This window comes from Coregonus clupeaformis, chromosome 29 (genome assembly GCF_020615455.1).
Source record: "Coregonus clupeaformis isolate EN_2021a chromosome 29, ASM2061545v1, whole genome shotgun sequence".
Lineage (NCBI taxonomy): Eukaryota > Metazoa > Chordata > Actinopteri > Salmoniformes > Salmonidae > Coregonus > Coregonus clupeaformis.
This window is the reverse complement of record NC_059220.1, coordinates 29,855,116-29,927,204: the sequence shown is the minus strand read 5'-3', so window position 1 is coordinate 29,927,204 and position 72,089 is coordinate 29,855,116. Positions and strand designations below refer to the sequence as shown.

The window sequence follows — 72,089 nt, the reverse complement described above, 5'->3', positions numbered from 1 at the left end:
CCACACAAGCTCACAGAACGGCACCGCCGAGCACTGAAGCGCGAAGTGCGTAAAACTTGTCTGTCCTCGGTTGCAACACTCACTACCGAGTTCCAAACTGTGTTTGGAAGCAACGTCAGCACAATAACTGTTGGCCGAGCAGCCGCACACAAGCCTAAGATAACCATGCGCAATGACAAGTGTCGGCTGGAGTTGTGTAAAGCTCGCCGCCATTGGACTCTGGAGCAGTGGAAACGTGTTCTCTGGAGTGATGAGTCACGCTTCACCATCTGGCAATCCGACGGACGAATCTGGGTTTGGCGGATGCCAGGAAAATGCTACCGGCCCCAATGCATAGTGCCAACTGTAAAGTTTGGTGGAGGAGGAATAATTGTCTGGGGCTGTTTTCATGGTTCGGGCTAGGCCCCTTAGTTCCAGTGAAGGGAAATCATAACACTTCAGCATACAATTCTAGACGATTCTCTGCTTCCAACTTTGTGGCAACAGTTTGGAGAAGGCCATTTCCTGTTTCAGCATGACAATGCCCCTGTGCACAAAGCGAGGTCCATACAGAAATGGTTTGTCGAGATCGGTGTGGAAGAACTTGACTGGCCTGCACAGAGCCTTGACCTCAACCCCATCGAACACCTTTGGGATGAATTGGAACGCCGACTGCGAGCCAGGCCTAATCGTCCAACATCAGTGCCCAACCTCACTAATGCTCTTGTGGTTGAATGGAAACAAGTCCCCACAGCAATGTTCCAACATCTAGTGGAAAGCCTTCCCAGAAGAGTGGAGGCCATTATAGCAGCAAATGGGGGACCAACTCCATATTAATGCCCATGATTTTGGAATGAGATGTTTGACGAGCAGGTGTCCACATACTTTTGGTCATGTAGTGTATATACAGCTGGGGGAAAAATTAAGAGACCACTACAAATTTTTCTTAAATCAGCATCTCTACGTGTGACAGCCATTCCATTCCAGTGTCTGTTGAATTCCAACAAAGGCACACCTCATTCTACTGAATTAGGTACTGATTAGGTGATTACCTGAACCAAATCTTATTTAATAAGGAAAAGTATAAAAACCACTGCTGTGGTCATCACTATCCTCTTGCAATAGGACCAGCTGGATGGCAAAAACAGTGCTAATAGTACCTCAAAAGTAATATTAATCAAAAATAACTATTGACCATGCCAAAAGAGTTGAAAAGGAAAGTTTTGAGTGAGGAAAAGAAGGGTTCAATTCTGGCTTTACTGGCAGAGGGATACAGTGAGCGTCAGGTTGCTTCCATCCTTAAAATTTCAAAGACGGCGGTTCATAAGAACAAGGTCAAGCAGCAGACATTGGGGACAACAAAGCTACAGACCGGCAGAGGGCGAAAACGACTCTCTACTGACCGGGATGACTGCCAACTCATTTGAATGTCACTCAACAACCGTAGGATGTCATCAAGTGACCTACAAAAAGAATGGCAAACGGCAGCTGGGGTGAAGTGCACGGCGAGGACGGTTCCAAACAGGCTTCTAGGGGCATGGCTGAAGTCGTGCAAAGCTAGAAAAAAGCCCTTCATCAATGAGAAGCAAAGAAGAGGCCTGTGTAGCTCAGTTGGTAGAGCATGGCGTTTGCAACGCCAGGGTTGTGGGTTCGTTTCCCATGGGGGGCCAGTATGAAAAATGTATGCACTCACTAACTGTAAGTCGCTCTGGATATGAATGTCTGCTAAATGACTAAAATGTAAATGTAAAAGAGCCAGGCAGAGGTTTGCAAAAGACCATAAGGATTGGACCCTAGAAGACTGGAGTAAGGTCATCTTCTCTGATGAGTCCAATTTTCAGCTTTGCCCAAGACCTGGTTGTCTAATGGTTAGACAGAGTCCTACAAGCCACAGTGTCTCACTCCCACTGTGAAATTTGGTGGAGGATCAGTGATGATCTGGGGGTGCTTCAGCAAGGCTGGAATCGGGCAGATTTGTCTTTGTGAAGGACGCATGAATCAAGCCACGTACAAGGTTGTCCTGGAAGAAAACTTGTTTCCTTTTGCTCTGACATTGTTCCCCAACTCTGAGGATTGGTTTTTCCAGCAGGACATTGCGCCATGCCACATAGCCAGGTGTCACGCCCTGGCTCTGGGGACTCTTATATGTTGAGCCAGGGTGTTAGTTTATATGTGTAGTGTCTATGTTTTGTTTTCTATGTGTTCTTTTCTAGATTGTGTGTTTCTGTGTTGGCCGGGGTGGTTCCCAATCGGAGGCAGCTGTGTCTTGTTGTCTCTGATTGCGAACCATACTTAGGCAGCCTGTTGTGCACTTGTCATTTGTGGGATCTTGTTCGGGAGAGGTTTGTGTTTGTTAACCTTAGGACTTCACGTATCGTTTTGTTGTTTTGGTTGTTATTGTTAAAGTACTCATTAAAAGATGTACGCATATCATGCTGCGCCTTGTTCCGTTACTTACGACGAACGTGACACCAGGTCAATCAAGGTGTGGATGGAGGACCACCAGATCAAGACCCTGTCATGGCCAGCCCAATCTCCAGACCTGAACCCCATTGAAAACTTCTGGAATGTGATCAAGAGGAAGATGGATGGTCACAAGCCATCAAACAAAGCCGAGCTGCTTGAATGTCTGCGCCAGGAGTGGCATAAAGTCATCCAACATCAATGTGAAAGACAGGTGAAGAACATGCCAAGACGCATGAAAGCTGTGATTGATAATCAGGGTTATTCCACCAAATATTGATTTCTGAACTCTGAAGTTAAAACATTAGTATTAGTTTAGTTAGTTTGATATTTATGGATGCAACCCTCGATTAGTTTGATATTTATGGATGCAACCCTCGATTAGTTTGATATTTATGGATGCGACCCTCGATTAGTTTGATATTTATGGATGCGACCCTCGATTAGTTTGATATTTATGGATGCGACCCAGTCGATTAGTTTGATATTTATGGATGCGACCCAGTCGATTAGTTTGATATTTATGGATGCGACCCAGTCGATTAGTTTGATATTTATGGATGCGACCCTCGATTAGTTTGATATTTATGGATGCGACCCAGTCGATCGTTCTTTATGTTCCGTTGCCATCTTATCCCTTGATTGCTGCTAGCTAGCCAACTAGCTACGGCTACACAGTCACGACCTCTGCAGCAAAGCAGCTGTTTTCTATTGACATTCATTTGGATACATCCATAATAATGAGCTGATAATGCCTGCTTTTGCCTGGCATAGCTAGAAAAGTTTGCCTTCTCGTCAGGACACTCGATACTGTTCATTATGAGGAGATCACATTGCATGTCAAACACTAGGCTAGAAGCTAGCTAAATAGTTTGTTGCTAGCAAACCTGGCAATTTCACAACCGAATTCAAAAATATAAATTGCTGAAAACAGCTGGTCAAACTAGAAACGTGGGAGGACTTGACAGCATAGCACCACTTGCGTCACGACTGCAAGAGTAGGGACCAGAGAAATTCATGTTCATCACTCACCACATTAGGTCATCAGATGCTCTAACAAAACATGTCTCTGCAAAAACAAATAATGCTAGCAAGCTAGCTAGCTAAGTTTTTCCTTGTTGGACCTAGGTTTACAATGTATCCAATGAAGGTTTCTGTGGTTGTTGGTTTAGAGTTCTGTAACTTTGCAGCAAGTACGGTCTACATGTGTATGCACTTATTGCGCCTGATTAGTGGAGTGCTGCAGAGATGGTTGTCCTTCTGTAAGGTTCTCCCATCTCCACAGAGGAACTCTGGAGCTCTGTCAGAGTGACCATCGGGTTCTTGGTCACCTCCCTGACCAAGGCCCTTCTCCCCCGATTGCGCAGTTTGGCCCAAGCGGCCAGCTCTAGGAGGAGTCTTGGTGGTTTCAAACTTTTTCCATTTAAGAATGATGGAGGCCACTGTGTTCTTGGGGACCTTCAATGCTGCAGACATTTTTTGGTACCCTTCCCCAGATCTGTGCCTTGACTCACAATCCTGTCTCGGAGCTCTACGGACAATTCCTTTGACCTTGTGGCTTGGTTTTTGCCCTGACATGCACTGTCTTCTGCAATAATTTGGCGATACGGATTGAATCCAGCCCTTAGACTAGCAAATAGTACTGCTTTAGACTAGCAAAATGATTAATAAAGTTTCTGATTTATTCTTAATTTTTTACTGTCATATTCAATGTTCAGAAAATGATTTAGTTTAGATTAACTACGGGTTATACTGACCATTATTAGACACACATATACACTGAGTATACCAAACATTAGGAACACCTTCCAAATATTGAGTTGCAGTACAGTAACCATTTGGACAGTAACCGAAAGGTTGCTTGTTCGATTCCCCGAGCCGGCAAGGTGGAAAAATCAGCTGTTCTGCCCTTGAGCAATGCAGTAACCCCCACAACAACTGCTCCCCGTGCACCGATAACATGGACGTTGATTAAAGCACCTCGCTTATTCAGAGGGGATGGTTTAAATGCGAAATACACATTTATGTGCATTCAGTTGTGCAACTGAATCGGTATCCTCTTTCACTTCCCTTTACGAAACAGATACTATTTGAGACCTATGTTTGTTGGAAATATTCTGATTCCATGGGCCATGCTTATTTCACATTCATAGTCTCGCTGAACATGTAAAGAAAAAAGTGCCAGACCTTTTTAAATCATGGTGAAGTGGTAGACTGAATGTAGAATATTTGTAGCTGTCTCTGCAGAGGAGAAAGGCTACCACACAAATACAACTTAAAAAGACAATTGATATTCTTCTACCAATGCATTGCCAAACAATATCAAACCAGTAGGCCTGTTCTTGTTGGACATACTACAAGTGCTCTTTTCGCTAATCTGGACGCTTATAAGAAATCCCGCTATGCCCTCAGACGAACCATCAAACAGGCAAAGCGTCAATACAGGACTAAGATTGAATCCTATTACACCGGCTCTGACGCTCGTCGGATGTAGCAAACTATTACGGAATACAAAGGGAAACCCAGCCGCGAGCTGCCCGGTGATGCGAGTCTACCAGACGAGCTAAATGCCTTTTATGCTCGCTTCGAGGCAAGCAACACTGAAGCATGCATGAGAGCACCAGCTATTCCGGAAGACTGTGTGATCACGCTCTCCGTAGCCGATGTGAGCAAGACCTTTAAACAGGTCAACATTCACAAGGCCGCTAGGCCAGATGGATTACCAGGACGTGTAACTGGCAAGTGTCTTCACTGACATTTTCAACCTCTCCCTGACTGAGTCTATAATACCTACATGTTTCAAGCAGACCACCATTGTCCCTGTGCCCAAGAAAGCGAAGGTAACTTGCCTAAATGAATACCGCCCCGTGCTTTGAAAGGCTGGTCATGGCTCACACCATCACCTTCATCCCAGAAACCCCTAGACCCACTCCAATTTGCATACCGCCCCAACAGATCCACAGATGACGCAATCTCAATCGCACTCCACACTGCCCTTTCCTACCTGGACTAAAGGAAAACCTATGTGAGAATGCTGTTCATTGACTACAGCTTAGTGTTCAACACCATTGTGCCCACAAAGCTCATTACTAAGCTAAGGAACCTGGGACTAAACACTTCCCTCTGCAACTGGATCCTGAACTTCCTGACGGGCCGCCCCCAGGTGGTAAGGGTAGGCAACAACACATCTGCCACGCTGATCCTCAACACGGGGGCCCCTCAGGGGTGCGTGCTTAGTCCCCTCCTGTACTCCCTGTTCACCCACGACTGCGTGGCCAAGCACGACTCTAACACCATCATTAAGTTTGCTGACGACACAACAGTGGTAGACCTGATCACCGACAACGATGAGGCAGCCTATAGGGAGGAGGTCAGAGACCTGGCAGTGTGGTGCCAGGACAACAACCACTCCCTCAACGTGAGCAAGACAAAAGAGCTGATCGTGGACTACAGGAAAAACAGGGCTGAACACACCCCCATTCACATCGACGTGGCTGTAGTGGAGCGGGCTGAGAGTTTCACCGGCTGGTATGGCAACTGCTCGGCATCTGACCATAAGGCACTACAAGTCATGGACCCAAGTCATGGACTGTTCTCTCTGCTACCGCACGGCAAGCGGTACTGGAGCGCGAAGTCTAGGTACAAAAGGCTCCTTAACAGCTTTTACCCCCAAGCCATAAGACTGCTGAACAATTAATCAAATGGCCATCCAGACTATTTACATTGACCCCATCACCCTTTGTTTTTACACTGCTGCTGCTCGTTGTTTATTATCTATGCATAGTCACTTTACCCCTACCTACCTGTTCCCCCGCACATTGACTCTGTACCGGTACCCCCTGTATATAGCCTCGTGTTACTTTTGTACTTTTTTTTTACTTTAGTTTATTTAGTAAATATTTTCTTAACTCTACTTCTTGAACTGCGTTGTTGGTTAAGGGCTTGTAAGTAAGCATTTCACAGTAAGGTCTACACCTGTTGTATTCGGCGCATGTAACAAATATAATTTGATTTGATTTGATTTGTAAATGTGAGATCCAGCCTTAAATGTAGTGTACACGGAACACAGAGAATAAATATTTTTGGGAGGGATCCTGCTGCATCTTCAGGTGGCCTATGAAGTGGATGTTTAGCCCTCGGCCACCGCCCATGGAGAGGAAGAGCGATATTGTACACATTTGAATGATAAAAGTAGCTGGCTAATGAGAAAATGCAAATGAGTTTCCGACAACAGGCAGACAGTGGCCTCCATTTGATGAAGAAACAAGGATGAGGGGAGAAATTAGCGGCGGAGCACATTCCGCTTGACACCTGGGTGACGGATGAGCTCGCCGTCATTGTGCTCATGGGTACAGACAGATGCACAGGGTGTGTTTGTGTTAAAGTGAGTGTGTGTGTGTGTGTGTGTAGGGGGAGGGGGTTCAGAGGAAGCCCATCAGGACAGGTGACCCCACCTGAGGTGGAGGGGGGCTCTATGTCTCCAGGAGAAGTGGGGGTTCAAATGCAGGGTGCCAGGGGTCGACAGTGTCGACCTTTCCCAGTGTCTCTGTGAGTGGATGGAAGGCGTCCTCCTCATCACTGGTTCTACAGCCCACAGGTAGAACACAGGATGAACACAGGGGCACTACAGCAACACAACATCAAGTAGTAGTAACACACACTATGTGTGATCATCTACTGTACGTAGTCGACATAGAAGAGTCGGCAGGTAGCTTAGTGGTTAAGAGCGTCGTGCCAGTAACCGAAAGGTCGCTGGTTCTAATCCCCGATCCGACTAGGTGAAAAATCTGTCGATGTGCCCTTGAGCAAGGCACTTAACCCTAATTGCTCCTGTAAGTCGCTCTGGATAAGAGTGTCTGCTAAATGATTAATTATTATTATTATAAGAGATATGATGATGGAAAGTGATGATGAATCTGGGGTGCTTCTGTCAATTGAATTTCTTAGAACAACTATTTTTATAATAACACTTTTGATGCAGGAAAGGGCTAAACTCAACCCAGCATCAGTGGCTTGTATTCATGGATGTCAAGGGAAGCCAGGCTTCCCCAAAAATGTTAACAAAATCGCAAGTGGTTGAATGTATCGCACTGGAGAAAGCATCCGAGAGAGCAAAACAGCGCCCCACTGTCTCAGTATGTGTAGCCCATGTATCTGATGCTGTCTGGCCAAAAAGAGTATAACATTGTTGCCGGCCATAGCATTGAATTCAATAGCAAGGGAAGCCAGCAAGAGTTTGGCATCCCTTGATAAAAAAAGTATAAAAGAATAGCCAATCAGCATTGAGCTAAACTGAGTGAGCTCAACTGTGAATGGTCCTGGTGAAGGAGTTGACAAGCCACTGACGGAGTTGACAATAGATACTCAAAACAGACGTATTTTTGCCTCTAAAAATAAAAGTTCAATACCAATATTTGTAAAATGAGGAAAATTATTCATTTGAAAATCCCCAATAAAAATAACCATTCTATCAGATCTATCAGCACTCCGATGGAGTTGACGTTAAACAAAAATCTGATGGAGGTAATGTTTTACGGAGTTGTCAAAAAAAAAATTATTCATTCAAGTGGTATACACAGTAGCAATTCTTTTTTCTCCCTCAGTTGCTTTGACTAAAACCTAATTAAATATAATATATTTGAACCAACATTCATATTCTATCTTAATCTATCAGCCAGATGGAGTTGACAATGTATGGTTGTGACCATGGTGATTCCAATATTGTTTGTTTAAATCTATCAAAAGTAGAGAACTTTACAGACCATGAGGGGTCTTGTTGCACTACGTGTAATTGCATGAATAAGGGGTCCTTTTTGTATAGTTGACCCTGCTCATTCCTGATTCATTTTAAACAAATCTGACGGAGTTGACCAAATCTCCGGAATCACAGTTTTGAGAGAAAAAAAAATCAAAGATTGTCCTGACTTTCAAGAATCTCTGAGCTAATTTTCTGCTATTCTACACAGTTTTCCTGAGACTGAGAGACATTTTTATAGTTTTAACACTAATTTCCTGTAATTCTAAACATTTCTTTCATGGCTTATGACGTGTTCCATATGCTATCTGGGGGGCCCAACCTCAATTAGCCACATCATTAGATCTCAGCCAACAGAAACAAAGAAACAATTAAACACATGAACACAATTTGCTGTAGAGGTTGAGATGGTGGATAAGTGATAACTTTAGAACTGTTAAAGATTTGTAAGTGAATGAGTGACTAAATACATACACAAAACACAACTTGCTCTTAAATAAATAAATACGATAAAACCAGAATGTCTTTAGGTGAGGAGCCACTTCCTCACACTGGACCTATTCATTCCTGCTGAAATAAAATCCATACTGTATGTCTTTACACCATTTACTGGCAGCTGATGTGAGCACATACACTGTAGATACAGAGAGATGCAGAGTTCAGTTATATTGGTGTTAACACAGGACGTTTTCACAATGCATACCATTTGAATGAGCGGGCACACTGCAGGCTTGGGCTATTTTCACATTATGTTTCACAAGCAGTTCTCAGAAATCATTCAGCATACAAAGGGTGAGGGGAAAAGGCATTTGGTAAATAAACAGTGTGGAATTCTGTGCTTGTGTGTAAATGCAGTCTGGCTGAGCCCTATTCAAAATCACCCACAGATTTAAGGAGAGACTCAATTCATTTAATTACCACTCTACCGTGACTCAAATAGATTCAACAACTCTACACTCTTACATCCTTATGTCAGAAAATTCTCTATTTCCTCAAATAAAGGACATATCCAGAAGTGTAAAGAATTTACTCCTACCTATTTTTGACTAACTAATGAAAAATAGTTGTGTTATGCATCAAATGCATTTATAGCCAATATCTACAATCCTCTAACCCCATATATGACCTCTTTTCAGGCATAGAAATGCGCTCGGCTCCTATACCATGAAGGGTTTAGAGCCACATCACATATTGTTAGTCTGTCTCCACTTATTACTCCTACACAGCATTCTAGAAAGAGAAAAAGGTGGAGAAGGAAAAAGAAAGAGAATGGTTTGTGAAGAGGCAGTCTCCGGTTATCTCAGTTGGTCCCCCCTTGAGATGTTTATCGTCCGTAATTACCTGACACCCTGATAGTTCCAGACAATGGAAGCTCTGCTCTCTTCAGCCACTCAGTGACATCCTAGCAACATACAGTGTCCTCCCCACACAGGCCCTCAGTCCTTGGAGAAGACCCCAGACCAACTTGGAACAACAAAGTCTGAATGGGCCCTGGCCTGGCCTTTGTGTGGCCCCACTGAAGAGTCTCTTTATGTACACAGTCTTTGACGCTGTATGTTTTCTGTCTCTTAATTGCATAGCCCTCTGCTTCTCCCGGTCAATCAATACCTCCTCCCCGGTGACATCAGCCTCTCCTTTCACTGGGCCCATTCCAGGTAATGGGAGTTTCGTGGAAGAGTTAGTAAGAAAAAGGCTTCATCATGCCACCGACTCCTGAACCCAGAATGGACGTTTTAAGTACCCCCCTCCTCGACAGACCCCCACTCCAAGGGTTATCTGGTGGACTGGGGGTCCAACGCACTCATGGGAGTTGGCCATCAGAGGAGTTTGGGTGATGTGGCCTATTTATTATCAGAAAATGACCAAATAATACATATATTAACAATGTATAACTTAATCTAAAACGAGGGTAGACTGGACCCTTTGATTTCAGGAACATTCAAATTAGGAGTGGGGGGGGTGGGGGGGCATTGCACTAGTGAGCATCACTCTGGCCCTGTTTCTGCTTTGGTTGCTTCCCAACAGGCCCAATGGACAACTCACTTCATGGTGAGTGTGGTTGGTGGTGCAATCAGCTCCATCAAAAAAACATTTCCTGAACCTTGACTCTGGAACATTGAGAGAGGGAGTTGACATGCCTTGACCATCAGTGTGTAAGTGTGACCGATCACATTAGCCATAAGAGGCCTAACCCTCTCCTATATCCAATTCACCAAATATTCCCTAGAACAGCACGATAACAATGTTTAGACAGCGCAGGACATAATGATATTTTGGTGTACTTTAATAAGGAGACATCTGAGTGTTCAGTTGACATAAGCACAGACCAAAAAAATTTGGTAGAATGATATTATCCCCTTCATTCTACGCAATTAAAACATTAATGATTAATTGGTCCTAACTAACACAACTGGTATGCAAATTCTGGGATTTTAGAGAGTTAAAGTACACAAGGATTTTTTTTGCCAAATGGGAGCCATTTAAAGTTGACCTCTGGAAATGTTATTTTTCAATGTAATGTGATGGCGCTGTTTAATTTGAAGAGGTACTTATCTCAAAGTCAACATCTTACTTCTGTTTTTCTGACGCGCGCTTGGTCACCGTATATTAGTTGGTAGCCTGGCAACCACAAGAGCAAAGCTTTAGCAAATGGATATGTTTGCAATATGATGGGCCCTGTGTGCTCCTCCAGCACTGACCCTGCCAGCCATTTTGTTGTGGCCCGTGAAGGTGTCAGTTATAAACGTTACCTTGTCTAAGCAGGTGTGCCTGTATGGAGAGGCCTGCCGGCTCTGAGGGGGTCACCAACCCCACACTGTTACCCCCATTTATTTAAATAATGGGCCATTAGGACGGCTGGATGTCCAATGTGAAAGTAGCTGTTTGTGGTTCCGGGATAAAAGAAGTAATTACCTGAGAGGGGACGATGTGCTGCTGCTGCTACTCTTCCTCAGCTGGGCTCCAGGGCTTAGATTGAATATACTCCCACCATTAGATGGCGACAGAGAGGGGAGTAGGGAGAAGTACAGTCTAGTCTAGGCCCTGAGGGAAACTGGCATGAGATTCACACTTAGATAGTAGTCTGTAAATCACAGACCAATACATTGTGATTACTCTGGGGAATGGATATGGAGAAATTAGGAATAGTCCACCATAGTAATGGTGAATAAACTTTGTGATAGCTTAGATACCTCATTCAGGTTCTATAATAGACATTGAGCTGGTCTATGTGCAGAATAAATATCCTCCCCTTGGCAAATAGTCACTTGAATGTCATTCTGTTCATTATATTCTATTCTCATGGCTGCTGCATTCACATATAATGGTTTCATTAGTATTTTGATCACACAAATATAATTTTCTTCAGCCCCAGAGTTCACTGCTTGAAACAACAAGTGTATTATACATTTATGTTTGTAAAGTTGGAGGTGAAGACATAACATGTAAATCATGTTACTGTAAAATTAAGAATAAAGAATAGGTTACTCTCAAACTTTTAAGAGTTTGAAAATATACTTGTTATTCTTAACAGGCATTGTTATTCTTATTCAGCTTCCTACAATCATTAAACTCAGTGGACCACGTAGAATCGTGTTTTACATTGCGTTAAGCAAGACATTTAGCTAGCTTAGAAATGCACAAATTGTTATTTTTAGTCAATATTATAACCCCCCTTGCTTTCTAGAACCCATAGCTCAAGAGGGCCTTGCCATGCAGTCAAAGGAAAATGTGGATGGGCCTTACCTTTTTTATGGAGTTGTATTCATATAAACCAACAAGATGGCCAATTAAAGATGAGTTCTCAGTCATTAATTTGCCCTTGGAGGTTTATTCTTCAATTGATATCACCTTATAAAAGCATCCTTTCAATTTTTTATAATGGGAGTCCAATTTTATTACCTCCTCTAATGGATTTCTATCTATCTTCACCACCTACGAAAAAAGTTTTCACCTCTCCACAAAACATGTTAATTGCCATCGTGGGCTTGCATAAAAGAATATCTAGAACTTCATTATCCGGATATGTTGGCAGCCCATCTGTAAAAGCAACATTGACATTTCTAAATTGCATTTTCCCTTTTCTGCTTTTATTTTGGACACATTGTTAATCAAAAGGCTTCAGAAATGTGCAGATGGGTAATGCTTGCTTCTTCATGGAGTGTTCTGGTTCAAGGTGAGTGTTACATCCTTTTAGGCCCTCCTGTTTCGCTCCATTGTGCTCTATGGGTGATGTATCTGGATTGGGTCTTGAGGTTTCACTGTGCACCATACGGACTACTTTCTGAAGCCTATGAACACACAAACACATACACACACACAACTGCTCAAAAACACACTATAAGGTCTACAATGCAGAGAGGCAAGCACTGATTACCAGGTGTGACTCACTGATGAGTGGTCATTGCTGATTTCACCACCATCTAAGGCCCGAAAAGGCTTTTATTTTCACTTCAACATACATTTTTGAGATCAGAATATAAACCCTGAGACTCTAGTAGTTTTCAAAAGCTAGATTCCTGTATGCTTAGTGCGTACTATGTCAGATTTAGTATAGGCCTACAGTTTTAGCACATGTAGTACATAGGAACTGTTATCAAAAAAAAATATCTGAGGTTTATAAAGTTAGTCAGTCAGAAAGAGTTGATACTGGTACAATATGCCTTCTACAGATACAGGGTATATACTGTAGGTGTATAGGGTTCCAGAAGGCAAGGGGGGGCTATAATATATTTTAAAAAACAAAAAAACTATTTGTTTGTTTCTAAGTGAGCTAAATGTCTTGCTTACAAATTCTACAGGACTTCTCCCTGACAGAAGACAACTTAATCACATGCAATCACATTTCAAGGGGATTTCACTTGTCATCATTGAACAATTGGCCGTTATCAGAAAGAGCATTGTCATAAAATTCTTTAGAGCTCCATACCATTTAATCTGCTCTCGAGTGAAACATTTCATAAGATTCTTCTTTGTATTAATGAACAAAGTAGATAAGTCTTCTCCTACCTTCAAAGGCACTTCGATACAGCTCTCAATATACTTTTAAATGTAGCATTAAAATAAATTGGATATGAAGGACACATTGCATAATAGGCCTACTACTCTTTGTTGTGTATGCAAAGGATAAGATTCTTAATTCTTTGTTTGAAGACTCTTTATATCAACTATGAAGTCCAAGTCATGTAAATGTGTCATGATATGAAACAAGTTAAGTGCTAACCATACCAAAGGCTAGTTAAAAGTGCAAATTCTAAGAGTGGTGCTGTTATAATGATGTTATGACAGTAGCGTAGCCAGAAATTCGTTGGTGGGTGGGCCGGCAGAAATGTGGGTGTGCGAATCATGTTATTCTACACATTTTGCCATGAGGCTGAGAGAATATTTTTGCTGTTTTAACGCACATTTTCTGCAATTCTACACATTTTGCGATGGGGTAAAGAGGCAAATGTGCAGTTTTATAGCTAATCTCATGCTATTCTATACATTTTGCCATGAGGCTGAGAGAAGATGTTGCATTTTAAAGCTAATTAAAGCTCAAATATAGGTGTGTTGACTGTGATAAAGTCACTGGATTATGTGCTGTCTTGTTTGCTAAATGAACAAATTAAATAAGCAGTGGCATGGTGCATATAGCCATAGAAGCACAGTGACCTATGCCGCAATGCGGTCACATTCGTGGCTTATTGGGGGTGTGGCTTTTAGTTAGTTACTTTTGGCCACCCATCCCATGATAGTGAATGTTATTCCAGTTCATCTGAATTTAATTTTAGTCCACTGCTTGCTATGAATTCTATCTGATGGTGTTTGCATGTTTAGGTAAAAAGACAAATAATGTCCCGTTTGGAACACTGGCAAGTAGAAACCCACTGTGCACAGACGTCAGTGCAACATCTAGTTTTGATTTACATTTGGTTGAGTTGTCAACTAACATGAATTCAATGTGAAATCAACAAAAGGAAATTCACCCTGTCATTGGATTTAGGTTCAAATTTGGGTAAAAAATACTACATTCCCTTACGTTGATGACTTTTTGCAAATCCAATCAGTTTTTGACATTGATTCAATGTCATCACATTTAATTATTTTGTTGAAATTACATGGAAACAACATTGATTCAATCAGTTTTTGCCCAGTGGGCTTGGCTCCCCAGTGGGTGGGCCCGGGCCCACATGTGTCTACGCGGCTGTGTTATAATAATTTCAACAAAAATGAACCTCAACAACCACATTCAACCATCTTTACACATCCAAAGTTTATCGTTCTATGGAGAACCATTACTGTATTGAGTAGTAGCATGTTAAACCACTAATATTGGCCTATTGCTACAACAACAACAAAAAACATATACATCACATATCACCATACCACTACATATCCACAGCACAAATGTCCAATACCACCACACAACAATATTAAAATGTACGTGTGTGTACAGTGTGTGTGCTAACGTGTGTGTGAGTATGCGTGTGTGTGCCTGTACGTCTCTTGACAGTCCGCGTTGTTCCATAAGGTGTAGTTTTATCTGTTTTTGAAATGACATTTTACTGCTTGCATGAGTTACTTGATGTGGAATAGAGTTCCATGTAGTCATGGCTCTGTGTAGTACTGTGTGTTTCCCGGAGTCTATTCTGGATTTAGGGACTGTGAAGAGACCACTGGTTGCATGCCTTGTGGGGTATGCATGGGTGTCTGAGCTGTGCGCTAGTCGCTTGAGCAGTCAATCCCTCTCACAAAGACAAGTATTGAGCTCAGGTGCATCCTGTTTCCATTGATCATCCTTGAGATATTTCTACAACTTGATTGGAGTCCACCTGTGGTAAAATAAATTGATTGGACATGATTTGGAAAGGCACACACCTGTCTATATAAGGTCCCACAGTTGACAGTGCATGTCAGAGCAAAAACCAAGCCATGAGGTCGAAGGAATTGTCCGTAGCGCTCCGAGACAGGATTGTGTCGAGGGACAGATCTGGGGAAGGGTACCAAAAAATGTCTGCAGCATTGAAGGTCCCCAAGAACACAGTGGCCTCCATCATTCTTAAAAGGAAGAAGTTTGGAACCACCAAGACTCTTTCTAGAGCTGGCTGCCCAGCCTTACTGAGCCTTACTGAGCCTCTGGAGGAAACCTGGCACCATCCCTACAGTGAAGCATGGTGGTGGCAGCATCATGCTGTGGGGATGTTTTTCAGCAGCAGGGACTGGGAGACTAGTCTGGATCGAGGGAAAGATGAACGGAGCAAAGTACAGAGAGATCCTTGATGAAACCTGCTCCAGAGTGCTCAGGACCTCAGACTGGGGCGAAGGTTCACATTCCAACAGGACAACGACCCTAAGCACACAGCCAAGACAACACAGGAGTGGCTTCAGGACAAGTCTTTGAATGTCCTTGAGTGGCCCAGCCAGAGCCCGGACTTGAACCCGATCTAACGTCTCCGGAGAGACATGAAAATAGCTGTGCAGCGACACTCCCCATCCAACCTGACAGAGCTTGAGAGGATCTGCAGAGAAAAATGGGAGAAACTCCCCAAATACAGGTGTGCCAAGCTTGTAGCGTCAAACCCAAGAAGACTCAAGGTTGTAATCGCTGCCAAAGGCACTTCAACAAAGTATTGCGTAAAGGGTCAGAATACTTAAGTAAATGTGATATTTCCTGTTTTTTTTTAATATATTTGCAAACATTTCTAAAAACCAGTTGTTGCTTTGTCATTATGGGGTATTGTGTGTAGATGGATGAAGGGAATAAAAAAAAAAACAATTTTAGAATAAGTCTGTAACGTAACAAAATGTGGAAAAAGACAATGGGTCTGAATACTTTCTGAATGCACTGTAAATGCATTATGTGCAGCGTCTGGTTGCTCCTTATTACACACAAGAGACCAGCAAATATTCTTTACATCTTCAACATAGGAATCACTACAAAACCTCTTGTATGATCTCTTATACACCACAGTGCCTTCAGAAAGTATTCTTACCATTTGACTTATTCCACATTTAGTTACAGCCTGAATTCAAAATGGATTCATTAGATTTTTTCCTCACCCATCTACACACAATACCCCATAATGACAAAGTGAAAACATGTTTGAATTAGAGGGTGATGCCACTGGAATTTATACACTGATTGAGTAGCTGAAGTTATGGAGATTGTACTCCTATTAGAGAGATGGTGAGAGAGATAGTTCCTCAGTTTAGTTTTTTTAATGTTGATTTGAGATTAACAATGTTTGCAATTCTGTGCCATGTCACTCAGCTGTGATTATCCAATTAACTGTCCATTTATCCATACAAGATGTGGTCTGGAAATAATAATAAACATGAATACAATACAATGCTAAGATAAGGCACATATTCATTTAGCAATAACAAAACAAGATATACAGCTTTCATCTGTTATAATAATCCAATGACTGAAACGAAAGTACAAGTAGCTAACAACATCAGACTAACCAGCTAAAAATGACAGCCGAAAATGTAACTAACAATGTTAGGTAGCTAGCATAGAAATGAGATACTTAATGTTGTAATAATGGCAAAAAAAATCTTAAACTATTGACAACTTCGTCAGTAAAACAGGGGGAAAACAAATACCTTACTTACAGTTATGGTATTCACGCACAGTAATGAATAAATTGGTCAGAAAGGAAATAATGGCCAAAACTGAGATTTGTGTTCACAGCAGTAGGTGGCGAGCTTGTTAATGAACTGAACACTCTGCCAGCTTGTGATAGTTGTGACGTCATCACTGAGTTCTTAAAGGGACCGGCTTTCTTACACAGCCACCCCGAATGTCTGCTACGACATTCTAACCAGATGGAAAGTCTGTCCTAGGTGACAGGTTATTCATCATCGTCATCAAGAATGGCTGGGAGCTGCACCAGCCGGGCCACTGGTAGTGTGATTCCGACCCTTGACCTGGATAGCAACAGTCCTAATACATCCATCAGCTCCAGGGTAAGTATGAGTCACCTTCCTAACAGGCCAGAGACCCCTCGATAGAGCTCAGGGTCCACGATGAGAACCACTTTATCCACAGTAAGTTCCTTTCCATCCTTCCTCCACTTCTGTCTTTCCTGTAGACTTGGCAGTTAGTAACAAACGAACTGGGACCAAAAGTGATCGGCAAGGACTTGGCTATGCATCCAGCGGCGTTTCCCTAGGATGTTACTGGAGTCATACAAAGCCTGAGGAAGAGATGCGTCATAGCATCCCATGAGTAAGAGGCTCGGTGTGACGGAATCTGTGTCCGCGACATCGGAGGAGATGTGAGATGAGATTGCGTTCAAGATTCCCTCCACTTCGGTAAGCACAGTGCGGAGCACGGTTTCGGTGACGGTCTGTTCCTTCAGTATGACTTTGAGAGCAGTCTTCACTGATTTCACTTCTCTTTCCTACGTTCCACCAAAGTGAGGAGCACTTGGCAGATTGAACCGGAATGTTATCCTCTGTTCAGCCAACTGTTCCTTCAGGTGGGGGGGCCATCACTTTGAAGGCCTCTCGCAGTTCTCAGTCTCCTCCAACGAAGTTCGTACTATTATCCAAAAGAAGCTCGAAAAGCATGCCTCGACGTGCAATGAAGCGTCTTAAAAACATCAGGATGGCATCGGCATCCAGGCTCTCCAGGAGGTCCCGGTGGTTGCAGCGACTGGTCATGCGTTTGTAGATGATGACCCATCACTTTCCGTTGCAACGTCCAATTTTTATGTTGAGTGGTCCAAAACAATCCACTCTGGTAGAAGGGGTGCTTGTACAGTTGCAGACGAGCAGGAGGTAGATCTGCTATCTTAGGAACTTCAGGTTTTGTGCGCCATCTTTGGGATTGCAAACAGGTGTGCTGAAACTTCTGGATGGCTTCCCTTCCCCGCAGAATCCAGTATCTACGACACAGTTCCGCCAGAACCCTCTCTGGGACGGGATGGAGGAGAGTCTTTTCGAAATCTTGAATGAGTAGCTTAGTCAGCAGATTATGCGGATCCAGGACGATGGGGTGCATAGAATAGCATCTCCAGGTGCTCTGCTCCGTGCAGTTTACCGCCAACTCTAAGGAGTCCTGAATCCTTATCATACTCAGGAGACAAGGGACCCAGACGACTGTTAGAAGGTATAGACCGGATTCACATGACGGCCTTGACCTCTTCAAGAAATGATTCCATCTGAGCTTTCTTCAGGAGAAGGTTCTCTGCGGGTATGTAGTCTGCTGCTTCGCTGGGTGAACTGGAGAGTGGATCGGCCTCCCCGTGTAGGGATCTAGTTGTTGCGTGAGGTCATGAGTTCTTTCCATGTATAGAAATTGCTGATACTGTATCTGGGAACTGAGGACTGGAACTGATGTCCACAGAAGGCTGATTTCTTAAATTAGCTGTCATCAGGCTCCGGGTCAGCAGAAGGCATTGGAGGTCACTGATCTTCTGAGCGTTGGAGGAACTCAGGGCCTTGGTGCGATCGATGCAGTTGGGCCAGCTCTATCAAGGTCCTGCCCCGAGTGATGTCACCCGCCGGGTTGTTTGCGGTATCTACATACCTCCAGTTGGCTACATCCGTAAGGTTCTGAATCTCTGCAACACGAGTTCCTACAAAGACCTTGTATCTACAAGATTCTGACTTGAGCCAATGAAGGACTGTGGTGGAATCAGACCAGAGGATGATTTGTCCGATGGGCAGAACTCAGCTCCAAGTGTGGCATCGACAGCTGCTTCTTTGGCGCAATGCGAGACCTGGCCAGAACGAAGGAAATGTGTCCCTGGTTATCCACAGTCCGCATGTAGGCAACAGAACGATATGCTCTCTCTGACACATGGGGAGTTCCATCTGGACAAGGTCAGGAATATCTTGTTCCCATACAAGCCATCTGTCCAGCAGGCTCTGAGTCTGAATGGGGTCATCCCAACCTATCCCTTCTTTCTACAGGTCCTGGACGAGTACCTTGGCTGGGTTATGAAAAGTGCGATGTAGCCTAGCGGGTCGTATTGACGGGCGAACACGCTGTAGATATTCCTCATTGTAGGTTTGGAGCTCTCTACAGTGCGGTGCTTGTATCCCATGGAGTCTCTGAGGCAGTTCCAACATAGCCCCGTGGTTGGTTCCTGGCGAACCGTGCTACTTTGGGAAAGCCACAGTTCTCTGTTTTCTGATCTGGCCTCGGCCGGTAGCTGCTCGATGACAGCTGGTACATTGCTATCCCACTGGCATATCTCAAAGCCTCCAGTCTGGAGCAACTGTCACCGTCCGTTAACAAGGTATCTTGCTTCATCGGCAGAGGGGATGCTTCGGAGGCAGTTGTCCACGTAGAATGACGCCTCGACTGACTTCACAAAGTCTTGGTTGGCTTCTACCCTGTCCTGAACATGTCGCTGCAGAGCTTAGATGGTGCAACAGACACTACAAGTTGTGCCAAATGGCAAGACCTACCACTCATAAATGCTCAGTTCTTCAGTTCTATGCATGTTCCGCCAGATGAAGTGTAGCACCGGTTTGTCAGCTGGTAAGAGGTGGATCTGATGAAACATGCCTTTGATGTCACCACTAACAGCTACAGCATGTTGACGGAATCTGAGGAGGACACCGAGCAGGGATGTTCCCAAGGTTGGTCCAGGGAGGAGAAGGTAATTGAGCGACTGTCCTTTATGCTGGAACGAACAGTTAAACACAATCCTATCCTTTCCATTGAGATGCACAATATGGTGGGGGGGTATAAACCAGGACTCAGTAGATTGTTCAGCTACCTCGGGTGGCACCAATGACACGTAGCCTGCCGTCTGCAGCTTCTTGATCTCCTGGCAATACACCTCAGCGCGTTTTGGTCTTAGGCTCAGAAGTGAGGTTTAGTTGTTGAACAGCCTTTATTGTCATAGTAGGGACAGTATAGCTTGGGTTTGTATTTCTCCTTGGATTGAGCAGGCTCCTTGGGATTTGGATCTTCACTTGCGTTGAAGAGGATTGAAGCAGACCTCTCCTTCTGTCTCGTGAAGGCACAGTGGTCTTATTTGAATGGCTTAGGCATATCACATTGATAGAGGGCTGCGGCTCGGCTTAAAATGTGCTTAGTCTGGGACTTCTTCTGCAACCAGACTGCCAAGTCGTGTAGGGTGTATGTCTGGTCCGTGCCAGTCCTGTGGATGCTGCGATCGAAGCAGTACTCAACAAATTCATCCCGGTAGCTCTGTGGCATCTTGTTCAAGAGCCGGTCGACGTGGGATCCACATCTGAGCTCATAGCCGTTCTGCCCATCAAGGGTCCTGAGCATGCCTACCAGTGAGTGGATAGACAGGGCAAAGGTGATGAAGGCTTCTGCATCTCCAAACCTGACGGCGGGGGAATTTAGGATGGTGGCTAGCTCAACTGGACGAGTTGGCGGCGCTGACCATACTTATCCTGCAGGGCTTGTAAGGCAGCAGTGTAAGCTCTCCGGTTGTGCATGTAGGCCTTTTTTAAATACTTTTTATTTTATTTTATTTTTTAGGGGGTAGATCAGCTTTAATATTGCAGATAGATTGTAACTTCCATCAATGTAATTGTCTGCATCACTTCCAATCCCCCGTATAGTATTTGATCCCCTGTTGATTTTGTATGTTTGCCCACTGACAAAGAAATGATCAGTCTATAATTTTAATGGTATGTTTATTTGAACAGTGAGAGACAGAATAACAACAAAAAAGTCCAGAAAAACGCATGTAAAAAATGTTATTAATTGATTTGCATTTTAATGAGGGAAATAAGTATTTGACCCCCTCTCAATCAGAAAGATTTCTGGCTCCCAGGTGTCTTTTATACAGGTAACGAACTGAGATTAGGAGCACACTCTTAAATGGAGTGCTCCTAATCTCAGCTTGTTACCTGTATAAAAGACACCTGTCCACGGAAGCAATCAAACAATCAGATTCCAAACTCTCCACCATGGCCAAGGAGCTCTCCAAGGATGTCAGGGACAAGATTGTAGACCTACACAAGGCTGGAATGGGCTACAATACCATCACCAAGCAGCTTGGTGAGAAGGTGACAACAGTTGGTGCGATTATTCGCAAATGGAAGAAAAACAAAAGAACTGTCAATCTCCCTCGGCCTGGGGCTCCATGCAAGATCTCACCTTGTGGAGTTGCAATGATCATGAGAACAGTGAGGAATCAGCCCAGAACTACACTGGAGGATCTTCTCAATGATCACAAGGCAGCTGGGACCATAGTCACCAAGAAAACAATTGGTAACACACTACGCCGTGAAGGACTGAAATCCTGCAGTGCCCGCAAGGTCCCCCTGCTCAACAAAGCACATATACAGGGCCGTCTGAAGTTTGCCAATGAACACTTGAATGATTCAGAGGAGAACTGGGTGAAAGTGTTGTGGTCAGATGAGACCAAAATCAAGCTCTTTGGCATCAACTCAACTCGCCGTGTTTGGAGGAGGAGGAATGCTGCCTATGACCCCAAGAACACCATCCCCACATCAAACATGGAGGTGGAAACATTATGCTTTGGGGGTGTTTTTCTGCTAAGGGGACAGGACAACATCACCGCATCAAAGGGACGATGGACTGGGCCATGTACCGTCACATCTTGGGTGAGAACCTCCTTCCCTCAGCCAGGGCATTGAAAATGGGTCGTGGATGAGTATTCCAGCATGACAATGACCCAAAACAAACGGCCAAGGCAACAAAGGAGTGGCTCAAGAAGAAGCACATTAAGGTCCTGGAGTGGCCTAGCCAGTCTCCAGACCATAATCCCATAGAAAATCTGTGGAGGGAGCTGAAGGTTCGAGTTGCCAAACGTCAGCCTCGAAACCTTAATGACTTGGAGAAGATCTGCAAAGAGGAGTGGGACAAAATCCCTCCTGAGATGTGTGCAAACCTGGTGGCTAACTACAAGAAATGTCTGACCTCTGTGATTGCCAACAAGGGTTTTGCCACCAAGTACTAAGTCATGTTTTGCAGAGGGGTCAAATACTTATTTACCTCATTAAAATGCAAATCAATTTATAACATTTTTGACAGGCTTTTTTCTGGATTTTTTTGTTGTTATTCTGTCTCTCACTGTTGAAATAAACCTACCATTAAAATTATAGACTGATCATGTCTTTGTCAGCGGGCAAACATACAAAATCAGCAGGGGATCAAATAGTTTTTTCCCTCACTGTATATTTTTTGCAAATATATATATATATATATATATATATATATATATACACATATACATACATATACATACATACATACATACATACATACATACATACATACATACATACATACCCATATAAATACATACATACATACATACATATAAATACATATACTGATCATACATATACTGATCATCCTGGGAAGCACAGCCGCGAGCTGCCCAGTGACACAAGCCTACCAGACGAGCTAAACCACTTCTATGCTCGCTTCGAGGCAAGCAACACTGAAGCATGCATGAGAGCACCAGCTGTTCCGGACGACTATGTGATCACGCTCTCCGTAGCCGATGTGAGTAAGACTTTTAAGCAGGTCAACATTCACAAGGCCGCAGGGCCAGATGGATTACCAGGACGTGTACTCCGAGCATGTGCTGACCAACTGGCAAGTGTCTTCACTGACATTTTCAACATGTCCCTGACTGAGTCTGTAATACCAACATGTTTCAAGCAGACCACCATAGTCCCCGTGCCCAAGAACTCTAAGATAACCTGCCTAAATGACTACCGACCCGTGGCACTGACGTCTGTAGCCATGAAGTGCTTTGAAAGACTGGTCATGGCTCACATCAACAGCATAATCCCAGAAACCCTAGACCCACTCCAATTTGCATACCGCCCCAACAGATCCACAGATGATGCAATCTCTATCGCACTCCACACTGCCCTTTCCCACCTGGACAAGAGGAACACCTACGTGAGAATGCTATTCATTGACTACAGCTCAGCATTCAACACCATAGTGCCCTCAAAGCTCATCACTAAGCTAAGGATCCTGGGACTAAACACCTCCCTCTGCAACTGGATCCTGGACTTCCTGACGGGCCGCCCCCAGGTGGTAAGGGTAGGTAACAACACATCTGCCACACTGATCCTCAACACGGGGGGCCCCTCAGGGGTGCGTGCTCAGTCCCCTCCTGTACTCTCTGTTCACCCATGACTGCATGGCCAGGCACGACTCAACACCATCATTAAGTTTGCCGACGACACAACAGTGGTAGGCCTGATCACCGACAACGATGAGACAGCCTATAGGGAGGAGGTCAGAGATCTGGCCGTGTGGTGCCAGGACAACAACCTCTCCCTCAACGTGACCAAGACAAAGGAGATGATTGTGGACTACAGGAAAAAAAAGAGGACTGAGCACGCCCCCATTCTCATCGACGGGGCTGTAGTGGAACAGGTTGAGAGCTTCAAGTTCCTTGGTGTCCACATCACCAACGAACTATCATGGTCCAAACACACCAAGACAGTCGTGAAGAGGGCACGACAAAGCCTATTCCCCCTCAGGAGACTAAAAAGATTTGGCATGGGTCCTCAGATCCTCAAAAAATTCTACAGCTGCACCATCGAGAGCATCCTGACTGGATGCATCACCGCCTGGTATGGCAACTGCTTGGCCTCTGACCGCAAGGCACTACAGAGGGTAGTGCGTACGGCCCAGTACATCACAGGGGGCAAAGCTCCCTGCCATCCAGGACCTCTATACCAGGCGGTGTCAGAGGAAGGCCCTCAAAATTGTCAAAGACTCCAGTCACCCTAGTCATAGACTGTTCTCTCTGCTACCGCACGGCAAGCGGTACCGGAGTGCCAAGTCTAGGTCCAAAAGACTTCTCAACAGCTTCTACCCCCAAGCCATAAGACTCCTGAACAGCTAATCATGGCTACCCGGACTATTTGCACTGCCCCCCCACCCCATACTTTTACGCTGCTGCTACTCTGTTAAGTATTTATGCATAGTCACTTTAACTCTACCCACATGTACATATTACCTCAACTACCTCAACTAGCCGGTGCCCCCGCACATTGACTATGCAACGGTACCCCCTGTATATATAGCCTCCCCTACTGTCACTTTATTCTATTGTATATATAGCCTCCCTACTGTCACTTTATTTTTACTTCTGCTCTTTTTTTCTCAACACTTTTTTGTTGTTGTTTTATTCTTACTTTTTTTGTTTAAAATAAATGCACTGTTGGTTAAGGGCTGTAAGTAAGCATTTCACTGTAATGTCTGCACCTGTTGTATTCGGCGCATGTGACCAATAAAATTTGATTTTATTTGATTTGATATACATACATACATATACACATATCCTTTTTTAAAATATATTTTCCTTTATTACTTTCTAACCCTACCAGCCCTCCCCTAATTGGAATAAACTAGTGAACAACAATGCTTAGGCCTCTACTTCTACTTCGTGCATGTAGGCCTTAGCCAGCTAGACTTCACAATGTAATTTCAGGCAGGCCAGGAGCACTTGATACTTATACCGCTCGTTTATGTACTGTGACTGATCATCTAGGGCCATCTTGTGGAGGGCAAAGTCACTCTCTCTACCGTATGATGTAGGGCAATGACGGATTCGGCATGCCGTATGATGAGGCAATCAACTGATCCGTGCCAAGTGGCGAAGCAGGCTCCGGGTAGGGTGCCATCTGTCCCGGGGTAGGATATGGTGCTACTGGATTGGGATAGGGCACACCTAAGACTGGATGGAAGCCTGGTTCTGCTGGAGCTGGATAAGGCATGCTTTGTCCCGCAGGTAAGTAGGGTTCACCTGGAACAGGGTATGGTGTAAATCCTGGTGCAGGATGTGGCGCTGCAGATGCTGGTCCAGGGTATGGAGCCGCAGGAGCTAGTCCTGGGTATGAAGCCACAGGTGCTGGTCTGGGGTATGGAGCTGCAGGTGCTAGTCCGGTGTATGGAGCTGCAGGTGCTGGTCCAAGGTATGGAGCTGCAGGTGTTGGTCCTGGGTATCGAGCCACAAGTGCTGGTCCAGGGTGTTGAACCACAGGAGCTGGAGCTGGGTATGGAACCACAGGAGCTGGAGCAGGGTGTGGAACCACGGGAGCTTGGGTGGGTGCAGAACCACAGGAGCTGGAGCTGTGTGAAGAACTACAGAAGCTGGAACTGGGTGCAGAACCACAGGAGCTGGAGCAGGGTGTGGAACCACGGGAGCTGGAAAGGGGGCGGAACCACGGGAGCTGGAACAGGGTGCGGAACCACAGGAGCTGGAGTAGAGTGCGGAACCATGGAAGCTGGAGCAGGGTGGGGAACCACGGGAATTGGAGCAGGGTGCGGAACTACAGGAGCTGGAGCAGGGTGGGGAACCACGGGAGCTGGAGCAGGGTGTGGAACCACAGGAGCTGGGTGCGGAACCACAGGAGCTGGAACAGGGTGCGGAACCACGGGAGCTGGAGCTGTGTACAGAACAACGGGAGCTGGTGATGAGTGCATCAGGTAGGCAAGGAGAAGATGATGTGAGTCTTCATAGGCTCCGCCTCTTCCTCCTAGGTTGGCGTGTTGTGGTTGTGTCATTGGGACTGACACAAAGTTGTCACATGATTCATCAGACAGTGCTGGTGAGGGGCTCCTCCGCTCTGACTGAGTCATCTGGGTTCTGGCTGCATCAAAACCTTCATCCTTTTCGTTAAGAAAGGATACTTTACATTTTACATTTTAGTCATTTAGCAGACGCTCTTATCCAGAGTGATTTACAGTTAGTGAGTGTATACATTTGGCTAGCTCTAGTTCATTAGCTACCTTCTGTAGATGCCGCTGCCTGTTCAGCTGTGTAGCTATTGCTTCTCGGGCCCGGTGAGCATCCTCCTGTCGAAGCTGAGCTTCTTCCTGTTGTCACTGAGCTTCTCTGGCTTTGGATGCTATGCGTCGACACTACGTCGACATTGTGATCTTGCTCTAGCTGAGGTTGTAGGCCATTAAACTCCATGAGCTTCATTCTTTCCTCGGATAGTTCTGGGAAGCGGCTCACCAATGAATGGGCACTATATCTGGAGTTTGTGGCACTCCTCACTGATCGGATGTCCGCTCAACTACTCCTTCGTCCTAATGAGGGGGGTGCCTGAGTTGTGGATAGCCATTGTTCCTGGTTAGAAAAATATTCAACAGCATAATCACCCAGGTGAGCTGGGGGATGTCTTTCTCTCTGTGAACGGGGCCGCACGGATGGGTTAGGTGCTTCCGTATGTGTTGGATCCATATCTTCGGGTGGCTTACTCAATCCGACTCTGAAGGACCATGAATTAGAGGGTGATGCCTCTGGAATTGATACACTGATTGAGTAGGTGAAGTTACTCCTATTAGAGAGATGGTGAAAGAGACAGTTCCTCCGTTTAGGGTTCTTTAATGTTGGAGATTAACAACGTTTGTAATTATGTGCTATGTCACGCAGCTGTGATTATCCAATTAACTGTCCATTTATCCATACAAGATGTGCTCTGAAAATAATAATAAACATGAATACAATGGCATCAATACTAAGATAAGGCACATATTCACTTAGAAATAACAAAACAATACATACAGCTCTCATCTGTTATAATAATCCAATGACTGAAACAAAAATACAAGTAGCTAGCAACATCGGACTAACCATCTAACAATGACAGGCAAAAATTTAGCAAACAATGTTAGATAGTTAGCATAAAAAACGAGATACATAATGCTGTAATAATGACGAAAATATTCTTAAACTATTGACAACTTTGTCAGTAAAACAGGGGGAAAACAAATACCTTACTTACATTTCTGGTATTCACTCACAGTGATGAATAAATTGGTCAGAAAGGAAATAATGTCCAAAACTGAGATTTGTGTTCACAGCAGCAGGTGGCGAGCTGCACTTGTTAATGAATTGAACACTCTGCCAGCTTGTGGTAGCTGTGACGTCATCACTGAGGTCTTAAAGGACAGGGTTTCTTACACTGTTTTTAGAAATTGTAGGACATTTAGTGAAAATGAAATACAGAAATATCTCATTTACATAAGTATTCACACCCCTGATTGAATACTTTGTAGAAGCACCTTTGGCAGCGATTACAGCTGTGAGTCTTTCTATGTAAGTCTCTAAGCGCTTTCCTCACCTGGATTGTGCAACATTTGCACATTATTCTTTTCAAAATTCTTCAAGCTCTGTCATATTGGTTGTTGATCATTCCTAGACAACCATTTCCAGGTCTTGCCATAGATTTTCAAGTAGATTTAAGTCAAAACTGTAACTTGAACATTCACTGTTTTCTTGGTAAGCAACTCCAGTGTAGATTTGACCTTATGCTTTAGGTTAGTGTCCTGCTGAAAGGTGAATTAATCTCCCAGTGTCTGGTGGAAAGCAGACTGAACCAGGTTTTCCTCTAGGATTTTGCCTGTGCTTAGCTCCATTCCCCAGTCCTTGATGACTACAAGCATACCCATAACATCATGCAGCCACCACTATGCTTGAAAATATGTGGTCCTCTGTAGCTCAACTGGTAGAGCCTGGCGCTTGTAACGCCAAGGTAGTGGGTTCGGGACCACCCATACACAAAAATGTATGCACGCATGACTGTAAGTCGCTTTGGATAAAAGCGTCTGCTAAATGGCATATTATTATTATTATATGGAAAGTGGTACTCAGTAACGTGTTGTATTGGATTTGCCCCAAACATCACACTTTGTATTCAGGACAAAAAGTGTATTGCTTTGCCACATTTTTCGCAGTATTACTTTAGTGCCTTGTTGCAAACAGGATGCATGTTTTGGAATATTTGTATTCTGTACAGGCTTCCTTTTCTTCACTCTGTCAGTTAGGTTAGTATTGTGGAGTAACTACAATGTTGTTGATCCATCCTCAGTTTTCTCCTATCACAGCCATTAAACTCTGTATGTGTTTTAAAGTCACCATTCTCCTCATGGTGAAATCCCTGAGCGGTTTTCTTCCTCTCCGGCAACTGAGTTAGGAAGGACGCCTGTATCTTTGTAGTGACTGGGTGTTTTGATACACCATCCAAAGTGTAATTAATAACTTCACTATGCTCAAATGGATATTCAATGTCTGTTTTATTTTTATTTTTTGACATCTACCAATAGGTGCCCTTCTTTGGGAGGCATTGAAAAACATCCCTGGTCTTTATGGTGGAATCTGTGTTTGAAATGTATTGCTTGACTGAGGGACCTTACAGATAATTGTATGTGTTGGGTACAGAGATGAGGTAGTCATGTAAAAATCATGTTAAACACTATTATTGTACACAGAGTGAGTCCATACAACTTATTACGTGACTTTTTAAGCACATTTTTACTCCTGAATTTATTTAGGCTTGCCATAACAAAGGGGTTGAATACTTATTGACTCAAGACATTTCAGCTTTTTATTTTTTATTAATTTGTAGAAATTTCAATAATTCTACTTAGACATTATAGGGTATTGTTTGTAGGCCAGTGACAAAAAATCTTACTTTTATCCATTTTAAATGCAGGCTGTAACACAACAAAATGCATCCGACGGATGCTTTAGAGCAGTTTTCTGCAGCATCAGTAAAGATGTGATCAATACATGTGGATGATTTATTTCCTTTGCTGTTTGTAAGTACCCTGGTATGTTGACTGATAACCTGAACCAGGTTGCAGGCACTGTTTACAGTTTTAAGCTTTTTCTTGAGTGGGCAGCTTGATGAAAGCCAGTCAATATTTAAATCACCCAGAAAATATACCTCTCTCTTGATATCACATACATTATCAAGCATTTCACACATATTATCCAGATACTGACTGTTAGCACTTTGTGGTCTATAGCAACTTCCCACAAGAATAGGCTTTAGGTGAGGCCGGTGAACCTGTAGCCATATTACTTCAACAGCATTTGACATGAGATCATCTCTAAGCTTTACAGGAATATGACTCTGAATATAAATGGAAACACCTCCACCATTGGCATTCCTGTCTCTTTATGTCATCTGGATAGTTCTTGTGTGGAACTAGCTGTAGTGAGAGCATCCCAGTGGCTAAACACCTTGAATGGCATTTCAGTAGGCTCTAGTACCTTACCTGCAATTAACTAATCGCCTGTCATTTCAATCCCAGAATGCACATGATTCAATGTTTTGTTGTTGCTCACAAGGAGCACTCATACTTTTCAAAAAGGTTTTATGTTCCATGGTCAAACTGATATTTTATATAACGATTTATAAACAATGACATAAATCTTAGCTTTGCAGGAATGTAAGGTCCTGGTGAAAGCATGGTTTAACTGAAAGGTTGTCTGAATAGTCCAAAAATGGCTCCCACTGATCTTATTTCCATGAGGCCATCTTTTGTGCAATGTCCATCTGATATTGTACATGCTTGCTCTTTAATCAATATCATCCCATGTCCATGTTTTCCATACATTATGTAGGTTTATGAATGTATACAATAATACTATATGAGCTTCCTCGCTCCGTTATTTCACTATGAACCTATGGTGTGAGGCAAACCAAATATTTTATCACTGCACACACATCTTCATTTTGGGGAACAATGGCGAAGCGTGGGGAATCGTTTGGGTGGAAAAGGTGCATGACTGCACTGTTTCCATTTCATTGTGACAGTCTGCTTGCTCTTTATGCTTCTCCACCCATTATAAAGGCCTCTGCAACAGAGAGCAAGACATTGTTGAGCTGGTCATAACTGTGTGACTTGATTCTGCTCTTCAGCTTTCACCTTGGGAAATGCTTATTGTCCACCTTGATGGAAAATGACAGTGTGGGGATGGTGTTCTACCTTACTCTTATAGCAGTGAAAGAGCACCCAACAACGCTCCTCCCTCCTTATACATTGCTTATCGAACCTAACTGTTTTGAAAGCCTTCTCGTACAGATGTGGTCCCTGTCTAACAATTGGTGGACATCTATTGAAAGCCTTAATGTTTTAAGTATATTTATTTGAAGGCATTTCAACAGTGACCATGTAGCAAATCCTGGAAGCATACTCAACATTCCACTGTAAATGTGTTTTGTTCGTCTTTCCATTGATCACTGGTCAAAAATAGGGTTTGCACCATTCAATGAGACAGTGTGAGTGCTGGTTTTCATTCCAGACAATTATAGCGTTAAATAATAGACACTTAGTATTATGTCAATGGCAACAAGTGTTGCTCAATGTTGCCTTTTCAGTACAGTATGTGACTCCATGGGCAAATAGTTATTTCACGGTTAACCAAGTGAACCAGAAACATTCTTAATTTTGAGTTTGGTGCCATTAGTTAAAGGCCTTGAGTATGGCATGTATGTATGTGTCCGTATTTGGCATGTAATGTGTGTCTCAAGACTCATGTGGCAATAGCGTATTCAGCATTCTAGGTCCTTGGCCTATACTACACAGGTTAATATATTGAGTTGTTTATTGAAGCGACTGGCCTAACCCTGAACAAAATGCATTCCACGCCAAGAGTTAATCATTTCAAATCCTCCACCCAAGATACATGTACTTTATGTTCCATCCAAGGTGCTTGATTCAAACATGTTGATGGAAAATGCCAGAATTGTCATAACAGTTTAAACTAATTTCTTTGGAAACACCTTACCACTTTACTGAGTCCCTCTCTCTCCAGCCATTGTCTCCTTACCTTTGCCTTTCCAAGAGGAACTGTGAGAAGATGGAATTTTTTGGACCCACCACCCAGCACTCCACAGCTCCTCTCTCCCCACATTGTGCCATCACCACACAAGAAATGATATTATTCTCCAATCTTTTGAACCAGGCACTTTTGTCTCAGCCTATGGAAAACAAGGCTTTTATTTCTACTTTGTCTCTCTGCTCTTAGTGGGCCAAAGACTTCCATTCATCAGGACTGGCACCCAGGGCTAGGATGTATTGCTGAGGAAAAATTGCTGTACCTTTTAATAGGAGAGGCCTGTCTATGATACAAACCAAAGGTAATGTATATTAACTACTCCCAGATCAGGAGTCTCAGCCACTCTGCAGGGCTCACACAAAACCACACAAGTGCGCCCTCATGTTGATTAAAATTTTTTCCGTGCATCTTCCCGTGGAAATCAACCCCACTTTCCCTGGCATTTGTGAGTGGAGAAGCTCTCCCTCTCTCAGCTCTCCTCGAGTGGTCGATATATTAAAACTTGAACTGATTGATTTGAGAATGCCATGCCATCAGTGTCTTGATATGGCCGTTGACTACATCTGAAGTGTCTTAGTCATCAGGCTTTAGACCAGGGATTGATAATAGCTTGACCGCTGGGCCTATCTTATGCATCCCTGTTCAGGAGGTGTTGTATTTAGTCAACAGAGCACTTATGATGAATCTCAAACAGCACAAGGGGGTTCACAGTGCGGGTGAGTGGAAGGTATTTCTCACTCCACGGGACCTCATGAATACATCCAAACTAACTAACTACTTTGGCTTAATGTGGAATTTGAAAAGTGGGATGAGGCCAATGTATTTATTTGTATTCCCCACGACTTAGCTATACTCTTGAACATAGTGATAGCAGGGAGGATAATCTTAGTCTTTCAGCAGTAAAGTGGCTGTACACAAAACCCCCATCAGTAATGTATTCTGTATTGATTGATGGTCGCTCCTGCAGTACTAGGCAACAGCATTATTATCATGCAAAGATTCCGAACTGCCCACAATAAAATCATTGTGCCTTGATTCAAGTTGTCCTCCCCCAGGGTGTCATAATACCACAGCTGATGATGCTTCATATCACTTTCTTCACAGCAATCATTGGCATCCCTGCCTCATCCTTACAATAGATATAGCGATTTAGTCCTGTTGCTACAATCTGCTAAAGTTTTCTGAATTAAATACATTTTTCATTCCATGCAATATCATTTAGATATCTATGCGTAGATATCCTATTTGATTTTAAATTCAGTTGGAGCTATATTTTACAAGATACTCTATATCCAGCTAAAATATCCTATGTTCACTTATTTCCTATGATTCTTGAGTCATATATAAATGTCAGCCATATTTACAACTTAGCCAACATATGAATATTATCACCAAGCCTGCATGATGACTGACAACCGTTCTACAACAGTGAACATAACCCTGGTTCGGTAATAGACTAATGAACACTTGCAGCCTACATAATATCTTTGGGAAATCCCACGGTAGTGTATAATGAGAATTTACAGTTAAATTGCTGAGATGATCAAAACGCACTGTTATCGGGGATGAGAAGTTGCTTACTGTAGCCTATGAATAGCAGCATGTAGCATAATGATTAATTTTAGTATTGGAACAAAACGTGTAGGCTATTTGATATTATGCAAAGGTGTGGTTTCATGTGGCTACGGCTTAGTTGAACCCTAGTCACTTGAAGTGCATTGTGCGATGCATGATCGTATAGTTGTAGCCTATGCCCTTGGCTATAACCTAAAAATATTATGTAAAATATATTAGCCTATTATTATATAATTGATCAAATATATAATTATCATTGTTGTTGTTGCTATTAATAATATGCCATTTAGCAGACGCTTTTATCTAAAGCGACTTACAGTCATGTGTGCATACATTTTTACGTATGGGTGGTCCCGCGGATCGAACCCACTACCCTGACATAACAAGCGCCATGCTCTACCAATTGAGCTACAGAGGACCACTATTATTGTTTGTATTTGTATTATAAATGTCTATACAGTCCTAATTGTTAGTGACATAGAAAGTAGCCTATAACAGTTACACATTAACGCGTTTAAATTGAGATATAGATTAAATCTAATATTGATATGTTTTTTGGCCTATACATTTCGAATGATTTATATAATGCATGAACTGTAAAATACGTATTTTCTTTAATGTCCATATTTCCACGCTTGTTGCATGTTTATAATATATATTAAGCCAGTTTGCATATGTGTTATTCAGTTATTAGGTTACTACTGTGTGTAAACTGCATCATTGAGAGAATGGCTTACAATTGCGAAGAATCATAGTGACCTTGGCCATCAATCATTGTATCAGGGTATCTAATGTAAACGGGGGTGTCGCATGGATAACATGACACATCTGGTCACTTGGCATTGTTGTACCTTGGTTACTAAGCGATTTATTAGAGACCATTTTGCGCAACGACTAGGCTACGAGCCATGGTCTGAAGAACCGACAAACTCCTGGGCTCATTTTCAGTTCATTTTTAAAATATCTAAGTTTCACATATAAAAACTAAAGCACAATCTTAAACATCACGATTTAGTGGAACAAAAAGCAACCTGAACTAGAATGTCTGGTTGGCTCAGTTAAAAGCACCATCAAGTGGGAGCAGTGTTTGCGCTCATGACCAATTTATTGCGGATGAACATATGGCCAATATTTTGTTTCACGTCATAGCAGGGGGAAAACAAACATCATGCAATGTTAGCGAGTCAGCAAGAGCAGAGCCACTTGGCCAGCTATGCAAACGCACTTGGACCATATCAGAAGAGGACCACTTGCTTTCTGGGTATATAAACCGCATCAAGCTTATCTCTGCACGCACTCCTGACTCCCATTTGGAGATATTTCATTAACCGCGCGCTGTCTTAACGCAGGCTACACAACTCGTCCCATTCCAGTCATCAGTCACCAGGTGAGCCCAATATGCCTATAATAGTTTAACTCCCTCAGATACTGTGCACTGCAGGTGTTGTAGAATAATACGGTTTATTTTTTTATCGCTGTGTCCCTGTGTTTGTTTGTGCGTTTGTTCCTGGCACCTTTTCTAACATGAAATCCAGGATGTCATAGCCTACATGTCCATGTGTTTTAGATTTTCTAATGCTAGTTTCTATTGCATTTGTGATGTTCCTACACTTGAATGTGTATCACAACTAGTTTTGAATTACTATTGGTACATTGTATGTTGATTATTTTACACGCTCGAAGTTTTACTATGACAGTCACTGTGCCCACATTTCCCACCATATTCTACATATAACTTTCAAAACAAATAGGATAGTTAAATCAATCTCGTGTCCACTTTAACTGTGCTTGAACCACAACTTAAATGATATGCTAAAAATAAACTATTTCCAGTGCTGTTGTCTGCCTGTGTGTCATATGATGGGAGGACTTTATAGTATTTTGCTATGGTAAAATCGATGCAATAGTTAGGATTAAAACGTGAAAATAATATATATATTATTGACGTTAGATAGTATTGATTTTGTTCTGAGTAAAAATTGAATGAGAAAACTGACTAACATTAACACAGGCCTGCATTCTAACGATGTATTTCCCCCTGTCATGTCACTGCTTTGTCAGTAGAGTCCGCTAGAGTATTACAGATGCCTCTCCAAAGACAGTTTAACACCATTGTCTGCCCTGCATAAGGACTCTGTGTCAGTATGTTTGTGTCATATTAGTGACTCCAGAGCCGTTTGCTGCTTGGTATAGGTGATGCGAATTGTTTGGGGAAATGTAATCGTATTTGCAGGGTGAATGCATGCACAAAGAGTGAACGGTTGCTTCTCGTATGATTAATTTCAAGCAGGTCGCAGAGACTCAACCAAATTGTTCCTTATAGTCTCTCTGTGAGACATTGAAGGGGGGAAGTGATTAAAAATAATAAACCGTTTAGCAATTTGTCTCAGAGAAGCCGATAAAGGCCTGGCACATACACTAACAGTGCAGCATGAAATTCACCGTTACAAATAAACTGGTGGTTTAACAAATGAAGGCATCTCCTCTGGGCACGGGCGCAGCGCTAATCTCGTTGTGACATGTTTAATCATTAGAAGAAGGGAGACGAATAAAGGCATTGGGTTTGCCCGCAAGCGAAAAGTGCTTGGATTTCTGGAATCAAAGTTCTCCAAATGATTTGTGCCTCGGGCCACCCTCCCCGGGCCATGACTTAGTCCCATAAATAAACCGGATGTAGGCCTACTTTTACCTGCCAATTATATATAGCCTTTTAATCATAGAGGAGGGGAATCGGTCTTGTCACTTTATACATTTATCATGAGCACCTCGGGGCAAACGGGGTTACCTTTATCAAAGCCTAACTGCCCGCCTGAGGTGTCGAAACACACTGAAATTCAGAGATTAAAGAAAGGAATGATCAACGTTATTATACATCGTCCTGAAGCATTCTTAATGCATTCAGTTGGAAGATTTATTTAATCAACTGTATAAAAGGCCTTTCTTCATTCGTGAACAATAGTTTCTTTAAAATTTGGGAAGATTTGGGTGAGAACTATCTATTCGTCCGACGGCCTTTTTTGATTAATTTGAAAATGAATTAGGCCTAGGCTATGTGATGATGGTGAATGCATGAGTCTGCAGTAGTTTGGTATTGTATTGTAACAATTATAAGCATGGGAACCGTCTTATAAAATAAGCTGTTTACCGCAGAACTTAGCTCTCTATTATTTATTCTCATAAAACACAATTAAACAAATTCAACAGTATGCCTATTTTTTCAAGTGTAGTATAATTACTTATATCACTCGAATATTACAGACCTTTATACATGCTCCGTTTTAGTTACACACACAACCAGTGATGAAAGAGCTAGGAATTCCCATGTGAATTCAAAATACACTGGTAATTTATTGTTTAGAGTGTATCCATGCCTTTAGCGACAATTACACTCAACTGGGCAGTAAATGAAAACCACAAGCCTCGCTCTATCTGTTACAAGGCGCCAATTTAAAACAATAGTCAGGGTTGCATTTTGGTGCATCAGTGGCAATGAGCAGTTCTTCTAGACATCAACACTCTCTCTGTCCGATCATTACTGGGTCCGATACACACCAGAAGATACACTCATTCACCACCGTCAACGCTGCGCCTGAGACCCTCCGGCAGCCGGGCATGATGGTGTGTTGTCACCCTCAGCATCCGTCGTTTTCTGAGTTAAATATAACGAGAGAGGAAACGATTTATTACCGTTTTATTATTATTATTATTATTATTATTATTATTATTATTATTATACACGTTATAAATATTATATTCTAAATATTATCAGTATTATTAATATTATTAATATTTCCATTGTGTATATCATTACTACGAGGCTACTGTTATCATTGCAATAAGTGTGCTTTTTATTGTATTTTTCAGTGTGAAATGATATAGCCATAGTAATAACATAATCATGTAAAAGATGTAGGCTATTCATTCATTACATAAGCTTTAGTAGGCTAAGCTCACTTCGTGCAGTGGGCTTGTTGGACGGTGCATACATTTATTACAAGTCACTTATTGCCAGGAATCGGTCCCGTCAAGTTAACTGAACCTGCTTTGCTAAAGAATGCCATGCACTGCCCATAGTCAGAGTGAAAAGGCAAGCGGCCTGTTTGAGCTACCTGTGAAAGTAAACAGGTAAACACAAGGAGATGGCTCTCGAAGTGAAGTAGGTACGGCCACTTTACCTCTTCCTGCCGAAACCCTCACTTCAATTGTTCAAATACATCCCCAATAACTGCCCACAGACCGTGTCGTGCGCTCCTACTACCACCAACGCCAGCGCGCTCTCTCATTTTGCCGCAAAGAAGCATGGCCAAGCGGAATGACATGACTATAAATAATGCATGAACTGAAGTTTTACTGAACATAAAATTAGGCTACTCGTTGTATAATGAAGGAATCTTCTCATATTGCATATATTGATGAGATGTGCACATAGGCGTTGCAACAAAAACAAATCCACCGTTGTAACCTACTTCTTGTGCTTGTTTACTGCACACAGAGAGAGCTGGATACCCCCGAAGGTGTCCCTCACACATCGCATTTATGCAGCATACTCGGCAGATAAGGTCAGGCTTAGCTATGTCACAGTTCGAATTTGCTCAAACCCCGTTCAGTTCAATTGAGTCATTGTCGCTGTTTGAGACAGTGTGATTAATTCTATAGCCTATGCCAAAACTCTGCTCTGGTGAAATATTTACCTTTCAGGTCAGGTGCACTGCTAGCTCCGTGGGTGAAGGAAAACAGACCTACCACCATCCAGTGTTGATAATAATAATAATGATAATAATAATAAAACAATAATAATCTAAAAAATTATGTTGATATTATCTTTCTAATCTTTTGTATTTCAAACTGTGGAAGGACGGGCTTTCCTTCGTGAAAATTGCCTCTGTGGGCGGGAGGGTAGGCTACCCCATACATTTTAGCCAGTAAAGTAAATGGCATGTTTAGGCACTAGAGAAGATGTTTTGACACCTTTCTCGCCTGCTTCCTAGAGAGGGAGAAGGAGAGAGTGTGTCTGTGTATGTATATATGTGTATGTATGTATGCGTCTGTGTGTGTGCTAAGATGAAGGACTTTCCTTAATAGGCTATTGTGGAAGGATTCAGGACGGAATGAAGAGATAGTCCATTGAAAGCAGTTGAATGCCATGACAACTAGGAACAACCTCAGATTTATTCCAAACAGTTAGAAAGCATTGTACAGGGGCGTCAATCATCCATTATTTCACCACTGAAATAAATGAAAAAACTGCACCCAGACTAAAGCTTCCAACAGGAGCCGGACATTTGTCTACATTTCCCCCATTGTCTGCAGCTTAGCAATCGGTTTGTATTTGTGTTTGGCCGGGTCCGACCACCCAGGATGCGCAGAGGACTTGCTAGAAACGTGCAACATTGTCACCCACATCACATACTAGATAGGAGGCAGAGGGGCAACAGCAGAGAGAGGGGAAGCTAAAAAAAAGTATTGAAGGGAGGAAAATAAACGAATCTACAATGCTACTTCGCGTTCAATGAAAGAGGTGACGATGGATCACTTATAAAGCACGTCGAAGGAGCCTGCACAAACAATACGCTGCTGTGTTCTGGGGGGAAAACGCACATCGAAGCAATTTCATAATAATGCAATTGGAAAAATGTGTTTAAAAAAGTTCTTAGAGCATGCTGTGAGAACCTGTTCTGTTCAATTCAATAGCACGTTAAAAACCATCATTGTCAAGATTAGAATATAGTCTTTAAAAGCCTGCATAAACACTAGGCTATTCTTCATCTCGACTAAAACGCTGCTATTATTACTATGTATTATTATTATTATTATTATTAATACTATTATTATTATTTATTATTATTATTATTATTATTATTATTATTATTATTATTATTATTATTATTATTATTATTATAGGCTATTCATCAATAGTATTATTGTCTATAGGTTAGCATTCATTGCCCTTATTATATCCGATCGATGTTTTCCAAACAAATAGAATGCGATTTATTTCATTTAAGCCCCTTGTCCCTAAGCCTGAACCAAAATATTGACTAAAATGGTTTACATAAATTAGTGTTACAAATTCTAACAATGTCTTATTTAGGAGATAAAATATGATAGAAATGAATAGGCTATCGAACTAGCATCCAGACCACAGTTTTGTACAAACCATCAAAAATCCGTTTTCCAGCTTAATGATTCAATATTTGATATATGCGGAGAGTATAAGGCAAAAGCTTTTTCAGGAGCAATTTGTTAAAACGAGCTTTCAAGTATTCAGAGTGTAAAGCTACTTGGAGGTCCTTTGTATGTAAATAGGGAGTAAAAAAGGCCCTCCCCATCTTTGTAATTAATTGACACGTTATACCACTCATCATGTTCTGAAGCACCAATGGTAGAGGCTCGGATCTGCCCAAAACCCACAATTTCACATCTGCAAACACTGTCTTCATCCACTTGACTCCCAAGACCCGCCCACACGTGGCCAACCTTTTGCGTTTTTAATGCTTTTTCACTGCAGGTTCATGTGTTGAGACCAACCTTATATGGACTGATCGGACCAGTAATGGCTTATTTCCCCCTAGCACCCAGCAGTAGCACAGTATACATGAGCCAGATATAGCACTTCAGCCACTTTGGCATTCTTCCTGGACTTACAAAACTGATTCCTCTGCTACTTGGTTAGGTAATGTTTATCGACAGAGGCTTATGATTTGCTTTGACTGTAGTTCAACGTAGAACGGAACTGAGAGATCCTTTTTTCTGAACAGCGATTGTGTTTTGTGTTTTAAAACAGCGGATTGCCAAACGGGTGCAGCAACTTTCCTGCATTAATTTCCCCAGAATATGTCGTTAACCAACACAAAGACGGGCTTTTCTGTAAAGGACATTTTGGACCTCCCTGACACGAATGATGAAGAAGGATCTATCACTGGACCGGAGGAAGATAACGAGGGATCGGAGACAACAAAAAACACTGGAGTTTTGGTGCAAAGTCCTCTAGAAAACGTTCAGAATCTGCCTATAAAGAACCCCTTTTATGATAGTAGTGACAATCCTTACACAAGATGGCTTGCCACCACGGACAGTATCCAATATTCACGTAAGTACTCTTTAAGAATATTAAGTTCATTTGCAATGCACTTACTGTTGGTGTTAAGACTTTATCTGCCTGTTTTGTGAGTGAGAACGCATCATATATATGTTATCCAATCTATACTTGATTGAATGCAGAATCTCTCTTCCTTAGTGTCTGGGCTCAATGGTGCCCTTGAATGATGTGCAGCATTCATCTTTATTCACCGTGCATTGATTGCTGCGCTCTACTTAAGGCGTTACCACAATTGAAATAATGTAATATTTACTCTATTTATACTAAGTGGTTCGAATATGATCGATAGAGACTTGTACATGCATCGACTATTAAGCCACATAACATCGTCTTCAGAAATTTGACAGTGTGTATTACATTTTAGCATGATGAGGATTTGTAGGCAGACAATGCATGGTGTTGCTGCTTCAGTGAATCACTTTCTTTGGGGACTGATGGGAATCATTATTGTGGGTCCCAACATAAAAAACGATATGAGCTAATAACATTGTATTTTGGCTGTAGCCTACAAACGAAGTGCGTTACTTTAACATGTTGCTTTGAAAAAGTGCTTGGCAGGTACACTTCAGTCGAGAAACAAATTTTAACAGTTGTATTTTGTCTCTCCCACGCAGTGCATGGTCTATCAGCTAGTTCTCAAGACTCAGCCAAGTCCCCAGAACCCTCCGCGGATGAATCGCCAGACAATGACAAGGAAACTTCAAGCAACGGCAGCGACTCCGGTAAGAAGCGAAAAAGAAGAGTGCTGTTTTCCAAGGCACAGACGTACGAACTTGAGCGTCGGTTTAGGCAACAGAGATACCTTTCCGCGCCAGAGAGAGAACACCTCGCGAGTTTGATTCGCCTGACACCAACTCAAGTGAAAATTTGGTTCCAGAATCATCGGTACAAAATGAAGAGAGCGCGCGCTGAAAAAGGTATGGAAGTGACCCATCTCCCCTCTCCCCGGCGGGTGGCCGTGCCTGTCTTAGTCAGGGATGGAAAGCCTTGTCATACTCTTAAAGCTCAGGACTTGGCGGCCACATTTCAGGCTGGATTCCCTCTCTCGGCATATAGCGCCCAGACCCTTCATCAAATGCAATATAATGCTCAGTACAGCGCCGCCACCACGCCACAATTCCCTTCAGCACATCATTTGATGCAAACGCAACAGTGGACTTGGTGAACTAGTAGAGACTGGCGGGGCTGCCCTTTAAGAGCACGATAGGGGGTTCACTACAAAATAAAGACTTTTCATTTTGCAGCTTGACCCATAGGCCTATTTACCATTTTTTGGGGGGGCTAATGTGTGCGCCATGTTTACATGTTTTCGTTAAGAGAACTGGGTCCAGCCTCTCCCTAGATTTAAGAATGTCAATGCTCTTGTGAAATTTTGTAAAGTATGTTTGTGTGTTGTAGAAATGTTTTCTTTTTGTCCTTCGTGTTATAAGCACGTGCAGAACCACTTTATAATTATAGAAGATTTCTTGCTTCTTTTACAATGGACCGAAAATATTTATGGCCATGAATAAACATTGGCAACTTTTAGCTTTTTTCCCTTTGTTTTTTGTAAATACTTTGTCGTAATTGTTTGCCAACCAGAAACATGCAGGATCGTATAAGTGGAGATATACATATTTCCAATTAAAAAAGAAGGGAGAATTTGTGGCGAAATTGTCATGACTGTAGTAACAGATCCCATATGATTATGTGAATAACAGTTCAATCGCGCGCTGATGGGGAAATATACCGATTTTTATAAGGATTTTAATAAAATGCTGTGTTTCAGAAATTACGTTTTGGTTTGCGTGTCTTAACTACCTCCTATTAGATTTATTGAATACATTCACTTAACATTGGTAAGGAGAGGCACGACAGCCTACGTGTTGCGTAAAGTGGCACAGAAAGGAGGGGAATTTATCTTTCGCGCACTTGAATTCTTTATTTTTTTACCTAAATTAATCCTTCTAAATTCTCAGAATTTGAACACGTCAGTAATAAGGAGACTAAAGTCACTTTTGAAATGGGCCTACAATACACTCACTTAATATAAGAGGGCTTCTTCAGCTAAGAAGCTTTTGAGTCAAAAGCTCTAATTTTCAAGGTCTCGAATTGCTCTCGTATTGGGGTGTGAAGTGGTATATTTTAAAAATGGATTTAATGCAAAGACGTTTTGATTTTATGCACCGTTTTACGCAGGTGACTGTTGTCAAACAAATACAGAAAGTGAAAGGAATATCAGTCAAGTCACGTATAGTCTTCAATATCTCTTGCTCTATGTTAGCCTATGCATTATACTGTAGCTTTTAGTGGATGGGCTATATAGGCCTGTAGAGGGATGGGCTACGGATGTTGTCTGTATCCAAATAGTTATCTAAAACAGGGTACCCAGCAAAAGTACTCGATACAAGGACCAAATGGGTCCCAAGTGAATCACAGAGCGCACTGCGGATTATCAGACCCAATTCAGTATCCTGGGTAAAATCATTCATTACCTCTGACAAAATCTTAACTGCATTGTGTTTGTCCCAGCACCGAGATCTTATTGAACAGATGTTGGAGTCGCCCTCACTATCATTGAACAAACAGCTACATTGACACGAATTGCTAATTATTTACAGAATTCTATCTCATGGGGCCACTGCTTTTGGTCCAGGCTACAGAGACTCCAAATATTTTCTTCATAGAGGCTGCAACGTTTACATTTGCGAGCTGTGCTGGTGACGTATTCACTAATATTCGCTCTATTAACTAGTTATTCATGTAATCATATTTGTACAAGCTAATGGCCGAGTTGTATCGCATTGTTTTTTCACAATGAAGTTGTTGCTTATTCCATTGGCTATAGATTCCTTGAATGACCTATAGGCTAATAGTTTCGATTTCATATAGCACTATTGGATAGGAACCCAGGGTCCTACAATTATTTTAATTTTTTTAAGGGCGCATATCTTTGGAAGGGGGAATAAGCAATATCACTGCAGTATAGCCTAATTCATCGCATTTCATTTTATTTCCAACATAATTTTTCTAGATTAGCCTGTTGTTGCCTGCATTTTGCGTTTGCCTTAACCTCGAGTGAAAAAAATAAAATGACATTAATGTTAGACTATAGAACTAGACAACACAACTAGGCTACAATAATACATTCCGATAAGCACCCCAGGCTATAGCAACCCGCGTAACACAGCGTTGACATAATTTAGGTTCTGCTTAAGTCAATAAAACATGTTGATTTCTGTATGGCCCTAACCCCGATGCCCCGAGATTTACTACTGTGACGGGGCAGTTTTGTGCAGTCCATCGTGGCACAATATACAGTACACCACACAAAAAGCACACAAAGGCCTAGGGCGGGTTGTCGTGGATGTTAGAGGCGTGCATATTAACGAGGAGCCAGAGTGGGAGTGCAGACAGCGTGGATAGAGAGACTGTCAGAGTTTCTTGGTGCTATTCAGTTCCTTTATCTCGACCAGTGCATCCCCGAGTCAGGGAGATGTATGCTTCGGTTTTTGTCGTGCCTGTTAGTTGGTGCCATTGTGATCCTTGTTGTACACGTTGTATCCCATATGGACAGCTGGGCTTGGGCAAGGAGAAAAGGATCCCTCACAAAACCCAAATTGTGTCCAGCTTTCAAATAAAGCATTGTAGTCTTAAAGAAAAACGACTTAAAAATTCGTGCTATATCTATTCTGGAAAAAGAACCCCCATTCATAGATAACAGGGAGTCCTTCTTCCTTGATAGAGCTATGCTAACAACAGCCCCTCTTATTTCTCTTTCTCTCGCTCTCCTCCCTCGATCATCCCAGCTCAAAGAACGATTATTGTCTGTCCCCAAAAGTGTTTAGTCGGTCACTTGGCAGCAAAACTATTTTAAAACTCCTAATTTCGAGCAGTCTTATTTCCTGTTTATCAGTGTCATGGATAGCATATTTCTGATCTCTATGGAAAATATCTGACTTGATTTATATAGGCCTACCCATGACACGAGACAAGACATTCAGGAATTCAGGAATCTGAATGCAATACTGATTTCCCTTAGCTTTATCCGTTCACTTTTCCAGACATTTCTATTTCCATATTTTTTTTTTAGAGTAGGCTTATAAACGTGTAGTTTTCAACAATGACAATATAATGAATGCAATAGGCCTACCAATAGATAAGACAGCACGGGATATTGGTTTTGCATTTTCGTTTTCTTATAATCCGAATGCAGGCCTAAATGCATTTCTCCGATAGCTCTAGGCCTACTTGTTTATTTATGATTTTTGTTCGACTATAATAATAAAGACAGGTCTCCGTGCAGACCTAATGCGCATTATTCTCGATAACAATTACTAACTTGCTCAATAGCACATAGTTCAAGGTCTATCACGTTTAGTCGTAGTTCTACGTTTTTTGCGGATATAGAAGTAGAAATATTCTCCATGACGCACATTCACATTGGGACCCAATTTCGGTTCTTATATTCTCACAAGGAAATTATGCAGCTTCTCAATGCCAGAACAATAGCAGCGCTATGTCTCAACAACATTAAAACAAACATCTCTATTATATGCATTAGAATAGAATACTTCAGGAAATATGCACTTGGGACTGTGTGGGTCTTCGTCATCCTGACCGTTTGAACCTCGACATAAATCATTCTGTATCGTGTACATCTCCAAATAAACGAGGATTTCAAAGCTATAATAAGCGGAGCTTTCATTTAAAGGAAGCAATCTAGTTTTATTGCCTTTAAGAAGATCCAGATTAGATTCGCCTAGTGCCGTGGCACAGTGCAGATATTAGAGAGAGCGAGAGCGAGAGCGAGAGCGAGAGAGAGAGCGAGAGAGAGAGAGAGAGAGAGAGAGAGAGAGAGAGAGAGAGAGAGAAATCAACCGTTACGCCTGGTTGCCACAAGATGGAAGCAGAGGTCTATAGTTTGGACCTATATTGCACCCTTGTCCTCAAAACTCACAGGCCTACAGTGTTACCATTATAATTTTATACATTTAAATATAATTTTACTTATACATCTGATGAACAACTTGGCATATGATCAATATGGTGCCTTTCAAAAAGAACAATCATACAATCTATGCTTTAAAAATAGGTTGAATTAGAAAACAAAGCCAAACTTTGTGTACAATGTAGATCAATATTTAAATGACATGCATTCCAATATTATATAGCACTTTCGAAAATAAAACAAATTACGCACCCTCATTGAGAGAGAGAGAGAGAGAGAGAGAGAGAGAGAGAGAGAGAGAGAGAGAGAGAGAGAGAGAGAGAGAGAGAGAGAGAGAGAGAGAGAGAGAGAGACCAACTCCACAGTGTGGCGCAATTGGATTATGAAATACATTTTAAAGAAAATATTTTCACAATTTTCCATATCATTGATTGCCATATGCATTTATATTTTGGATTATTGTAGCACCGAGGACATATAAGGGCAATTGCAACATGCCATTTTCAAAACGTTGGTGGAATATATTTTGATAGAGAGCTGCCTTCACCGGCGGAGTTGGAAAAAGTCATTCTGGGAAATTACCTATGTAAAGTAATTGATTATTATATGGAAAAGGACATTTCACTGTGGCAGCATCATCATCCGCCTCCTCCTATTCCCCCTCCGTATCCTCATCCTCATCTTAGAGCAATGGGGCCCTGCTTATACAAACGATTGCATCCAGGGTGGGCTATTTACGCACACATAAGCAACAACAAAAACATGCATTTTTAACAACCCCTCTACAAAAAGCCTCAGAGTCCGTATTATTTGGATTGATATTGGATTCATTCAGCCAGGATAGGTTACCAATACCATTAATCAGTTTACGCTATTTTGCAGCAGCATATAAGTGATTTATAGCCAGGACAACGGGCCAGTGGAGTTGGCGCTGGTAACAAATAGCTTACTTTTGTTAGCTTTCATTCGATCATGTCAAGAGGATCACATTGATGCACATAAAAGCGATTCACTGTGTTTTAGGACTAGAGTGAGTAGCCTATGAAGACCAATGTTTAGATACATAATTGATGGAGACGCAGTGGGGGAAGCATACCTTTTTTATATGATGATGACTGACTGGTTCTCAAGACGCTTCATTGTGGATATTCCTCAGAGAACTTGGCGCATTTTACAACATAATGGTTTATAACACCTTATTTATTTATAAACACGGGAGTCTATCAGTTTCAAACTTTGTACAGACTCTCCAAGGCAACACAAGTAAACATCTGTGAATCAGGCAGAATAGGATAGGCAGCGATTCTCAACCTGGGCGGGAAAACCTAGGGGGGCTTATTTCCTCATTTAAGAGAATAAAAAAAATACATACACATACGTTTTCAATAGCCTAAGCCTATCATATCAGTTTTTACGAAAATCAGAATAATAACTTGCATATTTAACTAGCAGATCAAATATTTTGCATTTATTTTACTCTTCAAAATGGTGTAGAACCTCTGGAAAAGGCCTACTACCCGCTGGTAGGAAATGACTACTGAGGAGAGATTCATAGATATGTGTATTGTGTAAATATATGGTTATAGCTACAGTATCATTGTTTTATAATATTTTTAAAAAATACATTAAAAATCCATTGGCCAGATTAGGCTATTTCTATTTTGAGGCTGTGTCTCTGGGCAGCCAATTTAGCCAGACAATCAGACCTGGGATGGGCAACTGGCTGCCAGCGGGCCGCACCCCCTTAGTAGGCCCCCTGACCAATAAAAAAACTTCAAAAATATTAATAATAATTTGGAACTGAGTTGGGGTCTCAATTTACTGTTAAGAGTTAGAATAATAGAATACACAATGTACAATTTCGAAATTTGGTTGTGCATCAGCAGTCACTCAATTAGCCCATGTCAGCTCAATCTTTGGGTGGATTGGTAAATTATTCTAGCGGCCAGCTATCTAAACTTGTAGTAAGCATGGTTGAATTACCGACCAGGGTGGGGCCCATTGACCATCAGTTATCATATTAAAAACTGCAAACATTTGCCTCCACCCTATGGCAAAATGTGTAGAATTGCAGGAAATTAGTTATAAAATTGTGAAATCTTCTTTCTGCCCCATGGCAAAATGTGTAGAATTGCAGCAAATGTGCTTTAAAATGGCAACATTTTCTCTATGCCCTATGGCAAAATGAACTTTAAAACATTTTTTAAATTCTCTTTGCTGTCACAAGGGGGGCCGCTAAAATGTTTTCCTTGCAAGGGGGGTATGCAGACCCAGTAGCCGCAGCGGCCCCTCATGATTAGTTCCGTTTTTTTGTGGCCCCCACCCCCATCAAAGTTGCCAATCCCTGATTTAGACTATAGGAGCATCTCTCCTCTATGGAATGGTGCGGTCCTTGGGTGCTTTCTGGATGGACTGTATCACAACTGCTAGTATTTGAATCATCCAAATATCTACTGGACTAGCAACTACACTGAAACCAGGGAAAGAGGTGAGTAGAGACAAATATAACTGAATCTGGTTGCATGTTAAAATGGCTTTGTTGTAAACTGTGTGTGGATACCATGTTGACATACTCCATTGTTTATGTTTTCATTGAAGAAAAATGTATTAGCCATAAATCATGTTTTTTTAAAGTAATGTTGCTCTCATGGAATGTCATTGGGCATTACAAAATTTAGTGCTATTTGCATGTGAAAAAGCTCAATGTTTTTGTTGGTGGTATGCATATTTTACAGATTGTGGATTTAAGAGCTCACTTTTTAGAGCTCTGTGTGTGTGGTGTTTGTGTGTGTGTGTGTGTGTGTGTGTGTGTGTGTGTGTACGTGTGCATGTGTATGCACGCGTGTGTATGTGTGTGTTCTATCCCTACCAGGTCTAATGGTGGCCGGAGTACCTCCATGCCTGCAATGTATAAAAACTGGTGTATATGCGTGGAGCCAAAATTCTTTGAGGTGCCCTCTGGGTGAAGGCTCAGTTGCCCATAGGATATGGCTGGATGACTTGTGCCTAGGGAAGCTGGGTGGTGTGTGCCAGCCAAAAGCCATGCAGACTTGTGAACTGCTGAACAGTGTGTGAAACTCAGGCAGTTGGATGATAAGTATCGAGATACACTAGCAGCAACAGAGATATGAGCACAAAGAGTGAGTGACCACCAGAAGCCAGTGAGGCATAATGTTTAGAAATGTAATGTAACATTATAGAGCAAGACATAGTTCTGCATTCCATATGTGTTAATACAGATTCTATGTTACATTTATATCTGCAGTGTTCAGAACATTTTGATCGTAGGACCTTTTATTGCTCTCCTAGACATATTGTAATTTTTACAAGTACAAGAAAAAATGTCCCCCCCCCAAAAAAAAGATCACGCCATCATTTCTTTAGTCCTTGCCTTTGTTAGTGTAAAGTGAGGTGAATAAAGTGAGTATTTTCTGTGCCATGTCTTTATTAAATATGATAACATTCAACTCTTCTGTGTTGCTTCTTCTTCGCCCCCTCTGGCTATCCCCAATCCAAAGAATACGTGTTTGCTTTGTCATGTGACACATTAATGGCCCTGAGTGATGGAATAGTGGACATGCTATATATATTTTTATCTATACAGTAATCTGAATTGGAAAAAATTTATAACAAATAGGGTTGTAATTGAAATGCTACTTTGCACATGGGCATAGGTGTCTTTTAATAAACATGTTGAAGGTTGATGTTGAGGTGAAAAACAGCTCTATTCTTGCTTCTTTCAGTAGTTGTTGTGTACCATTGTCACCCAGTGACCTTCACTGGTTGTGCACCCAGAGATGTCAATGCTGCCTGTTTCCATAACGACAACTGTCTCAAGGTCTCAGCTGTCTGCCCTTGCTTGCTTTCTCAAGACTTCTACAGCATAGCACATCTACACTGTGTATGAGGCCAAGGTCATGTTCTGTAAACTCCAAACTGGAGTGACAAATTCCTTTTAGACAATGTTAAGTATCATTTCTTCTATTAGAGAATGATTCATCTTGTTTGATGACAGCTGATCGTGACCCAGTTATATGGCTTTGGAAAAATTTTATTTGGGTCACTTGTGTGGTGCATTGAGTAAAGGCAGTTAGTGAGTTAACGTCAAGGGTCTAGTCGTTCCCTTCAACATCCATTCACACGTACCTTTGTTGTTGTTATTGTTTATTGTAACATTACATTACATTACCAGTCATGACAGTTGTGGAGTTGTGGACAAAAGTTACTCTAATAAGTAAGTACAACACAGGAGGTTGATGGCACCTTAATTGGGGAGGACAGGTTTGTGATAATGACTTGAGCAGAATTGATGGAATGGTATCAAACAGATCAAACACATGGGTTTCATGTCTTTGATGCCATTCCATTAGCTCCTTTCCAGCCATTATTATGAGCCGTCCTCCCCTCAGCAGCCTCCACTGAAGTACAACATATGTTGTATGCTTACCAGGCAAAACCAGCAACTTCATTTTGTTTTCAGAGATGCTGAGTTGACTGATTTTAAGAAAACTGTCTGTGTTTTAAGTACCTTAGCGTAGACATCCATCAGTTTGTTTAGTACCGTCGAGAGAGAACTTGAAGTTGCTTACAATAAATCCCAAGTTGAGAAAATAATAGGTTGAGAACACAAAGGCCTATCAAGTAACCTGTGAGAACTGAGGAGGGAATGGCAGAGGGTTTATATCATTTGTCAGTGTTTTGCAGCATTCCTAATGTTGAAGTCTGATGCATTGTTTATAAGTGATACTCATATTCCAGATCCTCTCAATTATCTGTGTATTATAGCCTGAATAATGCATCAGGCTTCAACATTGTGAATGCTACAAAACACGCAGGATAGTATGCTGTCTTATTTCAATAGCTGATTCATTCATAAAGAGTGTATGTCAACTACATAACAAATATCATATTTACATTACAAGACACATAGCAAGTATATTATTTTACAATATACACTACTGCAATAGATTTCTCTCCATTCAAAAGTTGTGTTGCTGTGAGGTTACAGTATTTTCATTTCTGAATTGTCTTATTTTCTTTGTCTTCTCTTTCCCAATGTTCCACCTCAGGACTTGAAATGTCTTGTATAACAAGCACAATCTTTTCAAGTAAGATGGCCATTGGAGACTACGCCAACAATCATGTTCCAAGAGTTGATTGTTTATGCCTCTCGCTAAATGGATTGTCTCACCTTCTTCACAAGATGAACCTGAGATGCTTCAGATGCCAACAGTGTGAAGCGATGCTTGGATTTTCAGTTTGATAATGACTACCCATCATTTGTCTCAGACAGACAGACAGACAGACACAATTCAATCAGAGAACAATTTAACCTGCACCATGATAACAAGACACAACTTTGGATGGAAGCTCTGTGTATAATATAACAACTCAAATCTCTTTACTGTTGTGAAATGTTTGAAGTCATAGATGTAAGTTGATTGTCATCAACCTCTATATGGGGGTCCCTGAAAAAGTCAAATTTGTATTGATTGTATTATGTTAATGACAAATGTATTTATCTGTGTTTGACCGTGGTGAAATAAAGTTCAATCTGTCTCATTTTATGAAAACGTGTGTGTTTTCTTCCCAAAAGGTTAATGGTTTTATGTTGGAGTCCACTGAGGTACATTTTGATCAACAGAAGCCACAAAAAGCACTTTATGTAACCAGGACAGCACACTACTTGTAATCATTTGATTGGCTCACATCAGGACCATGGCCCTCCTTCAAAATGTTGAGTGTGTGTGTGTGTGTGTTTTAGTCAGCTGCTTATACACTATTCATACATTTGAGTAACTCCTGACCATGTACATACAGTATAAAATCCAACTGATAAGAACGTGGAAATGAAAGTTTATGACATTGATTGAAAACAAATCAAAGTGTTTTGGTGTCTGGCTTTCCTGTAGCGCATAACTACAAGGCTTTGTGTGTGTCTGGCTTTAAGATGATCAGGCAGTGTTTTAGGATCAGAGATTGGGGACTTTATGTTATGGTAGGCCTACATAAATTACCAGGGTGTACCATACAATTACATGGTGTATTACACTATAATTACACTGTTATAACCTAAGAATGATTTGTTGTTGTGTTAAAAGTTAAACTTTACGTTGACATTTACACATTAAGACTTTAGGTTAGACTTACCTAAACCATAAGTCTTAAAAACTGTAACCATAAAATTGAACAGGGAAGGTTTGACAAAAACGTACATAACTGAAGGTCACGAGATCATGATGTGATACACACCAACTCCACATAGGAACTATGAGGTCTGTTACAAATACGAAGTTGATTTTGCCAATTTAAACACCATCACAAAAAATAAACAAGTAAATTGATCCGGGAGGACCCTTCTCTGTTCCAGTGAAAACAACAAGTGTCTGTTTCTCCATGACAAGTCTCTCCAAGTCTGCCAATAGTGCTTCAACAGGACCAAGACCCAAGGTAGGAAGAATTTTAAGGTACATTAAAGTGCATCTTGTACATTGAAATTCAATATAATTCAATGACAGTAGAGCCAAGACATGTACACTGCTATAAAGTCACCACATCACAGATAAATGCAACCCAGTCTCCTGAGCTATACGTTTAATTTCCACGTTTTGCAAAGTGAACACACAGCTTCATTGTTGTACAGTAGCTGTCTTTTCAATCATTGTCATACAGTAGCTGTCTTTTCATTCATTGTCATACAGTAGCTGTCTTTTCTCATGGTCACTTATAATCACAGAATGACTTTACATACCAGAATAACCTACCAGTGTGGTCTCCCCTCATTGGTTGAGGTTTCCAATTATCAGAATAAGAAGTACTGTATGTGCACTCTGCACAGGCAGTAATTAAAAAACAAACACACTACTTAAATGTTTTCCTATGGCAGGTTCGAATTAGTTCCTGTTTGAAAAGTATTAGAATGTAGCCTGCACCAACAGGATTGGCCAGTGTAGGTGAACACATGACTAGTAACTTGACAACAGGCACAATCTAGATGACAAGGTCATTTAGCATTCCAAATGCAAAATAATTCAACAGATGAAGCTGTATGAACAAAGTCAGCATGAGTAATTTGACACATTGTGGATATAGGGTATTCCATCTTATTCTGACACAATAAGCCTACTCTCTATTGAAAGATTCAGGTTGATGTCGCCTAGCTGTCATGCACAATTGAATTTGCATAAATTTGAGTGTAGTAAGTGTGAGTCAGTTAGTGTACATTGCAAAAGGTTAAAAAAAACAGATCTAAAACAAAGCCTCTACCATACATTGTTCTGAAGGCATCAGCGCACCCCCTCCGAAAGTATGAGAATTTTGCTTTTTTTTAAACAGCTTTTTTTTTTTTGCTTTTTCCTGCAATCATTATGCCTAATACTATGTGAAAAAATGTATATTTCTCTGCATAGGTTATCTAACCATACCTCTTTACCTGTTCAATTGTCATTTTAATAAGGGTGTCATTCTGACTGTTGTAAAACACACCTCACTACCGCACTAGGATATTACATCCAAATTACAACACAGTACATGGGATCGTAACACACATCATCAATACAGGCACATATCATGGCATCATAATTAATACACAAATATCATGACATTATCATAAGGTGCCAAAATACATTTAAACCAATTATTTTTCTGTATATATAAGCATACCTCTTGAGCTATCTGTATCCTCCTGACTGGTGGTTCTTTTTTATTTTAAGAAACTAAATATGCTTCTCTGCATCTCTGCTAAAATATGGGAAAAGATTTAAAGGAATAAGAGTCTTATTCAGTACATTTAGTAATTGCTTGCTTTTCTAAAGTCTACCAACCTTGCCAGCAGGCATGCCAGCTAAGATAGTCAGACAAGCTACTGTAACTTGATTGTAGCCTGAAATGGCTTCCCACTGGGCACACACTGGTTGAATCAATGTTGTTTCAACATATTTGTTACCATCCTTCATATACATGACAATATCCAAAGGTAAAAGTGTATTATTAATATCATGCATTTTACATCCTATTTGTAGGGCTAATGGCAACTACTTCTAAACTTCCAAAGAGCCAATTAACCACGGATGAATGATAGTACACATTGAAATGATTTGTTGCGAAAATCAGATGTAACTGTAGCCTACATAAACCAAACTTCACTCCGAATTTTCTTTCACATACAGCTTGTGTAAGAAAAGATAGAGGAGTTACTTTCAACTATTCAATGTTATTCAGGTAGTCTACAAAAATGAGTATGGAAGCTGATAAATGTCTAAATGTGTAGACATGATAGCTCAGCTGAAACGTACACAGGTTGTTTCCAAAGCTAAGCTGGTTACACAGATGTAGGCATCTGGATGGTAAACTTGTTCTTGCATTACCCCTCACATACCAATAGGAGTCACTGTTCAGGCAGGAATCATTGGACTGGCTACATTTTACATTTTAGCAGATGCTCTTATCCAGAGCGAATTACAGTTAGTGAGTGCATACATTATTTTTTATATTTTTCATACTGGCCCCCCGTGGGAATCAAACCCACAACCCTGGCGTTGCAAATGCCATGCTCTACCAACTGAGCTACATCCCTGCCGCCATTCCCTCCCCTACCCTGGACGACGCTGGGCCAATTGTGCACCGCCCCATGGGTCTCCCGGTCGCGGCCGGCTATGACAGAGCCTGGATTCGACCACTGCGCCACTCGGGAGACTCATGGCTACACATTATACTTCTTCATTTAGGTTGATGGCATGACATTGAAACAATTATTTTGATTCAAACATAGCATTTTACTATCAACATTGAAAAAAGTCTTATCAAATATAAAATTAAACATAATTTCAACCACCATTGAATATAGGATGAAAGATATTATGTGGATTTTTCAACGCAATTTCAATGTATACATAGTTCTGATGATTACGTTGAAATAAGATTGATGTAAGAACCTGTTAGTCAGGTTAAATCAATGTATTTAAGTTGACGTTTTACCTTAATTTCAATGTTTACAAGGCTGGTTGAAATGAGATAAAAACAGTAGCCTACTGGTTGATTACTTTTTTCAAATCCAATGTATTTTCCACGTTGATTCCACATCACAATACGTTGACATATTAAGTTGAAACAACATTGATTCAACTAGTGTGTGGCCAGTGGGTTGGTAGCTAGTTATGAGGTTGGTAGATTGAGAACCTATCTAGCTTGCTAGCTAAAGCCAACTTCATAAAATTGTTAGGTGGCTAGTACTGCAGAAAAACAACATTTTGGTTTTATTTAATAATCAAGAAGGACACAAACGCTAGCACACGCATTCCACACACGTACATTATAATATTGTTGTATGGTGGTATTACAAATGTAGTATTGCAGATATGTAGTGGTGTAATATTGTTACGTGATGTACTGTTTTATCTTCTGTTTATATGTGTAATGTAAGTGCATTAATGTGTTTGGACCCCAGGAGGAGTAGCTGCTGCCTTGGCAGTAGCTAATGGGGATCCCTAATAAATACAAATACAAATACAAAGGAATCAATAGGAATCAACAAACATACCTCCTGCGAGTCCTGCCCATCACTGGCAGCTAAAATGAAATCAAATGCTTTGTGTGTCACTATACAATCTAGTGATGATGGAAAAAAATCTATTAAATTACATATTGGGATATTATTTTTGAAGATATATCGCATCGTATCGTTTTGATAATATCACAATATGATTTTTGCGCTAGTTACAGTGGGGGAAAAAAGTATTTAGTCAGCCACCAATTGTGCAAGTTCTCCCACTTAAAAAGATGAGAGAGGCCTGTAATTTTCATCATAGGTACACGTCAACTATGACAGACAAAATGAGAGAAAAAAATCCAGAAAATCACATTGTAGGATTTTTAAAGAATTTATTTGCAAATTATGGTGGAAAATAAGTATTTGGTCAATAACAAAAGTTTCTCAATACTTTGTTATATACCCTTTGTTGGCAATGACACAGGTCAAACGTTTTCTGTAAGTCTTCACAAGGTTTTCACACACTGTTGCTGGTATTTTGGCCCATTCCTCCATGCAGATCTCCTCTAGAGCAGTGATGTTTTGGGGCTGTCGCTGGGCAACACGGACTTTCAACTCCCTCCAAAGATTTTCTATGGGGTTGAGATCTGGAGACTGGCTAGGCCACTCCGGGACCTTGAAATGCTTCTTACGAAGCCACTCCTTCGTTGCCCGGGCGGTGTGTTTGGGATCATTGTCATGCTGAAAGACCCAGCCACGTTTCATCTTCAATGTCCTTGCTGATGGAAGGAGGTTTTCACTCAAAATCTCACGATACATGGCCCCATTCATTCTTTCCTTTACACGGATCAGTCGTCCTGGTCCCTTTGCAGAAAAACAGCCCCAAAGCATGATGTTTCCACCCCCATGCTTCACAGTAGGTATTGTGTTCTTTGGATGCAACTCAGCATTCTTTGTCCTCCAAACACGACGAGTTGAGTTTTTACCAAAAAGTTCTATTTTGGTTTCATCTGACCATATGACATTCTCCCAATCCTCTTCTGGATCATCCAAATGCACTCTAGCAAACTTCAGATGGGCCTGGACATGTACTGGCTTAAGCAGGGGGACACGTCTGGCACTGCAGGATTTGAGTCCCTGGCGGCGTAGTGTGTTACTGATGGTAGGCGTTGTTCCTTTGGTCCCAGCTCTCTGCAGGTCATTCACTAGGTCCCCCCGTGTGGTTCTGGGATTTTTGCTCACCGTTCTTGTGATCATTTTGACCCCACGGGGTGAGATCTTGCGTGGAGCCCCAGATCGAGGGAGATTATCAGTGGTCTTGTATGTCTTCCATTTCCTAATAATTGCTCCCACAGTTGATTTCTTCAAACCAAGCTGCTTACCTATTGCAGATTCAGTCTTCCCAGCCTGGTGCAGGTCTACAATTTTGTTTCTGGTGTCCTTTGACAGCTCTTTGGTCTTGGCCATAGTGGAGTTTTGAGTGTGACTGTTTGAGGTTGTGGACATGTGTCTTTTATACTGATAACAAGTTCAAACAGGTGCCATTAATACAGGTAACGAGTGGAGGACAGAGGAGCCTCTTAAAGAATAAGTTACAGGTCTGTAAGAGCCAGAAATCTTGCTTGTTTGTAGGTGACCAAATACTTATTTTCCACCATAATTTGCAAATAAATTCATAAAAAATCCTACAATGTGATTTTCTGGATTTTCTTTTCTCAATTTGTCTGTCATAGTTGACGTGTACCTATGATGAAAATTACAGGCCTCTCTCATCTTTTTAAGTGGGAGAACTTGCACAATTGGTGGCTGACTAAATACTTTTTTCCCCCACTGTAGCTTTAACTGCACCAAAACTCAAGTATTCTTCCTTCATAGCTTGTTCTCCATCTTCTTTTTTAATAGGGAGCCAAGAGTCATTTGATGCAGCGAAGCTAGCAAGAAGCGTGACGAGAGCTTCCGATATATTTTAAACATACTTATCATAAAGCATGATAACTTCACCTATACTGATTACCATACTGTAGCCAAGAGTAGTTGTGTGCCTTCGAGACGAAAAAAACGCAATGGAAGCAACACAGCAGACCAAGAAATGACGGAGAAAGAACCTCTGACCATGGCCTCCTCGGAAACCCAAGATGGCGCCATGACACCTCAGGAAGAAGCTAGGCTAGCTCATATCCTCAAAGTGATCAGAGAGGGCAATGACTCCCTAACAATACAACTTAAGTTGAAAATGGCTGAGATCAGTGGCTCAATCTCAGCACAGCTGGCTGAAATCAACAACTCCATCTCAGGTTTGACAACATCGATCAACACGCTAGGTTCACGAATGGAAGAAGCTAAAGAGCGCATCAGCACTGCTGAGGACAAGCTAGAGTGCATGGATATGGTCTTACAGAAACTGCGCAAAAACAATGAATATCTGATTAATAAGGTCGACCATTTGGAAAACTACAGTAGGCGAAGCAACATTCAAATTATCGGCCTCCATGAGGGCTGTGAGGGGACAGATCCCGTCGATTTCACTGCCGCCATTATCCTCTCCCTTCTGGGTAAAGACATTTTGCTGAGCCCCTGGTCATTGAACGGGCACACAGGTCACTTGCCCCTCGCCCATCCCTCGACCAGAACCCACAACCCTTCCTCGTTCGGTTCCTGAGGTACCAGAACAGAGAGAAGGTTCTCCCCACTGCGGTCAAACATTTAAAGTAGAAGGGAGTGATCCTACACAATGGGGAGGCGATTAAATTATTTCCAGAAATGAGCCCCGGGATAGTCAAACACAGGAAGGAAATCGACCAGTTGAAAGAATAACTTACCTCCAAGAAAATTCCATTTGCGCTGCTTCAAGCAGCAATGATGAGAATCATCCATGTCGGACATAGAATATTCTTCAAACTCCTGAAGAAGTCACAACATTTCTCTGTGGACTGCAGGCGACAATCGCAGGACATTGTGTTTTCATTTTGCTCCCTGTCATGGTATATGTGTTGGGAATCAGGATACCCTCTATAGGTAGTGTTTTGTGTTTGATTTGCATTCGATCATAAAAGGATGGGTGAAGAATTCTCTATTTTTGTTAATTTTCTGTGTTCGAGGTCCAGGTTCACGTTAGCTTTCATGTTAGAGTTGAAATGTAGGTTTAGCGACGCTGGGAGCGTAACTCCACTACAGGTGGGATTTGTGCTGGGTGCGTTTAAGAACCGCACCGGGGTGGGTAGGAGTGGAACGGTTTGTTTTGTTTACTTTATGTTACAGTGCAGTTTTGTGAGAGACCTTTGCTTTGTATTATGTTTGACTACAGGCTCACCGAAAATAGGTAATAGAATATCCGACCCCCTTATTGGACATATTCCTGACATTTGGATTCATGTATTGAGTAAACAATATGTATAAGATAGTAAAACATACATCATGGAACGTGAGTGGGCTAAATGGACCTGTTAAACAGAAATGAGTGCTTATGTACTGGAAAAAGCTAAAGACTGACAAGAAACAAATCTAACAGGGGTAAAACATAAAAAGCTAAAGAGAGAATGAGTGGTCAGGTTTTTGCCTCTTCATTTAACACAAAGACACGGGGAGTAATTGTGTTGTTCAATAAGAATGTACCCTTCTGTGTAATGAAAACAATTATGTTATGTAGTGGTCCATGGCAGAATGTATTTAGAATGTTGGACCTTGCGAAATGTATATGCACCTAATTATTATTTTTATTCAAGATATATTCCTCAAGGTTGCAGAATGTCAGGGAACCCTCTTGGTTGGGGGTGACTTATATTTTTGTCTGGATCCAATTCTGGATAGATCCTCAGCTAAAGCTACCTCATTGACTAAGTCAGCACTTTATTATTTATGAAATACGTACGCTCTCGTTGGCTGGCCCTCACTACATATTCGTCGCCAAACCCACTGGCTCCAGGTCATCTATAAGTCACTGCTAGGCAAATCCCCGCCTTATCTTAGCTCATTGGTCACCATAACAACACACACCCGTAGTATGCGCTCCATCTGGTATATCTCACTGGTCATCCCCAATGCCAACACCTCCTTTGGCCGCCATTCCATCCAGTTCTCTGCTGCCAATGACTGGAACGAACTGCAAAAATCTCTGAAGCTGGAGACTCTTATCTCCCTCACTAACTTTAAGCATCAGTTGTCAGAGCAGCTTACCGATCACTGCACCTGTACACAGCCCATCTGTAATTAGCCCACCCAACTACCTCATCCCCATATTGTTATTTATTTTGCTCATTTGCACCCCAGTATCTCTATTTGCACATCATCTTCTGCACATCTATCACTCCAGTGTTAATACTAAATTGTAAATATTTTGCACTATGGCCTATTTCTTGCCTTACCTCCATAACTTACTACATTTGCACACACTGTATATAGATTTTCTATTGTGTTATTGACTGTACGTTTTGTTTATTCCATATGTAACTCTGTGTTGTTGTTGTTTTTATCGCACTGCTTTGCTTTATATTGGCCAGGTCGCAGTTGTAAATGAGAACTTGTTCTCAACTGGCTTACCTGGTTACATAAAGATGAAATAAAATAAAAAAAGTAAAAAATGGTCGGACCTATGCCAAGATTGCGTATCATCGACCATCAACTCTAGATACAGACTTACAGTGCCTTGCAAAAGTATTCATCGCCCTTGGTGTTTTTCCTATTTTGTTGCATTACAACCTGTAATTTAAATGGATTTTTATTTGGATTTCATGTAATGGACATACACAAAATAGTCCAAACTGGTGAAGTGAAATGAAAAAAATTAATAACGGAAAAGTGGTGCGTGCATACGTATTCACCCCCTTTGCTATGAAGCTCCTAAATAAGATCTGGTGCAACCAATTACCTTCAGAAGTCACATAAGTAGTTAAATAAAGTCCACCTGTGTGCAATCTAAGTGTCACATGATCTGTCACATAATCTCAGTTATACTGTATACACCTGTTCTGAAAGGCCCCAGAGTCTGCAACACCACTAAGCAAGGGGAACCACCAAGCAAGGGCACCATGAAGACTAAGGAGCTCTCCAAACAGGTCAGGAACAAAGTTGTGGAGAAGTACAGATCAGGGTTGGGTTATAAAAAAATATCAGAAACTTTGAACATCCCACAGAGCAACAATAAATCCATTATTAAAAAATTGAAAGAATATGGCACCACAACAAACCTGCCAAGAGAGGGCCGCCCACCAAAACTCACGGACCAGGCAAGGAGGGCATTTTCAATTTAAATAATTATACAATAGAATGTTATTTATATGGGGGATACAATCTTCCCAGCTCTGCAGACTTTGCTGCGAAGAGACAGAATAATTAGATCATTTGTTTTGGTATTGTCCATTTGTAGCTTGTTTTTGGACACAGGTCCAGGAATGGCTGAAGGATTGCAATATTTACCTGGCGCTAACCCTGCAGATAGCACTACTGGGTGATCTGAAAAGTCATAGTCAATCGAACAATAATATAATAATAATTTTAGCAAAAATGTTTATTTTCAATTTACAATCTGTAGAAACAATGAGAATAGAAGGGTTCAGAACTTTTGTGAAATATCACTGTACAGTTGAAAAATATATGGCAAATAGAAATCTAATATGGATGGTGTTAAGAGCTAGATGGGATGTGTTGAATGGAGCTGAAGGATGGGACTAATAACTACTAACAACAACAAATAACAACAAGATAACTAATGTAAAGCATACTGTGTCCATAATAAGTATATAGGTTATCGGTTGAGAGCTTTTGTGAAAGAGCACAGTTAGAAAGATATGGTCCCGTGTAGCTCAGTTGGTAGAGCATTGCGTTTGCAACGCCAGGGTTGTGGGTTCATTTCCCACGGGGGACCAGTATTTAAAACATTTATGCACTCACTAACTGTAAGTCACTCTGGATAAGAGTGTCTGCTAAATTACTAAAAATGTAAAATATGGCATATAGAAGCAAACCGGATGGACATTATGAAAATGATCGGAGAGGTTGAGGGTTCAGGAGTAAAAAAAACAACATAGAATTATTGTAAAATAGACTGTGTCCATAAAATGTATATAGTATGTATGAGCTGGAAGTAGAGGCCTAAGCGTTGTTGTTCACTAGTTTACTCCAATTAGGGAAGGGGTGGTGGGGTTGGAAAGTAATAAAGGGAAATATATATTTTTTAAAGGATATGTATGTATATGTATTTATATGTATGTGTGTGTGTGTGTGTGTGTATGTATGTATGTATGTATGTATGTATATATATGTATATATATATATATATATATATATATATATATATATATATATATATATATATATATATATATATATATATATATATATATATATATATATATATTGTGATGTCACGAGAGGCTACACAGCTTTCAGCGGGATTGCTCAAGTAGTGCAAGGAGACCAGGTTCAACCAAAACAAGGATTTTATTAAAGGTCTTGGGAAACTAACGAAAGTATAACACAATTCTGTTCTCTGGTGGCTCTTTAAGGGTTAACAGTTCAGGGATGTCTCTTCCACATCCAAAATCATAACTCTCCCTCGCTCAAATAACTTTTCCCCAGTCTTACTGTATTCCACGTTGCAGCTAGTGGCCAACCCAGCAAAACGTCCTTCCAAATGTCCCACACGTATTTCCACAGGTGCATATATCCAAAGGTGAGTATTTCCCAAAGGTAAGTATCTCCAAATCCTTATATTCCTCATGGAAGTGGACGTGCAGCACTCTTGTCCTCCAGCGAGCCCAGGTTGGAGACTGTGTCTCTTCCCTTCCCAAACCTTCAGCTCATCAGCTCCTGATTGGTTTCAGCTGCGTGGGAAGATTGGCCATAGAGGGTTGGAGTTCCCGACCATACCAGCAGATGGAGCCATAGCTGTCTGGGTTTGCAGCCATCTCAGGGGGATGTAACGTCCCTCCAGGACACAGCCTCTCGTGACATCACACATCCCCCTCCTCGGGACCGACGTCCTCGTCGGGGTAAAGGCAGCGAAGAAGGCATCACGCCGGGAGAGGGCGTCCGCATTGCCGTGGTGCTTGCCAGACTGCTCTCTCTTCAACTCCTCCAACTCTAGGACCAGGGACTCAGCCTCCTGTTGTCTCTCCTTGAGTTTCTTACTGAACACATCAGCCTTAGTTTTAGCAGAGTTTAGCTTCTGTTGAGCAGCTTTCAGTTCCTTCTCTCTCTCTGCCTCCGCATTCTTCATCTTGTTCTCCAACACCTTGTACTTCTCCTCTGCCTTCTTCTGGACCTCCTTACTACTGCGCAGGGTCTCCTCACACTCCTCGATGGTCCTGCGCAGCCTCTCCAGCTCCTCCTGTTGCTTATGGAAGGAGCTCTGTTGGAGTTTAGCCTGGAGGATATCTAACTCTTCTGTCTTCATGTCTAACTGTTGCTTTAACAAACGATACCTCTCAGCGGTCCCCTTCAGACCAGACAGTTCTTTGTCCAGATTCTGTAGCTCCGTCTCTGTGTCGGTCTGGGCACCTGCCATCCCTATCAGAGCCCGGGCGGGAGTGAGTAACTCGGAGGATTGCACCGGAGCCTTCCCAGGATGAGTCTTGCCTCTCCGTTTCCGAGGTACTCGGGTTATCCTCTCCTGAGACTCTCTCCAGAGTGGGTAAAAGGCTGGGCAGTCTCGTCCAATTAGGACAGGGACGGGGAGGGAATCAACCACCCCCGCCGTCGTGTGTATGGTTCCCCGTGTGCTGGTCATTGTAAGTTCAGTAATGGGGTATTCTCTGGTGTCCCCATGGACACAGGAAACTGGGAGGACTTTCCCCGGGGTCAGACACGTTGGGCCCACCAAATCCTTACGCACCAGGGTGGCCCGGCTACCAGAATCCAGTAAGGCCTCCACATCATGGTGATTCACAGTTACCGGGCAGGTGGGGGGTCGATCTGGGCCGCCATCTACGACTCCCAAGAGCGAGGCAAAACGGTGTGTGGGTGCTGAGCTGGAGGACTCCGCAGTGGGCATAGGTTCATCGGCTGGTTTCCCACACTGCCAGGAGATATGTCCCATCTCCCCACACCGGTAACACTGTCGAGTTTCCCCCCTCCTGGTGTACTCTTCTTGGACCCGCCTGGTTTCTGGCTCCCCCTGGAGCCGGGATAAGTCCTGACGTGGCTGGGTTCGAGACCTTGGGGTCCTTTGGACGGGTTCTTCCCATTTGTGGTGGGGCCGCACTCCTGGGGTCTTTTCGGGAAGCATTCAGCATCTCCGCTGTGGCCTGGTACTTTTCCACAGCTTCCACGGTCAGATCAGCCGTGGTCAAGGCCTGTTGACTGATGAACCGTTTTGCCTCATAAGGCAGGGCGCGTGAGGTAACGATCCACCACAACGGCCTCCACCACCGCCGCTGCTGTATTCCTCTGCGGATCCAGCCATTTCCTTGCGATTCGGACAAGTTCATGCATCTGCGCCCGAGGAGGTTGGTCTGGTTGGAAGGTCCAGCTGTGAAAGCGCTGGGCCATACCAAACTTTGTGAGTCCATATCTGCTGAGGATCTCAGACTTCAGGGCATCATAGTCAGTAACCTGGTCAGGGCCCAGGTCCCGGACAGCATTCAGCGATTCCCCGGTTAGAAAGGGGGCTAACAGACCAACCCACTGTTGCTTGGGCCAGGCTTCCCTAGTGGCCGTGGCCTCAAATGCATGCAGGTATGCCTCAATGTCATCGGTAGCTCCCATCTTAGATATAAAGTCACTTGCCTTTATTGGGCGGGTATTTTGGACAACCCTCTGTCTCTGCAACTGCAATTCCTCTGCCTTCAGAAGGTTGGCTTTCTTTTGCTCCTCCAAGAGAGCCACGTTTGCTTGCATCTGGGCTTGCTGGCCAGCAACAAGGGCTTTCAATATGTCCTCCATTTCAGTCGGCGGGGAGCCTACGGCCAACTTGGAAAACTGGGTGATCAAACCTTCGGTATCCTCCTCTGACATGCACTATTAACGCTTGAGCGTGCCCGTATTCTCCACCATCTGTGATGTCACGAGAGGCTACACAGCTTTCAGCGGGATTGCTCAAGTAGTGCAAGGAGACCAGGTTCAACCAAAACAAGGATTTTATTAAAGGTCTTGGGAAACTAACGAAAGTATAACACAATTCTGTTCTCTGGTGGCTCTTTAAGGGTTAACAGTTCAGGGATGTCTCTTCCACATCCAAAATCATAACTCTCCCTCGCTCAAATAACTTTTCCCCAGTCTTACTGTATTCCACGTTGCAGCTAGTGGCCAACCCAGCAAAACGTCCTTCCAAATGTCCCACACGTATTTCCACAGGTGCATATATCCAAAGGTGAGTATTTCCCAAAGGTAAGTATCTCCAAATCCTTATATTCCTCATGGAAGTGGACGTGCAGCACTCTTGTCCTCCAGCGAGCCCAGGTTGGAGACTGTGTCTCTTCCCTTCCCAAACCTTCAGCTCATCAGCTCCTGATTGGTTTCAGCTGCGTGGGAAGATTGGCCATAGAGGGTTGGAGTTCCCGACCATACCAGCAGATGGAGCCATAGCTGTCTGGGTTTGCAGCCATCTCAGGGGGATGTAACGTCCCTCCAGGACACAGCCTCTCGTGACATCACAATATATATATATATATATATACAGTTGAAGTCGTAAGTTTACATACACTTAGGTTGGAGTCATTAAAATTTGTTTTTCAACCACTCCACAAATTTCTTGTTAACACACTATAGTTATGGCAAGTCGGTTAGGACATCTCCTTTGTGCATGACACAAGTACAATCACTGTACAGTTGAAAAATATATGTCTGAAATAAAAGCTGAAATAAATCATTCTCTCTACTATTATTCTGACATTTCACACTCTTAAAATAAAGTGGTGATCCTAACTGACCTAAGACAGGGAATCTTTACTAGGATTAAATGTCAGGAATTGTGAAACACCTTAGCCAAATACATTTAAACTCAGCTTATGTAAACTTCCGACTTCAACTGTGTGTATAAAAAAACGTAGGGGGGATTGGAAGTGATGCAGACAATGACATTGATGGAAGTTACAATCTATCTGCAATATTAAAGCTGATCTACCCCCTAAAAAAAATCTCTCTATATATATATATTAATATATATATTAATCAAACTAAAAAAAAAAACTTTAAAAAAGGAGGGCATTATTCAGAGGCAAGAAAGACACCAAAGATAACCCTGAAGTGAGCTGCAAAGCTTCACAGCGGAGATTGGAGTATCTGTCCATAGGACCACTTTAAGCCGTACACTCCACAGAGCTGGGCTTTACAGAAGAGTGGCCAGAAAAAAGCCATTGCTTACAGAAAATAATAAGCAAAAAGGTTTGGTGTTTGCCAAAAGGCATGTGGGAGACTCCCCAAACATATGGAAGAAGGTACTCTGGTCAGATGAGACTAAAATTGACCTTTTTGGCCATCAAGGAAAATGCTATGTCTGGCGCAAACCCAACACCTCTCATCACCCCGAGAACACCATCCCCACAGTGAAGCATGGTGGTGGCAGCATGATGTATGGCGCTATATACAGGGAAATTCTTGAGGGAAACCTGTTTCAGTCTTCCAGAGATTTGAGACTGCGACGGAGGTTCACCTTCCAGCAGGACAATGACCCTAAGCATACTGCTAAAGCAACACTCGAGTGGTTTAAGGGGAAACATTAAAATGTCTTGGAATGGCCTAGTCAAAGCCCAGACCTCAATCCAATTGAGAATCTGTGGTATGACTTAAAGATTGCTGTACACCAGCGGAACCCATCCAACTTGAAGGAGCTGGAGCAGTTTTGCCTTGAAGAATGGACAAAAATCCCAGTGGCTAGATGTGCCAAGCTTATAGAGACATACCCCAAGAGACTTGCAGCTGTAATTGCTGCAAAAGGTGGCTCTTGTTTGTTTCACAAGAAAAAAGATTTTGCATCTTCAAAGTGGTAGGCATGTTGTGTAAATCAAATGATACAAACCTCCCAAAAATTCATTTTAATTCCAGGTCGTAAGGCAACAAAATAGGAAAAATGCCAAGGGGGGTGAATACTTTCGCAAGCCACTGTATACATTATAACTTCCTCCACCATCTCCATCTCACACCTCAGAGGCTACATGGATATAACCCTGAAATATCAGAAATGTGTTTTAGGTGTGGAACAACAGAAGGCACTTTTGAGATATTCCACTTGGTAGTGTACTAATTTACAAGCCTTCTGGCATGATGTTTGTGATACTCTGGCCTTAATTATGGAGGTCCCTTCCCCACTTGACCCTGAAATATGCCTTCTGGGTAACTTTACAAATATTAATTTAAAACCCCCTAGAGTCTATTAATGCAACGGTGCATCAATCTAAAGAACATAATAAAAAACTCACCATCAAAATCAGTCAATTTAAGCTAGAGATATCTGCATGGGCTGTGTCTCAATCCACCGCATCCGTCTACGGTGCCCTTCCGCATCTGCGGTGGAAGGTGGCCGAGCTACAGCAGTGTTTGTCAGACCATGAGAAATCCCGAAAATCGGTCTTCTCACGAAAATGTCTGTAGCGTCCAAACGGTTGACCACTTTATGGAAAGACAAGACTCTCACGAACACGATGGTGTTCTCCATTTTGCTTTACGACTCCCCACAAGCCCCAAGGGACTCTTCTGAAGGATGTATTATGTTTTTAAAAAACAAAAATATTTCCTGAGCTTTCTTAGATCTCCTACATATAGGGCAGATAATTCAAAACCTTATTCCTTATGATACATTTTTTGACTGTCTTTTTTACCATTTATGAATATGTTATTCAACGCGTTTCTATGGGCTATAGTAGTAAAGACCAAATTCAATATTTTATCAAATCATTTTTGGATATATTTTTGGGATACCTAAAAGGGTCCTAAAATTGAATATCAAATAGCTAAATGAACCATGGTATGACCATGTATCAAATATAAAATGTATAGAAATTGCCCTTGCCACTGTGAGAAAATGTGTTGTCAAAAGTCAAATTCCCCTCTCTCAATTACAAGATGGCTCTCTGAAATGAATAAGTGTATTCCTATGGAGAAGATTACTTATGCTTAAAAAAATGTATGCAACCATTTTCTGTAAATATGGCAACCCTTCCTGGACTATATGAAAAAACTTCCATTGGGGTTGATAGATGTGGGTTGTAGATCGATGTCAACAGATATTGTTTTCTTTTGTATTGTTTTGTGTTTTTTCTTAACGGAGGTGTGGAGAGGGTTGAGTTGTCGTTTGTTCTGGTATTAATTTTGCTGTATTGTTCTGTTGTTGAAAATGAAAACATAAAAAAAATAAAAAGGGGGCCAATTTGTTTTCAGCACTTTTGTTTCCATGACTGATCAAAATTCGTTCTTGTCCCTCTGCAGCAGACATATGGTGAGCAATATGTTTGGAACATCGAATCGCAATAAAATCACAGTATCGAATCGCAATACTTATACACTGAACAAAAATATAAATGCAACATTTATATTCCCATGTTTCATGAGCTGAAATAAAAGATCCCAGAAACTTTCCATACGCTCAAAAAGCTTATTTCTCAGAAATGTTGTGCACAAATCTGTTTACATCCCTGTTAGTGAGCATTTCTCCTTTGCCAATATAATCCATCCACCTGACAGGTGTGGCATCTCAAGACGCTGATTAAACAGCATAGTCATTACACAGGTGCACCTTGTGCTGGGGACAATAAAAGGCCACTCTAAAATGTGCAGTTTTGTCACACAACACAATACCACAGATGTCTCAAGTTTTGAGGGAGCATGCAATTGGGCGGATGGGCGCAGTTACACAGGGCGAGATCAGCGTTGCAGGCGGTGGCTCAGTGGGGCGCAGAGGCGTATTCCAGCAGTCCAAGGCCCAACACAGACAGAGGCAGCACGTTGAACACGGCAGAGGCATCCGCAAAGAGGATGCACATTGACACTGGGGAACGCGCTGGTTCGAGGAACCACACAGCCGCATTGTGCATGACAACACCACATCGACCAGGAAGATGGAGAGGCCACAGACACCCATGAAGGAGGTGTGCAGCCGGCGCAGGCACAGGGACAAGAGCAGGCACAGGGACAGGACCAGACAGTTCAGGCCCACCTTGAACAGCAAGATTAACAGAAACTGGCTGGTGTTGTCCTCGTGGCAGCTCCCCTCCTCCTCCCAGGACTCAATGATGACCAGCATGTTGAAGCTTTTTCCACTGGGGCTGAGCCCAGCCACATAAATCAAGTCAAATAAAATTGTATTGGTCACATACACATATTTAGCAGATGTTATTGCGGGTGTAGCGAAATGCTTGTGTTCCTAGCTCCAACAGTGCAGTAGTATCTAACAATTCACAACAATACACACAAATCTAAAAGTAAAAAAATGGAATTAAGAAATATATAAATATTAGGACGAGCAGTGTCGGAGTGGCATTGACCAAAATACAGTATATACATTTGAAATGAGTAAAATAGTATGTAAACATTCTTAAAGTGACTAGTGTTTCATTATTAAAGTGACCAGTGATTCCATGTCTATGTACATAGGGCAGCAGCCTCTAAGGTGCAGGGTTTCTTCAGCCTCCTGAGGTTGAAGGGGCGCTGTTGCACCTTCTTCACCACACTGTCTGTGTGGGTGGACCATTTCAGATTGTCAGTGATGTATATGCCGAGGAACTTGAAGCTTTTCACCTTCTCCGCTGCGGTCCCTAAGATGTGGATAGGGGCGTGCTCCCTCTGCTGTCTCCTGAAGTCCACGATCAGCTCCTTCGTTTTGTTGTCGTTGAGGGAGAGATTATTTTCCTGCCACCACTCCGCCAGGGCCCTCACCTCGTCCCTGTAGGCTGTCTCGTCATTGTTGGTAATCAGGCCTACTACTGTTGTGTCGTCGTCAAACTTGATGATTGAGTTGAAGGCGTGCGTGGCCACGCAGTCATGGGTGAACAGGAAGTACAGGAGGGAGCTGAGCGTGAACCCTTGTGGGGTCCCTGTGTTGAGGATCAGCGTAGTGGAGGTGTTATTTCCTACTTTCACCACCTGGGAGCAGCCCGTCAGGAAGTCCAGGAGCCAGTTGCACAGGGCGGGGTTCAGACCCAGGCCCCGAGCTTAATGATGAGCTTGGAGGGTACTATGGTGTTGAAGGCTAAGCTATAGTCAATGAACAGCATTCTTACATACTGTAGGTATTCCTCTTGTCCAGATGGGATAGGGTAGTGTGCAGTGCGATGGCGATTGCATCGTCTGTGGGTCTAGGGTGTAAGGTAAGGTGGAGGTGATATGATCCTTAACTAGCCTCTCAAAGTACTTCATGATCTATTGGGTCTGTGACATTCCGCCCAATCTCACCATGCTCAGGGAAAAGCTGTTGAAGAGGGAGTGACAAGTAGAACAGTAAGCAGCAATTTACAAACAGCTTCTACCAAGCAATGATACTTTTTTTATAGTGTTATCAGTCCTACCAGGCCTTGATTACAGAAACAACAGCACCCTAGCGAAGTCGAAAATAAGGAACTTCAACTCCCTTAAATTTCAGAGTGATTACATTCTTCCAGCCCTTTCCCTCAGCTTCCCTCATCTATTACATTCTTCCAGCCCTTTCTCTCAGCTTCCCTCATCTATTACATTCTTCCAGCCCTTTCCCGCAGCTTCCCTCATCTATTACATTCTTCCAGCCCTTTCCCGCAGCTTCCCTCATCTATTACATTCTTCCAGCCCTTTCCCGCAGCTTCCCTCATCTATTACATTCTTCCAGCCCTTTCCCGCAGCTTCAGTTTTACGATTAGAAAAAGCTTTCAATCCAATATTGTGATCTTTTGAAGACTTTGCACGTAGGCCTTACCTCTCAATCGTTGTGACCAGTAATCCTGGTCACGTATGAGTATTGAAGATCCAGCAGTGGCGGCAACAACAGATGTGTGTGTTTTACTGTAAGCAGCAAGTGATTGGCAGGTACAGCCCTTCCTTATTACATAGTTATTACATTCACCTGTACTGGACTTCTGGATGAAACTAGTCCAGTATCCAACCAGGCATGCCTGTCTCCATAGTTGGAATGTTAGAGTTGCTGTCTGTGTGGTTGTTTTTTCTCCCCTCAGAAAATCACTATCTGCCGCTAGAAATGTGTTCAGCATCCACTGAAGAAGCTAGCAAATTTTAGGTAGCTACAGTAGTTGCCTTGGTAACCAAACAAACAGACTTGACACAGATGTGGGATCTTAATTTGATCACTGCTTTGTTCCTGGGAATTGCAAACTTGTAGTGTATTCAAGGTTTTAAAAGGCTTCTAAAGTTCGTAATTTCCACTTTAAAATGTCAGACTTGATTTGCCCTAATAGAAAATGTACCACCCCTACAAAAATATTCCGTTAATTATGATCCACATAAAATTCACATTTCCTGTCGCTGCAGGATTATTTTCCTGCTGTAGCAAACTGGCTCAAATTAAGATCCTACATCTGTAGCTTAGCTAACCAAACCATCAGTCATAGCTTGCTATTATGAACATTTAATTAAACAATGCCAGTAATGTTTCCAATTTGACTTTTGCTTTCAAAAGCAGGTCAAACATAGAACATGTAAGAATGAACTTCATAGCTATTGAATTAAACGGTGTATTATAGGGAATTATAAACCGTGTCGTTCGAGCCCTGGATGCTGATTGGCTGAAAGCAAAGTAACTTGTTTAATGTTCTAATTACATTGGTAACCTGTTTATGATAGCAGTAAGGCACCTCGCGGTTTGTGGTATATTGCCAATATACCACGGCTAAGGGCTGTATCCTGGCACGCCGCGTTGCGTCGAGCATAAGAACAGCCCTTAGCTGTGGCCATTTATACTATAGCATTGTTGAATACTCGTTTCTGATTGACTTGAAAGGCATTCTAGAGCGTGCATTATTTAAGTGATAATGCCTGAGAAGCCGGTGTTTGAGCTGATGAGACAGTGGATTGCACAGTCAGATTGAATAGTGAATACGCATTTCAATGTCATGGCCTTAGCCAGTGGTAACTTGTGGAATAGACACCGGCTGGAATGCGGTTTCAACCAATCAGCATCCAGGATTAGACCCACCACTTGTATAATTTTGTATAATTCCCTATAAAGCACGGTACATCAGCACGGTATAATTCAATGGCTATAGGTAATTCTTACATGTTCTATGTTTGAGCTGCGTTTGAAAGCAAAAGTCAAATTGAAAACATTATTGGCATTGTTGAATTAGATTTTCCCATTAGCAAGCTAGTTGCTAGATGGTTTGGTTAGCTAAACTAGCAAGTCTGTTTGTTTCGTTACCAAGGCAACTACTGCAGCTATCTAGTAAACTTGCTAGCTACTTCAGTGGATGTTGAACACATTTATAGCCTGGTATAAAAGGGATAGTCAACTCGGGGCTCTATGAACTCGCACACCTTCCACGTCGTTCATTATTTTCCATAGAACGCATAGCCCCTCGTTGATTATCCCTTACATACCACACCTCCTCGGGCCTTATTGCTTAATTATACCATGGCATTGTTGAATACTCGTGTCTGATTGGCTTGAAGGGCATTCTAGAGGCTTTATTTACCTATAACACACGGTATAATTCAATGGCTATGAAGTTCACTCTTACATGTTCTATGTTTGAGCTGCTTTTGAAAGCAAATGTCGAATTGAAAACATTACTGGCATTGTTGAATTAGATTTTCATAATAGCAAGCTAGGACTGATGATTTTGTTAGCTAAGCTAGCAAGTCTGTTTGTTTGGTTACCAAGGCAACTACTGCAGCTATCTAGTAAACCTGCTAGCTAATTCAGTGGATGTTGAACACATTTCTACTGTACCGGCAAATTAACACATTTGTAGCGGCAAATTTGTTAAATTATAGCCTTGGTATAAAAGCGATAATCAACTCGGGGCTCTATGCGTTCTCTGGAAAATAATGCAACTCAGTGGAAGGTCAGTTACACTCCGCTGACGCGGCGTGGAACACACCTTCCACGTCGTTCATGATTTTCCATAGAATGCATAGCCTAGCCCCTCGTTGATTATCCCTTACCTAATGCACGCTCTAGAATGCCCTTCAAGCCAATCAGAAATTAGTATTCAACAATGCCATGGTATAATTAAGCAATAAGGCCCGAGGGGGTGTGGTATATTGCTAATATACCATGGCTAAGGGCTGTTCTTAAGCGCAGTGCAATGTGGAGTGCCTGGATACAGCCCTTAGCCGTGATATATTGGCCATATACCACTAACCCCCGAGGTGCCTTATTGCTACTATAAACTGGTTACCAACGTAATTAGAGCAGTAAAAATAAATGTTTGTCATACTCGTGGTATACGGTCTGATGTACCACGGCTGTCAGTCAGTCAGCATTCAAGGCTCGAACCACCCAGTTTTTAATGTACTATAATCTACTTTGAGTTTTGATGTCAACTTTGATGATATTCCATGAGAGCAAAATTACGTTTTCAAACAGGATTTAAGGCTGTACATCATTTGTTTACTAAGTCTCAAATAGTTGTTCAGTACAGGGTCATCAAAGGGGTATACTATATTAAATTAGTTTAAATTACTGAAAATCTTACTTGGCTTCAAGTTCCTAAATAAGCTAAATATATACCCAAAAGTTTTGGTGAATCGACTACAGACAAGTTAAGTGGAAAATGATTTCAGTCTGCATTTTCAGTGTACTGTCCCTTTAAGATTAAATGGATGATCACAGACACTTGAACAGCTTTTGCTTTCACATGAACTTTTCTTGCTGACCAACCAAGTAGCAAGCTGTCTGGAGGAGTCCTTTGTTGTGTCCCAAAGACACGGCTAGAGGGAGGATTAAGGAGATGACTGTCTGCAACGTTTTAGCACACAATTTCACGATGGTTTGAGAGAAGAGGCCAGCCAGGCATTTCAAGTGGAGAAGCAGCGAGGGGGCAGTATTGTTGAGAGGAGCAGGTATTATAATGACCAGGAGGACAAGATGACATCAAGCGTCCTCAGGAGGATCTGATATAGAGGGTTGACTGATCACCTGTAAAGAGAGAACCATTGGCACAAGACAGGACAAAAACCACAAACAAGAGAGTCCTTAGCCTCACAATTACTTAGGGATATAATATCACTGTGCAGTCCAGTGCCATGGCAGCAGGGGCATGTTCGGTGTGGTGAAAATCTCAGAAAGTAACAGTCAGCAATGTAAAATCTTGAATGAACTTCTTCAATGTAGAATCTTGAGTTCTGTTTTCATAATGATGAAAAGGATAATAGTTGGTGATTTACAAATG

General features: G+C 42.0%; 1 protein-coding gene across 2 annotated transcripts; it reads left to right on the top strand.

The window, feature by feature from the left end:
* Nucleotides 1-33,522: 33,522 nt before the first annotated feature.
* On the top strand, nt 33,523-49,913 carry LOC121545015 (homeobox protein Nkx-2.2a). Of its 2 annotated transcripts, none has more exons than XM_041855339.1 (3): nt 33,523-33,718; nt 39,116-39,421; nt 40,045-41,204. In XM_041855339.1, the coding sequence occupies exons 2-3, from the start codon at nt 39,166-39,168 to the stop codon at nt 40,593-40,595; spliced, it is 807 nt and encodes a 268-aa protein (XP_041711273.1). In that variant the 5' UTR covers nt 33,523-33,718; nt 39,116-39,165; the 3' UTR covers nt 40,596-41,204. The 2 variants fall into 2 exon arrangements, with proteins under 2 accessions (XP_041711273.1, XP_041711274.1); XM_041855340.2 differs by lacking the exon at nt 33,523-33,718 and adding an exon at nt 49,430-49,913 and having other exon boundaries at nt 38,747-39,421; nt 40,045-40,347.
* Nucleotides 49,914-72,089: the final 22,176 nt, after the last annotated feature.

Bases quoted from the DNA above. Each gene is read 5' to 3' on its own strand.
- LOC121545015 (XM_041855339.1), top strand. From the start codon at position 39,166: ATGTCGTTAACCAACACAAAGACGGGCTTTTCTGTAAAGGACATTTTG. The intron at 39,422-40,044 runs GTAAGTACTCTT...TCTCCCACGCAG, and splicing joins GGACAGTATCCAATATTCAC to TGCATGGTCTATCAGCTAGT.